We start from the raw sequence: 72,089 nt of genomic DNA, 5'->3' as shown, positions 1-72,089 counted from the left end.
TTTTCAAATCCTTAAAAATGATGGAAAACGGCATGCTATAGTATGCCGTTCGAGACCATGGGCTATAGCCCATCGCCATGGTCATAAATGATGAAAAACGAGGATTTGAAAAAAATACGAAAATGACTCCGAGACGATGGGCTATAGCCCATGGTCTCGGAGTCATTGTCGTCTTTTTTTCAAATCCTCAAAAATGATGGAAAACGGCATGCTATAGTATGCCGTTCGAGACCATGGGCTATAGCCCATCGCCATGGTCATAAATGATGAAAAACGAGGATTTGAAAAAAAGACGAAAATGACTCCGAGACGATGGGCTATAGCCCATGGTCTCGGAGTCATTGTCGTCTTTTTTTCAAATCCTCAAAAATGATGGAAAACGGCATGCTATAGTATGCCGTTCGAGACCATGGGCTATAGCCCATCGCCATGGTCATAAATGATGAAAAACGAGGATTTGAAAAAAAGACGAAAATGACTCCGAGACGATGGGCTATAGCCCATGGTCTCGGAGTGATTTTCGTCTTTTTTTCAAATCCTCAAAAATGATGGAAAGCGGCATGCTATAGTATGCCGTTCGAGACCATGGGCTATAGCCCATCGCCATGGTCATAAATGATGAAAAACGAGGATTTGAAAAAAAGACGAAAATGACTCCAAGACGATGGGCTATAGCCCATGGTCTCGACTCGGGGTGATTTTCGTCTTTTTTTCAAATCCTCAAAAATTATGGAAAACGGCATGCTATAGTATGCCGTTCGAGACCATGGGCTATAGCCCATCGCCATGGTCATAAATGATGAAAAACAAGGATTTGAAAAAAAGACGAAAATGACTCCGAGACGATGGGCTATAGCCCATGGTCTCGGAGTCATTTTCGTCTTTTTTTCAAATCCTTAAAAATGATGGAAAACGGCATGCTATAGTATGCCGTTCGAGACCATGGGCTATAGCCCATCGCCATGGTCATAAATTATGAAAAACGAGGATTTGAAAAAAAGACGAAAATGACTCCAAGACGATGGGCTATAGCCCATGGTCTCGACTCGGGGTCATTTTCGTCTTTTTTTCAAATCCTTAAAAATGATGGAAAACGGCATGCTATAGTATGCCGTTCGAGACGAATGGGCTATAGCCCATCGCCATGGTCATAAATGATGAAAAACGAGGATTTGAAAAAAAGACGAAAATGACTCCGAGACGATGGGCTATAGCCCATGGTCTCGGAGTGATTTTCGTCTTTTTTTCAAATCCTCAAAAATGATGCAAAACGGCATGCTATAGTATGCCGTTCGAGACCATGGGCTATAGCCCATCGCCATGGTCATAAATGATGAAAAACGAGGATTTGAAAAAAAGACGAAAATGACTCCGAGACGATGGGCTATAGCCCATGGTCTCGGAGTCATTGTCGTCTTTTTTTCAAATCCTCAAAAATGATGGAAAACGGCATGCTATAGTATGCCGTTCGAGACCATGGGCTATAGCCCATCGCCATGGTCATAAATGATGAAAAACGAGGATTTGAAAAAAAGACGAAAATGACTCCGAGACGATGGGCTATAGCCCATGGTCTCGGAGTGATTTTCGTCTTTTTTTCAAATCCTCAAAAATTATGGAAAGCGGCATGCTATAGTATGCCGTTCGAGACCATGGGCTATAGCCCAACGCCATGGTCATAAATGATGAAAAACGAGGATTTGAAAAAAACACGAAAATGACTCCAAGACGATGGGCTATAGCCCATGGTCTCGACTCGGGGTGATTTTCGTCTTTTTTTCAAATCCTCAAAAATTATGGAAAACGGCATGCTATAGTATGCCGTTCGAGACCATGGGCTATAGCCCATCGCCATGGTCATAAATGATGAAAAACAAGGATTTGAAAAAAAGACGAAAATGACTCCGAGACGATGGGCTATAGCCCATGGTCTCGGAGTCATTTTCGTCTTTTTTTCAAATCCTTAAAAATGATGGAAAACGGCATGCTATAGTATGCCGTTCGAGACCATGGGCTATAGCCCATCGCCATGGTCATAAATGATGAAAAACGAGGATTTGAAAAAAAGACGAAAATGACTCCGAGACGATGGGCTATAGCCCATGGTCTCGGAGTGATTTTCGTCTTTTTTTCAAATCCTCAAAAATGATGCAAAACGGCATGCTATAGTATGCCGTTCGAGACCATGGGCTATAGCCCATCGCCATGGTCATAAATGATGAAAAACGAGGATTTGAAAAAAAGACGAAAATGACTCCGAGACGATGGGCTATAGCCCATGGTCTCGGAGTCATTGTCGTCTTTTTTTCAAATCCTCAAAAATGATGGAAAACGGCATGCTATAGTATGCCGTTCGAGACCATGGGCTATAGCCCATCGCCATGGTCATAAATGATGAAAAACGAGGATTTGAAAAAAAGACGAAAATGACTCCGAGACGATGGGCTATAGCCCATGGTCTCGGAGTGATTTTCGTCTTTTTTTCAAATCCTCAAAAATGATGGAAAGCGGCATGCTATAGTATGCCGTTCGAGACCATGGGCTATAGCCCAACGCCATGGTCATAAATGATGAAAAACGAGGATTTGAAAAAAAGACGAAAATGACTCCAAGACGATGGGCTATAGCCCATGGTCTCGACTCGGGGTGATTTTCGTCTTTTTTTCAAATCCTCAAAAATTATGGAAAACGGCATGCTATAGTATGCCGTTCGAGACCATGGGCTATAGCCCATCGCCATGGTCATAAATGATGAAAAACGAGGATTTGAAAAAAAGACGAAAATGACTCCGAGACGATGGGCTATAGCCCATGGTCTCGGAGTGATTTTCGTCTTTTTTTCAAATCCTCAAAAATTATGCAAAACGGCATGCTATAGTATGCCGTTCGAGACCATGGGCTATAGCCCATCGCCATGGTCATAAATGATGAAAAACGAGGATTTGAAAAAAAGACGAAAATGACTCCGAGACGATGGGCTATAGCCCATGGTCTCGGAGTGATTTTCGTCTTTTTTTCAAATCCTCAAAAATGATGCAAAACGGCATGCTATAGTATGCCGTTCGAGACCATGGGCTATAGCCCATCGCCATGGTCATAAATGATGAAAAACGAGGATTTGAAAAAAAGACGAAAATGACTCCGAGACGATGGGCTATAGCCCATGGTCTCGGAGTCATTGTCGTCTTTTTTTCAAATCCTCAAAAATGATGGAAAACGGCATGCTATAGTATGCCGTTCGAGACCATGGGCTATAGCCCATCGCCATGGTCATAAATGATGAAAAACGAGGATTTGAAAAAAAGACGAAAATGACTCCAAGACGATGGGCTATAGCCCATGGTCTCGACTCGGGGTGATTTTCGTCTTTTTTTCAAATCCTCAAAAATTATGGAAAACGGCATGCTATAGTATGCCGTTCGAGACCATGGGCTATAGCCCATCGCCATGGTCATAAATGATGAAAAACGAGGATTTGAAAAAAAGACGAAAATGACTCCGAGACGATGGGCTATAGCCCATGGTCTCGGAGTCATTGTCGTCTTTTTTTCAAATCCTCAAAAATGATGGAAAACGGCATGCTATAGTATGCCGTTCGAGACCATGGGCTATAGCCCATCGCCATGGTCATAAATGATGAAAAACGAGGATTTGAAAAAAAGACGAAAATGACTCCAAGACGATGGGCTATAGCCCATGGTCTCGACTCGGGGTGATTTTCGTCTTTTTTTCAAATCCTCAAAAATTATGGAAAACGGCATGCTATAGTATGCCGTTCGAGACCATGGGCTATAGCCCATCGCCATGGTCATAAATGATGAAAAACAAGGATTTGAAAAAAAGACGAAAATGACTCCGAGACGATGGGCTATAGCCCATGGTCTCGGAGTCATTTTCGTCTTTTTTCAAATCCTTAAAAATGATGGAAAACGGCATGCTATAGTATGCCGTTCGAGACCATGGGCTATAGCCCATCGCCATGGTCATAAATTATGAAAAACGAGGATTTGAAAAAAAGACGAAAATGACTCCAAGACGATGGGCTATAGCCCATGGTCTCGACTCGGGGTCATTTTCGTCTTTTTTTCAAATCCTTAAAAATGATGGAAAACGGCATGCTATAGTATGCCGTTCGAGACCATGGGCTATAGCCCATCGCCATGGTCATAAATGATGAAAAACGAGGATTTGAAAAAAAGACGAAAATGACTCCGAGACGATGGACTATAGCCCATGGTCTCGGAGTGATTTTCGTCTTTTTTTCAAATCCTCAAAAATGATGCAAAACGGCATGCTATAGTATGCCGTTCGAGACCATGGGCTATAGCCCATCGCCATGGTCATAAATGATGAAAAACGAGGATTTGAAAAAAAGACGAAAATGACTCCAAGACGATGGGCTATAGCCCATGGTCTCGACTCGGGGTGATTTTCGTCTTTTTTTCAAATCCTCAAAAATTATGGAAAACGGCATGCTATAGTATGCCGTTCGAGACCATGGGCTATAGCCCATCGCCATGGTCATAAATGATGAAAAACAAGGATTTGAAAAAAAGACGAAAATGACTCCGAGACGATGGGCTATAGCCCATGGTCTCGGAGTCATTTTCGTCTTTTTTTCAAATCCTTAAAAATGATGGAAAACGGCATGCTATAGTATGCCGTTCGAGACCATGGGCTATAGCCCATCGCCATGGTCATAAATTATGAAAAACGAGGATTTGAAAAAAAGACGAAAATGACTCCAAGACGATGGGCTATAGCCCATGGTCTCGACTCGGGGTCATTTTCGTCTTTTTTTCAAATCCTTAAAAATGATGGAAAACGGCATGCTATAGTATGCCGTTCGAGACCATGGGCTATAGCCCATCGCCATGGTCATAAATGATGAAAAACGAGGATTTGAAAAAAAGACGAAAATGACTCCGAGACGATGGGCTATAGCCCATGGTCTCGGAGTGATTTTCGTCTTTTTTTCAAATCCTCAAAAATGATGCAAAACGGCATGCTATAGTATGCCGTTCGAGACCATGGGCTATAGCCCATCGCCATGGTCATAAATGATGAAAAACGAGGATTTGAAAAAAAGACGAAAATGACTCCGAGACGATGGGCTATAGCCCATGGTCTCGGAGTCATTGTCGTCTTTTTTTCAAATCCTCAAAAATGATGGAAAACGGCATGCTATAGTATGCCGTTCGAGACCATGGGCTATAGCCCATCGCCATGGTCATAAATGATGAAAAACGAGGATTTGAAAAAAAGACGAAAATGACTCCAAGACGATGGGCTATAGCCCATGGTCTCGACTCGGGGTCATTTTCGTCTTTTTTTCAAATCCTTAAAAATGATGGAAAACGGCATGCTATAGTATGCCGTTCGAGACCATGGGCTATAGCCCATCGCCATGGTCATAAATGATGAAAAACGAGGATTTGAAAAAAAGACGAAAATGACTCCAAGACGATGGGCTATAGCCCATGGTCTCGACTCGGGGTGATTTTCGTCTTTTTTTCAAATCCTCAAAAATTATGGAAAACGGCATGCTATAGTATGCCGTTCGAGACCATGGGCTATAGCCCATCGCCATGGTCATAAATGATGAAAAACAAGGATTTGAAAAAAAGACGAAAATGACTCCGAGACGATGGGCTATAGCCCATGGTCTCGGAGTCATTTTCGTCTTTTTTTCAAATCCTTAAAAATGATGGAAAACGGCATGCTATAGTATGCCGTTCGAGACCATGGGCTATAGCCCATCGCCATGGTCATAAATGATGAAAAACGAGGATTTGAAAAAAAGACGAAAATGACTCCGAGACGATGGGCTATAGCCCATGGTCTCGGAGTCATTTTCGTCTTTTTTCAAATCCTTAAAAATGATGGAAAACGGCATGCTATAGTATGCCGTTCGAGACCATGGGCTATAGCCCATCGCCATGGTCATAAATTATGAAAAACGAGGATTTGAAAAAAAGACGAAAATGACTCCAAGACGATGGGCTATAGCCCATGGTCTCGACTCGGGGTCATTTTCGTCTTTTTTTCAAATCCTTAAAAATGATGGAAAACGGCATGCTATAGTATGCCGTTCGAGACCATGGGCTATAGCCCATCGCCATGGTCATAAATGATGAAAAACGAGGATTTGAAAAAAAGACGAAAATGACTCCGAGACGATGGACTATAGCCCATGGTCTCGGAGTGATTTTCGTCTTTTTTTCAAATCCTCAAAAATGATGCAAAACGGCATGCTATAGTATGCCGTTCGAGACCATGGGCTATAGCCCATCGCCATGGTCATAAATGATGAAAAACGAGGATTTGAAAAAAAGACGAAAATGACTCCAAGACGATGGGCTATAGCCCATGGTCTCGACTCGGGGTGATTTTCGTCTTTTTTTCAAATCCTCAAAAATTATGGAAAACGGCATGCTATAGTATGCCGTTCGAGACCATGGGCTATAGCCCATCGCCATGGTCATAAATGATGAAAAACAAGGATTTGAAAAAAAGACGAAAATGACTCCGAGACGATGGGCTATAGCCCATGGTCTCGGAGTCATTTTCGTCTTTTTTTCAAATCCTTAAAAATGATGGAAAACGGCATGCTATAGTATGCCGTTCGAGACCATGGGCTATAGCCCATCGCCATGGTCATAAATTATGAAAAACGAGGATTTGAAAAAAAGACGAAAATGACTCCAAGACGATGGGCTATAGCCCATGGTCTCGACTCGGGGTCATTTTCGTCTTTTTTTCAAATCCTTAAAAATGATGGAAAACGGCATGCTATAGTATGCCGTTCGAGACCATGGGCTATAGCCCATCGCCATGGTCATAAATGATGAAAAACGAGGATTTGAAAAAAAGACGAAAATGACTCCGAGACGATGGGCTATAGCCCATGGTCTCGGAGTGATTTTCGTCTTTTTTTCAAATCCTCAAAAATGATGCAAAACGGCATGCTATAGTATGCCGTTCGAGACCATGGGCTATAGCCCATCGCCATGGTCATAAATGATGAAAAACGAGGATTTGAAAAAAAGACGAAAATGACTCCGAGACGATGGGCTATAGCCCATGGTCTCGGAGTCATTGTCGTCTTTTTTTCAAATCCTCAAAAATGATGGAAAACGGCATGCTATAGTATGCCGTTCGAGACCATGGGCTATAGCCCATCGCCATGGTCATAAATGATGAAAAACGAGGATTTGAAAAAAAGACGAAAATGACTCCAAGACGATGGGCTATAGCCCATGGTCTCGACTCGGGGTCATTTTCGTCTTTTTTTCAAATCCTTAAAAATGATGGAAAACGGCATGCTATAGTATGCCGTTCGAGACCATGGGCTATAGCCCATCGCCATGGTCATAAATGATGAAAAACGAGGATTTGAAAAAAAGACGAAAATGACTCCAAGACGATGGGTTATAGCCCATGGTCTCGACTCGGGGTGATTTTCGTCTTTTTTTCAAATCCTCAAAAATTATGGAAAACGGCATGCTATAGTATGCCGTTCGAGACCATGGGCTATAGCCCATCGCCATGGTCATAAATGATGAAAAACAAGGATTTGAAAAAAAGACGAAAATGACTCCGAGACGATGGGCTATAGCCCATGGTCTCGGAGTCATTTTCGTCTTTTTTTCAAATCCTTAAAAATGATGGAAAACGGCATGCTATAGTATGCCGTTCGAGACCATGGGCTATAGCCCATCGCCATGGTCATAAATGATGAAAAACGAGGATTTGAAAAAAAGACGAAAATGACTCCGAGACGATGGGCTATAGCCCATGGTCTCGGAGTGATTTTCGTCTTTTTTTCAAATCCTCAAAAATGATGGAAAACGGCATGCTATAGTATGCCGTTCGAGACCATGGGCTATAGCCCATCGCCATGGTCATAAATGATGAAAAACAAGGATTTGAAAAAAAGACGAAAATGACTCCGAGACGATGGGCTATAGCCCATGGTCTCGGAGTGATTTTCGTCTTTTTTTCAAATCCTCAAAAATGATGCAAAACGGCATGCTATAGTATGCCGTTCGAGACCATGGGCTATAGCCCATCGCCATGGTCATAAATGATGAAAAACAAGGATTTGAAAAAAAGACGAAAATGACTCCGAGACGATGGGCTATAGCCCATGGTCTCGGAGTGATTTTCGTCTTTTTTTCAAATCCTCAAAAATGATGGAAAGCGGCATGCTATAGTATGCCGTTCGAGACCATGGGCTATAGCCCATCGCCATGGTCATAAATGATGAAAAACGAGGATTTGAAAAAAAGACGAAAATGACTCCAAGACGATGGGCTATAGCCCATGGTCTCGACTCGGGGTGATTTTCGTCTTTTTTTCAAATCCTCAAAAATTATGGAAAACGGCATGCTATAGTATGCCGTTCGAGACCATGGGCTATAGCCCATCGCCATGGTCATAAATGATGAAAAACAAGGATTTGAAAAAAAGACGAAAATGACTCCGAGACGATGGGCTATAGCCCATGGTCTCGGAGTCATTTTCGTCTTTTTTTCAAATCCTTAAAAATGATGGAAAACGGCATGCTATAGTATGCCGTTCGAGACCATGGGCTATAGCCCATCGCCATGGTCATAAATGATGAAAAACAAGGATTTGAAAAAAAGACGAAAATGACTCCGAGACGATGGGCTATAGCCCATGGTCTCGGAGTGATTTTCGTCTTTTTTTCAAATCCTCAAAAATGATGCAAAACGGCATGCTATAGTATGCCGTTCGAGACCATGGGCTATAGCCCATCGCCATGGTCATAAATGATGAAAAACAAGGATTTGAAAAAAAGACGAAAATGACTCCGAGACGATGGGCTATAGCCCATGGTCTCGACTCGGGGTGATTTTCGTCTTTTTTTCAAATCCTCAAAAATTATGGAAAACGGCATGCTATAGTATGCCGTTCGAGACCATGGGCTATAGCCCATCGCCATGGTCATAAATGATGAAAAACAAGGATTTGAAAAAAAGACGAAAATGACTCCGAGACGATGGGCTATAGCCCATGGTCTCGGAGTCATTTTCGTCTTTTTTTCAAATCCTTAAAAATGATGGAAAACGGCATGCTATAGTATGCCGTTCGAGACCATGGGCTATAGCCCATCGCCATGGTCATAAATTATGAAAAACGAGGATTTGAAAAAAAGACGAAAATGACTCCAAGACGATGGGCTATAGCCCATGGTCTCGACTCGGGGTCATTTTCGTCTTTTTTTCAAATCCTTAAAAATGATGGAAAACGGCATGCTATAGTATGCCGTTCGAGACCATGGGCTATAGCCCATCGCCATGGTCATAAATGATGAAAAACGAGGATTTGAAAAAAAGACGAAAATGACTCCGAGACGATGGGCTATAGCCCATGGTCTCGGAGTGATTTTCGTCTTTTTTTCAAATCCTCAAAAATGATGCAAAACGGCATGCTATAGTATGCCGTTCGAGACCATGGGCTATAGCCCATCGCCATGGTCATAAATGATGAAAAACGAGGATTTGAAAAAAAGACGAAAATGACTCCGAGACGATGGGCTATAGCCCATGGTCTCGGAGTCATTGTCGTCTTTTTTTCAAATCCTCAAAAATGATGGAAAACGGCATGCTATAGTATGCCGTTCGAGACCATGGGCTATAGCCCATCGCCATGGTCATAAATGATGAAAAACGAGGATTTGAAAAAAAGACGAAAATGACTCCAAGACGATGGGCTATAGCCCATGGTCTCGACTCGGGGTCATTTTCGTCTTTTTTTCAAATCCTTAAAAATGATGGAAAACGGCATGCTATAGTATGCCGTTCGAGACCATGGGCTATAGCCCATCGCCATGGTCATAAATGATGAAAAACGAGGATTTGAAAAAAAGACGAAAATGACTCCAAGACGATGGGCTATAGCCCATGGTCTCGACTCGGGGTGATTTTCGTCTTTTTTTCAAATCCTCAAAAATTATGGAAAACGGCATGCTATAGTATGCCGTTCGAGACCATGGGCTATAGCCCATCGCCATGGTCATAAATGATGAAAAACGAGGATTTGAAAAAAAGACGAAAATGACTCCGAGACGATGGGCTATAGCCCATGGTCTCGGAGTGATTTTCGTCTTTTTTTCAAATCCTCAAAAATGATGCAAAACGGCATGCTATAGTATGCCGTTCGAGACCATGGGCTATAGCCCATCGCCATGGTCATAAATGATGAAAAACGAGGATTTGAAAAAAAGACGAAAATGACTCCAAGACGATGGGCTATAGCCCATGGTCTCGACTCGGGGTGATTTTCGTCTTTTTTTCAAATCCTCAAAAATTATGGAAAACGGCATGCTATAGTATGCCGTTCGAGACCATGGGCTATAGCCCATCGCCATGGTCATAAATGATGAAAAACAAGGATTTGAAAAAAAGACGAAAATGACTCCGAGACGATGGGCTATAGCCCATGGTCTCGGAGTCATTTTCGTCTTTTTTTCAAATCCTTAAAAATGATGGAAAACGGCATGCTATAGTATGCCGTTCGAGACCATGGGCTATAGCCCATCGCCATGGTCATAAATTATGAAAAACGAGGATTTGAAAAAAAGACGAAAATGACTCCAAGACGATGGGCTATAGCCCATGGTCTCGACTCGGGGTCATTTTCGTCTTTTTTTCAAATCCTTAAAAATGATGGAAAACGGCATGCTATAGTATGCCGTTCGAGACCATGGGCTATAGCCCATCGCCATGGTCATAAATGATGAAAAACGAGGATTTGAAAAAAAGACGAAAATGACTCCGAGACGATGGGCTATAGCCCATGGTCTCGGAGTGATTTTCGTCTTTTTTTCAAATCCTCAAAAATGATGCAAAACGGCATGCTATAGTATGCCGTTCGAGACCATGGGCTATAGCCCATCGCCATGGTCATAAATGATGAAAAACGAGGATTTGAAAAAAAGACGAAAATGACTCCGAGACGATGGGCTATAGCCCATGGTCTCGGAGTCATTGTCGTCTTTTTTTCAAATCCTCAAAAATGATGGAAAACGGCATGCTATAGTATGCCGTTCGAGACCATGGGCTATAGCCCATCGCCATGGTCATAAATGATGAAAAACGAGGATTTGAAAAAAAGACGAAAATGACTCCAAGACGATGGGCTATAGCCCATGGTCTCGACTCGGGGTCATTTTCGTCTTTTTTTCAAATCCTTAAAAATGATGGAAAACGGCATGCTATAGTATGCCGTTCGAGACCATGGGCTATAGCCCATCGCCATGGTCATAAATGATGAAAAACGAGGATTTGAAAAAAAGACGAAAATGACTCCAAGACGATGGGCTATAGCCCATGGTCTCGACTCGGGGTGATTTTCGTCTTTTTTTCAAATCCTCAAAAATTATGGAAAACGGCATGCTATAGTATGCCGTTCGAGACCATGGGCTATAGCCCATCGCCATGGTCATAAATGATGAAAAACAAGGATTTGAAAAAAAGACGAAAATGACTCCGAGACGATGGGCTATAGCCCATGGTCTCGGAGTCATTTTCGTCTTTTTTTCAAATCCTTAAAAATGATGGAAAACGGCATGCTATAGTATGCCGTTCGAGACCATGGGCTATAGCCCATCGCCATGGTCATAAATGATGAAAAACGAGGATTTGAAAAAAAGACGAAAATGACTCCGAGACGATGGGCTATAGCCCATGGTCTCGGAGTGATTTTCGTCTTTTTTTCAAATCCTCAAAAATGATGGAAAACGGCATGCTATAGTATGCCGTTCGAGACCATGGGCTATAGCCCATCGCCATGGTCATAAATGATGAAAAACAAGGATTTGAAAAAAAGACGAAAATGACTCCGAGACGATGGGCTATAGCCCATGGTCTCGGAGTGATTTTCGTCTTTTTTTCAAATCCTCAAAAATGATGCAAAACGGCATGCTATAGTATGCCGTTCGAGACCATGGGCTATAGCCCATCGCCATGGTCATAAATGATGAAAAACAAGGATTTGAAAAAAAGACGAAAATGACTCCGAGACGATGGGCTATAGCCCATGGTCTCGGAGTGATTTTCGTCTTTTTTTCAAATCCTCAAAAATGATGGAAAGCGGCATGCTATAGTATGCCGTTCGAGACCATGGGCTATAGCCCATCGCCATGGTCATAAATGATGAAAAACGAGGATTTGAAAAAAAGACGAAAATGACTCCAAGACGATGGGCTATAGCCCATGGTCTCGACTCGGGGTGATTTTCGTCTTTTTTTCAAATCCTCAAAAATTATGGAAAACGGCATGCTATAGTATGCCGTTCGAGACCATGGGCTATAGCCCATCGCCATGGTCATAAATGATGAAAAACAAGGATTTGAAAAAAAGACGAAAATGACTCCGAGACGATGGGCTATAGCCCATGGTCTCGGAGTCATTTTCGTCTTTTTTTCAAATCCTTAAAAATGATGGAAAACGGCATGCTATAGTATGCCGTTCGAGACCATGGGCTATAGCCCATCGCCATGGTCATAAATGATGAAAAACAAGGATTTGAAAAAAAGACGAAAATGACTCCGAGACGATGGGCTATAGCCCATGGTCTCGGAGTGATTTTCGTCTTTTTTTCAAATCCTCAAAAATGATGCAAAACGGCATGCTATAGTATGCCGTTCGAGACCATGGGCTATAGCCCATCGCCATGGTCATAAATGATGAAAAACAAGGATTTGAAAAAAAGACGAAAATGACTCCGAGACGATGGGCTATAGCCCATGGTCTCGGAGTGATTTTCGTCTTTTTTTCAAATCCTCAAAAATGATGCAAAACGGCATGCTATAGTATGCCGTTCGAGACCATGGGCTATAGCCCATCGCCATGGTCATAAATGATGAAAAACAAGGATTTGAAAAAAAGACGAAAATGACTCCGAGACGATGGGCTATAGCCCATGGTGTCGGAGTCATTTTCGTCTTTTTTTCAAATCCTTAAAAATGATGGAAAACGGAATGCTATAGTATGCCGTTCGAGACCATGGGCTATAGCCCATCGCCATGGTCATAAATGATGAAAAACGAGGATTTGAAAAAAAGTCGAAAATGACTCCGAGACGATGGGCTATAGCCCATGGTCTCGGAGTAATTTTCGTCTTTTTTTCAAATCCTCAAAAATGATGAAAAACGGCATGCTATAGTATGCCGTTCGAGACCATGGGCTATAGCCCATCGCCATGGTCATAAATGATGAAAAACGAGGATTTGAAAAAAAGACGAAAATGACTCCGAGACGATGGGCTATAGCCCATGGTCTCGGAGTGATTTTCGTCTTTTTTTCAAATCCTCAAAAATGATGCAAAACGGCATGCTATAGTATGCCGTTCGAGACCATGGGCTATAGCCCATCGCCATGGTCATAAATGATGAAAAACGAGGATTTGGAAAAAAGTCGAAAATGACTCCGAGACGATGGGCTATAGCCCATGGTCTCGGAGTAATTTTCGTATTTTTTTCAAATCCTCAAAAATGATGAAAAACGGCATGCTATAGTATGCCGTTCGAGACCATGGGCTATAGCCCATCGCCATGGTCATAAATGATGAAAAACGAGGATTTGAAAAAAAGACGAAAATTACTTCGAGACGATGGGCTATAGCCCATGGTCTCGGAGTGATTTTCGTCTTTTTTTCAAATCCTCAAAAATGATGGAAAACGGCATGCTATAGTATGCCGTTCGAGACCATGGGCTATAGCCCATCGCCATGGTCATAAATGATGAAAAACAAGGATTTGAAAAAAAGACGAAAATGACTCCGAGACGATGGGCTATAGCCCATGGTCTCGGAGTGATTTTCGTCTTTTTTTCAAATCCTCAAAAATGATGCAAAACGGCATGCTATAGTATGCCGTTCGAGACCATGGGCTATAGCCCATCGCCATGGTCATAAATGATGAAAAACAAGGATTTGAAAAAAAAATACGAAAATGACTCCGAGACCATGGGCTATAGCCCATGGTCTCGGAGTCATTGTCGTCTTTTTTTCAAATCCTCAAAAATGATGGAAAACGGCATGCTATAGTATGCCGTTCGAGACCATGGGCTATAGCCCATCGCCATGGTCATAAATGATGAAAAACGAGGATTTGAAAAAAAGACGAAAATGACTCCGAGACGATGGGCTATAGCCCATGGTCTCGGAGTGATTTTCGTCTTTTTTTCAAATCCTCAAAAATGATGCAAAACGGCATGCTATAGTATGCCGTTCGAGACCATGGGCTATAGCCCATCGCCATGGTCATAAATTATGAAAAACGAGGATTTGAAAAAAAGACGAAAATGACTCCAAGACGATGGGCTATAGCCCATGGTCTCGACTCGGGGTCATTTTCGTCTTTTTTTCAAATCCTTAAAAATGATGGAAAACGGCATGCTATAGTATGCCGTTCGAGACCATGGGCTATAGCCCATCGCCATGGTCATAAATGATGAAAAACGAGGATTTGAAAAAAAGACGAAAATGACTCCGAGACGATGGGCTATAGCCCATGGTCTCGGAGTGATTTTCGTCTTTTTTTCAAATCCTCAAAAATGATGCAAAACGGCATGCTATAGTATGCCGTTCGAGACCATGGGCTATAGCCCATCGCCATGGTCATAAATGATGAAAAACGAGGATTAAAAAAAAAGACGAAAATGACTCCGAGACGATGGGCTATAGCCCATGGTCTCGGAGTGATTTTCGTCTTTTTTTCAAATCCTCAAAAATGATGCAAAACGGCATGCTATAGTATGCCGTTCGAGACCATGGGCTATAGCCCATCGCCATGGTCATAAATTATGAAAAACGAGGATTTGAAAAAAAGACGAAAATGACTCCAAGACGATGGGCTATAGCCCATGGTCTCGACTCGGGGTCATTTTCGTCTTTTTTTCAAATCCTTAAAAATGATGGAAAACGGCATGCTATAGTATGCCGTTCGAGACCATGGGCTATAGCCCATCGCCATGGTCATAAATGATGAAAAACGAGGATTTGAAAAAAAGACGAAAATGACTCCGAGACGATGGGCTATAGCCCATGGTCTCGGAGTCATTGTCGTCTTTTTTTCAAATCCTCAAAAATGATGGAAAACGGCATGCTATAGTATGCCGTTCGAGACCATGGGCTATAGCCCATCGCCATGGTCATAAATGATGAAAAACGAGGATTTGAAAAAAAGACGAAAATGACTCCGAGACGATGGGCTATAGCCCATGGTCTCGGAGTGATTTTCGTCTTTTTTTCAAATCCTCAAAAATGATGGAAAGCGGCATGCTATAGTATGCCGTTCGAGACCATGGGCTATAGCCCATCGCCATGGTCATAAATGATGAAAAACAAGGATTTGAAAAAAAGATGAAAATGACTCCGAGACGATGGGCTATAGCCCATGGTCTCGGAGTCATTTTCGTCTTTTTTTCAAATCCTTAAAAATGATGGAAAACGGCATGCTATAGTATGCCGTTCGAGACCATGGGCTATAGCCCATCGCCATGGTCATAAATGATGAAAAACGAGGATTTGAAAAAAAGACGAAAATGACTCCGAGACGATGGGCTATAGCCCATGGCCTCGGAGTGATTTTCGTCTTTTTTTCAAATCCTCAAAAATGATGCAAAACGGCATGCTATAGTATGCCGTTCGAGACCATGGGCTATAGCCCATCGCCATGGTCATAAATGATGAAAAACGAGGATTTGAAAAAAAGACGAAAATGACTCCGAGACGATGGGCTATAGCCCATGGTCTCGGAGTGATTTTCGTCTTTTTTTCAAATCCTCAAAAATGATGCAAAACGGCATGCTATAGTATGGCGTTCGAGACCATGGGCTATAGCCCATCGCCATGGTCATAAATGATGAAAAACCAGGATTTGAAAAAAAGACGAAAATGACTCCGAGACGATGGGCTATAGCCCATGGTCTCGGAGTCATTTTCGTCTTTTTTTCAAATCCTTAAAAATGATGGAAAACGGCATGCTATAGTATGCCGTTCGAGAGACCATGGGCTATAGCCCATCGTCTGGCAGTGATTTTTGTCTTTTTTTCAAATCCTCAAAAATGATGAAAAACGGTATGGGCTATAGCCCATGGTCATAAATGATGAAAAACGAGGATTTGAAAAAAAGACTAAAATGACTCCGAGACCATGGGCTATAGCCCATGGTCTCGGAGTGATTTTCGTCTTTTTTTCAATCCTCAAAAATGATGCAAAACGGCATGCTATAGTATGCTGTCCGATATGGGCTATAGCCCATGGTCATAAATGATGAAAAACGAGGATTTGAAAAAAAGACGAAAATCACTCCGAGACCATGGGCTATAGCCCATCGTCTCGGAGTCATTTTTTAAAAAGTTCCAGCATGTGTCTCCACAGTAAGCTGAATTTGAAACAGTGTGAATGCAGTTTCTAGGTGAAAGTGCTTTTTTGACGTGCCAATATCTGCCATTGAGCCCCATTGTAGATTTATCAAATTTGAAAGCACTATATTTCTAAAACTATGAAACATTTCAAAGATTCCTTTTCAGGCAAACATGTCCACCGTAAGATGAACCTAAGTAGGTTTGAATGGGGTTTCTAGGTGTAAGTATGTAGGACTAGTAGCGTGACGACGAGTATAATAAACTGGAAGAAAAGTAACGAGTGTGTGTTCTGGTCCTGTTGATTGAGCAGAGCAGGACCTATAGCCCATGGTCTCGGAGTGATTTTCGTCTTTTTTCAAATCCTCAAAAATGATGCAAAACGGCATGCTATAGTATGCCGTTCGAGACCATGGGCTATAGCCCATCGTCTGGCAGTGATTTTCGTCTTTTTTTCAAATCCTCAAAAATGATGAAAAACGGCATGCTATAGTATGCTGTCCGATATGGGCTATAGCCCATGGTCCTAAATGATGAAAAACGAGGATTTGAAAAAAAGACGAAAATGACTCCGAGACGATGGGCTACAGCCCATGGTCTCGAACGGCATACTATAGCATGACTCCGAGACCATGGGCTATAGCCCATGGTCTCGGAGTGATTTTCGTCTTTTTTTCAAATCCTCAAAAATGATGCAAAACGGCATGCTATAGTATGCCGCTCGAGACCATGGGCTATAGCCCATCGTCTGGCAGTGATTTTCGTCTTTTTTTCAAATCCTCAAAAATGATGAAAAACGGCATGCTATAGTATGCTGTCCGATATGGGCTATAGCCCATGGTCATAAATTATGAAAAACGAGGATTTGAAAAAAATACCAAAATGACTCCGAGACGACGGGCTATAGCCCATGGTCTCGGAATGATTTCCGCCTTTTTTTTAAATCCTCAAAAATGATGCATAACGGCATGCTATAGTATGCCGTTCGAGACCATGGGCTATAGCCCATCGTCTCGCAGTGATTTTCGTCTTTTTTTCAAATCCTCAAAAATGATGAAAAACGGCATGCTATAGTATGCTGTCCGATATGGGCTATAGCCCATGGTCATAAATGATGAAAAACGAGGATTTGAAAAAAAGACGAAAATCACTCCGAGACCATGGGCTATAGCCCATCGTCTCGGAGTCATTTTTTTAAAAGTTTTTTCAGCATGTGTCTCCACAGTAAGCTGAATTTGAAACAGTGTGAATGCAGTTTCTAGGTGAAAGTGCTTTTTTGACGTGCCAATATCTGCCATTGAGCCCCATTGTAGATTTATCAAATTTGAAAGCACTATATTTCTAAAACTATGAAACATTTCAAAGATTCCTTTTCAGGCAAACATGTCTACCGTAAGATGAACCTAAGTAGGTTTGAATGGGGTTTCTAGGTGTAAGTATGTAGGACTAGTAGCGTGACGACGAGTATAATAAACTGGAAGAAAAGTAACGAGTGTGTGTTCTGGTCCTGTTGATTGAGCAGAGCAGGACCTATAGCCCATGGTCTCGGAGTGATTTTCGTCTTTTTTTCAAATCCTCAAAAATGATGCAAAACGGCATGCTATAGTATGCCGTTCGAGACCATGGGCTATAGCCCATCGTCTGGCAGTGATTTTCGTCTTTTTTTCAAATCCTCAAAAATGATGAAAAACGGCATGCTATAGTATGCTGTCCGATATGGGCTATAGCCCATGGTCATAAATTATGAAAAACGAGGATTTGAAAAAAATACGAAAATGACTCCGAGACGACGGGCTATAGCCCATGGTCTCGGAGTGATTTTCGCCTTTTTTTCAAATCCTCAAAAATGATGCATAACGGCATGCTATAGTATGCCGTTCGAGACCATGGGCTATAGCCCATCGTCTCGCAGTGATTTTCGTCTTTTTTTCAAATCCTCAAAAATTATGAAAAACGGCATGCTATAGTATGCTGTCCGATATGGGCTATAGCCCATGGTCATAAATGATGAAAAACGAGGATTTGAGTTTAGTGTTTCATTAGTGTTTCATTAGTGTTTAGTGTTTCATTAGTGTTTCATTAGTGTGTAGTGTTTCATTAGTGTTTCATTAGTTTTTCATTAGTGTTTAGTGTTTCATTAGTGTTTCATTAATGTTTCATTAGTGTTTAGTGTTTCATTAGTGTTTAGTGTTTCATTAGTGTTTAGTGTTCCTTAGTGTTTAGTGTTTCATTAGTGTTTAGTGTTTCATTAGTGTTTAGTGTTTCATTAGTGTTTAGTGTTTCATTAGTGTTTCATTAGTGTTTCATTAGTGTTTAGTGTTATAGTGTTTAGTGTTTCATCAGTGTTTCATTAGTGTTTAGTGTTTCATTAGTGTTTAGTGTTTCATTAGTGTTTCATTAGTGTTTAGTGTTTCATTAGTGTTTCATTAGTGTTTAGTGTTTCATTAGTGTTTAGTGCTTCATTGGTGTTTAGTGTTTTATTAGTGTTTCATTAGTGTTTAGTGTTTCATTAGTGTTTCATTAGTGTTTAGTGTTTCATTAGTGTTTAGTTTTTCATTAGTGTTTCATTAGTGTTTAGTGTTTCATTAGTGTTTAGTGTTTCATTAGTGTTTAGTGCTTCATTAGTGTTTAGTGTTTCATTAGTGTTTCATTAGTGTTTAGTGTTTCATTAGTGTTTAGTGTTTCATTAGTGTTTAGTGTTTCATTAGTGTTTCATTAGTGTTTAGTGTTTCATTAGTGTTTAGTGTTAAATTCGTGTTTCATTAGTGTTTAGTGCTTCATTAGTGTTCAGTGTTTCATTAGTGTTTAGTGTTTCATTAGTGTTTCATTAGTGTTTAGTGTTTCATTAGTGTTTAGTGTTTCATTAGTGTTTAGTGTTAAATTAGTGTTTCATTAGTGTTTAGTGTTTCATTAGTGTTTAGTGTTTCATTAGTGTTTCATTAGTGTTTAGTGTTTCATTAGTGTTTCATTAGTGTTTAGTGTTTCATTAGTGTTTCATTAGTGTGTAGTGTTTCATTAGTGTTTCATTAGTGTTTAGTGTTTCATTAGTGTTTAGTGTTTCATTAGTGTTTAACAGGCCAACAGGGAAGTTCGCATCCTGCCAGCCAGGTGCAGCAACCAGTGCTGACCACACCCCAGCAACCACGTCCAGGGCACCCCTCCGCGGATCCGCCCACATGTCCTACAGTCCTTTCTCTCCTGCCAGAACCAACAGAAGGCTCTCTCTGCCTTGTGTGTTCTTGGGGTACTGCAGGCACTGAGAGGTCACTAGGACTATGGTTTGCCTCCTGCCTAGGGTCCTCCTACGTCTCACCAGACTGTGCGTCTGTGCGGCGTGCGTCCATCCTTGTCCACACTTGGCATTACTCTGGTGTATTTGAGTCAAGGAAGCCTTCTCTGAGTCTGTGTCACTGTCATTGTTGTTGTCGTTGAATCTGTCCTATCGTCGAGTCTCTGGTGGTGAGATTACCGAAGTGTTTTATGTGTCCGTGCTTGGACACGTATCTGTGCTTGGACGCGTAAACATACATACATAGGAACACACACTGTAGCTATGCAATGGAGTCGCTGCACCACTCAAAAACTACATGTTGATGTAAATACATTACTACAAAAGGTTGTATGTTGGTCTCATAGACCAACATATGTTGTTGCCATGACACCTGAAAAGAGTCAATGCAGGGTTTAACCCCTATCATATTTTCTCTATTCTGCCCTGTAATCTTTCATAAATTGAGTAAATTGTGCAAGCTACAATTGTATGATGTTCAGTCATCTATATTCATAATCTACAGTAGTGTTGGCACGATTCTTGCTCAAATGTGAACCTCGATTTTCCTCCACAAGACTTGAGATCACGATTCTATTTTTTTCCCATGAAAATATTTGCCTTTTAGTCTGTAGTTGCTGAATTGAACATTATTACATTCAAAATGTGGCACCTGGAGACAACTAATGACTTAAACGTCTCTTAAAGTCTCTCTTGTAGCAAAAACATAAGAGTAACTGAAATTAATTGGACAGCCAACTAGTGCTGCACGAATCTTGCTCAAATTTAGAAATGAGATCACATATAGGTGTCTGAATCTAGATCTCAATCTTGTAGCAGTAACCTACAGTCAAATCATGAAAAGTAATTACATCTGTGGACTAATCTACACTCAGTAATCTACAGTCAGATGAAATCTGTAAAGTGTTCCACAAATATGTGTAGAGATCCACTATCAGACAACAGAGAAACATGCAATAGTTTTAAGATCATTTTCAATCCCACACATCAAATGGCCCTTTCATGTTTTTTTTTTGTTAGATATTTTTATTTCATGGAAATACAACATTTCAAATCCTTCACAGGACCATTATTGTTGTACATCTTATAGTCTTTTCTCTCTTTTTTTGTATTTCAAAACATGGTCACTCATACAACAATATAAACAAAACCTCATGTCACAAATGGAGTCATTGATGACAATAAATTACACTTGCCATGCTAAGGTTTGAAGATGATGCATTGGTACCTTCATTCTTATTTTATTATTTTCTTCTTCATTAGATTAACCCTTAAATGAACAATAAGTTGGACCTGTGTGGATAAATATAATAAAAGTACCACTGGAATTACAAAAGAAGCTTCATTCAAAAATGGAACAGATAAAGGTAGACAAAACCAAGTGGGTGTTTGTAAGTTTTCCCTCTAAAGATTTCACACAATTTTGCTTAATAAAAACAAAATAAAATAAAAAATAGGGACTATTTTTTGCATATTTTGATAAGACTGCTAAATCTAAAGCAAAATTCCAACAATAGTAAATACTGAATATATTCGTGGAAACATCCCTTGAGATGATATTAATTTTTTCCTAAAAAGGGATATAATTTCCCTTGGGGGAGATTTAAATGTACAGATTCATTTGCAGGTCTTCTTTCCAGACCAACTTCCATTCACACTCAAAACTGGGTAATCTAATACAGCATTGTCTTCATACAACCTAGAGGTATTTTCTAAAACGTTTGCTTCTTTGTTTTTACCCTTAAACACATTTTGCGCAGATGAGGATGTGTCTTTAAAAATGGTAAACAATATCACTGTATTCATGTACAGAATATTTAAAAAAAAAAGTTTCAACAAACTGACAAAAGAGAAGGAGAAAAAGAAAATAGTTGATGAGGTTTCCGGTCAGTAGACGAGGCAAGTATACATAGAGTAGGATGTAAATTAAATTATCAATAATTAAAAAAACAATAACAATTACAACACTCAAAACACTTCACTTCTTTGTGAAATTTACAGTGGGGGTGGTACCCAATCCAAGGCAAGAAAACCGGAAAGCGGGTAATAAAAAATAAAAAATAAATAAAAGCAAACCAATGAATGATGCCGTTACCTCATTCCATTGAAAGCGGGGGAGGTGTGCTGTGAGGTGAGAAGTACTGAAATGTACGGCATCACTAAGAAACACACTCTAGTTTTAAGTGGTTACGGGTCTGGGGTCATAACACAAAAAACAATGATGTCTGCAGCAGTACTTACAGCAGTTGTAGTAGTACTTATCAGAACACAGCACGGGACGTAAACCATCAATCACTTTAGGCTACAATAATACTCGTACAAAATTAGTCGTTGAGTTAATCGGGTATACGTTTTCAACCCCGTTTAGTTCATCGATATCTCGACTGTTAATTGGATTTCGTCTGCCAGGATCGCTGGACAGCTTCAGAATGACCACAAGGACAAAATTAGGCATAGAGATTATAGTGTACTTAAATCTGTTGGCATTTTGAATAAGGGTCAGACATGCATGAGTGTGAGTGACAGCCACACGGATAGGAAAAGTAAATAAAAAAAAGAGAGAAAGAAAGAAAGAAAACAAAAGAAAGAAAAGGGAAATGGTGTTAATATTACATTTCCACCATTGGTCTCATCCACGTCACAAGTTGCTAAGATTTTGGAGGGTTTAGAGCAGTGGTTCCCAAAGTGGGGTCCGGGGACCCCCAGGGGTCCTTGAGGGAGTTCCAGGGGTTACCCACCTACTGTAAATGATAGTTTGGAACCAAATGGACCTTATGTAACTCTGAGAGTGTACAACTGGAACCAAATGGACCCGTTAGTCAGTCTAGTCTAGTCTAGTCTAGTTTAGTCTAGCCCGTTAGTCTAACGGGTCCATTTGGTTCCATTTGTACACTCTCAGAGTTACATTAACATTGATTTTACAATATAAATCGGGGGTCCCAGAGATAGACATGCCATTAAATGGGGGTCTGTAGACTAATATGCATGTCAAACTGGGGGTCCTTGAAATTAAACGGGCTGAGAATCACTGCTAGAGCCGTCAAAATCTTCTCTTATGGAGGTCCATGGCATATCTTTTTTCAAATGGGGCTCATCAGTGTCAATTTGGGGGTCCTTGACATGAAAAAGTTTGGGAACCACTGGTTTAGAGGGGTTCAAGAGCCACAAACAACAAGAGATGACAACGTCAAGTTGTAGCTTTTCTACCATACAGACAGTTCTTATGGCCGTTGTTGTAGCTTCAAGCATTATTAGAGACAGCCACATTCTGGACCCCATCATGACAAATTTCCAAGGCCATTTGTCTTGGTATATATACTAATACTAATATACCATCAGAGTACATATAGTAGCTCTGAATGACGGACCGATCGACCAGTGAGAGGCAGAGTGTGGATCACAGCTATGGAGAGTGTGTGTGTGTGTGTGTGTGTGTGTGTGTGTGTGTGTGCGTGCGTGCGTGCGTGCGTGCGTGCGTGCGTGCGTGCGTGCGTGCGTGCGTGCGTGCGTGCGTGCGTGCGTGCGTGCGTGCGTGCGTGCGTGCGTGCGTGCGTGCGTGCGTGCGTGCGTGCGTGCGTGCGTGCGTGTATGTGTGTATGTGCGTGTGTGTTTTAACTTGTGCAACGGGTGTGTCTTCAGCAAGTGGTGGCCAGGGACTGGTGTATAGGAGGCTGGAAGCAGCGGACATGCTCCACGGTGGAGCTGTCCGTCTCCACGGCCTTCATGTACTTGTTGAGGATGGCAAAGATCTCGTTGTTCAAGATCTGGTACTTCCTGATGCGATCCGCCATCTTCTTCAAGGGCTGTGGGTTACACGACAAAACAAGGAGAGAGAGGACAGACAGTGGTTTTCAACCAGTGGTCCATCAAGGGGTTCCAACTTCCGGTTCCCCAGCTAAATGATGGAAAGTTGGTAACCAAATGGATGGACCCTTATAGATCTTTAAATGAAACCATTTGGTTTCAGTTTACACTCTCAAGAGTTCAATTATTGTTAAACATCTGCATTGGTTAATTTACAAGAAGTCTACACAATTACAGAATGTACTAGCGCACTGAGCGCACTGTGCAATGCAAACCAATAGGTGAGTGCCATCCGGTGCGGAATTTCCGAACGCGCCCGAATTGTTATTTTGATCAACATTTGCCTGTTATTTCTCCTATGGTACCAACATCAAGACAAAATATTACAAAACGATAACAAAATATTGAGGCTAAATTGAGGCTAAATGGTGGTCCGTGGCTCAAATGCCGAATAAACAATATGGGCTATGAAATGAAAATGGTTGAAAACCACTGGGATGGAGGATGTACTGTATGCAACCACTTTGATTAGAATACAGAATGTAAACGTGATCATTTAGGACCAAAAGCCTGTGTGATTGTGTATGTTATGAGTGTTTAAATCGAGTGTTATCGAGCATATCGTTGCTGTCGAGCAGAAACCTTGGATCCTGTCGTGGGAAAAAGTACTCACGTGTTTTGCTTAAGTAAAAGTATAGTCTACTGGAATTTCCATGAACCCAGAAATGGTGATTCGTATAAACTTTTATGATAGAAATGTTATCTATAGGCCTAATGGATGGAATTCAGCTTGGTTGCTAAAAGTTGCATGTTGAGTAATTAGCATATTATGTGACCATACCAATAACACTTTTAGCGCTGCGCCCTCCAGTGGTCAAATGGTACCTCTGCGCCATGCTTCACATCAACATCAAGCCCCACTTCCATGTGTGTCACATGCTTCACAAAGACGAAACCGAAAGTACATTGTAGTCTAGCAGCTGGCGATGTTGTTTATCTTTCGCCAGGAACTGTAATATGTCGGCCACAATGGGATCAAAAATCACTATTCTCATCTGAACGCTGGACGGATTTGACAAAAAGACAGATGTTTGAGTATTTTTCAGAGAAAACAGGCAGGGAAGAAATCATAATGAGTGGATTCCAATGGGGTGTGCGCGCATTTCGCCTTGTGCCTGGAGGGATATTGCAACCTGCCTAGCAACCTGGGCGCAGTAGAGGTATGTGTTTGGCTTCTGCTGGTGGATTTTGATATAAAGTGATTACCCGCGGTGCCGCGGGTCATGGCGACACGTATAAGGCAAAATAAATCAAAATTTCATGACGTGTCAAACTAGGGGGTTTTCATGATACTGAATCCATTCCAAGCATTAGATTTGCACAACAAAACACCTTGGGCAAAAAGCTAGCCTGGTTAATAAACCAGACCGAATCAGCCGTTGGCAAAAAACAATTGCCTACCAGCGGATTACGGTCTGGCGAGGCTCAGTAGCACGCCTCTTTCCTACAACCGAGAACAGGTCGGACCAATCGGGACACGGTATGCAATATGGGCGGGCTTTGGTACAGTGACGTTCAATGCTTGAGACTTTTGACTGACAGTAGCTCTGACCAATTGCGTCAAAGAGAAAATGTTTGAACCCGCCCCCCGGGAAATGAAATCCAAGTGGAGCCAGCCCAGACTAATATACCGCGACAGTGTTGTGTGATATTAGTCTGGCTTATTAGCCAGGCTAGCAAAAAGCGGCCATAGCCGTCAAATGTGATGAGGTCAGCGCATTTGGGCTAGTGGCTATGGCCGCTTTTAGCGCAAGGAGTGTTTGTTTGCCTTACACAGGTTGTTAATGGTATGGTCCCATATTATGCTAACTCAAATTGCTTAACGTGCAACTTTTAGCAACCAAGCTTAAGCTCATCTGCTAAGCCTACAGATGAAAAGATTGAATCATAAAAGATCATACTAAGCAACATTTCTGGGTCTAACATGGGACTTATGGGGGCTTCCAGTAGACTAATACTGCAGTGTAGAACTACGCCGTAAGTAAAAGTCCAGAATTCAAAAATGTACATGTACTTAAAGGGACATTTCACCACTGGAAGAAACTGCAGTCACAACAACATTAATAGTATTTGTAGTAGATAACAGTAGCACAGTTTGAAATTTGCACCATATGGCTAGAAAGTATGTGTGTTTGACTGGATAGCAGAATGGATGAAATGATTATTAGACAGTATATGCTTTTTTTCTTCGGCACGGCATACTACGTAATACGTATACATAACGGTAGCACACTACTGCTTGTGTATCCATATTTAAACTATATTCAATATAGCTGGGGGTCCCCAGCTATGATTGATAGTTAGGAAACAAATGGACCCATGGATCTGTAACTCTGAGAGTTACAGTCTCAGAGTTAAACTAACAGTGATTTTACAATATTAAAATTGTGGTCTCAGAGATAGAAATGCCATTAAATGGGGGTCCGTATAGATAGACTAATGCATGTCAAACTGGGGTCCTTGAAATTAAACTGGTTGAGAATCACTACTAGGGCTGTAAAAATCTTCTCTTATGGGGGTCCCTGGCATATCTTTTCAAATGGGGGTCGGTGGGCAAATTAGTGTCAATTTGGGGGTCCTTGGCACGAAAAGGTTTGGGAACCACACTGCTCTATAACAGGGGTTCTCAACGTTTTTGGCCGGGGACCCCCGGAAATGCTTTGGCAATGTCTCGGGACCCCCGCCCCGCCCCCTCCTGACCCCCAATATAAATTGACTGCTACAATAACCTTAACCCATTTTGGGCGGAAACCCCTTTTGGTGTTTTAAAGGGGCATTCCACTCATTTTCTAGGAAACACAGAATGGGAGGACTGTTTTTATTATTTCCACACAACAGCTCTAAGGTATATTAATGACATAGTAAAATGTTGAAAATGGGTGGTTTTCCCCTTTAAGCATTATGTTATAATTTAGCTATTGAAAAATAGCAGATCTACAAGCTCGTAGGTCTGCTATTTTAGAAAAATCGTGAAAATAAAATTTAAAAAAAAATCTTTTTTTTGTTTTTTTTTGAAAATAATTTGGGGACCCTCCAAAATAATTTGGCGACCCCCCCCCGAGGGGTCGCGACCCACGGGTTGAGAACCCCTGCTCTATAGCATCAGAAACGCTATTATGCTAACCGGGAGGTCACACTAATTTGTTATTGAGCTCCTAACATCGTCCCTCACCTCATATCACCTCAATCTGAGTAAATTCTGAGAAATCGCAGCTAAGATCGCATGCGCGCGCGTGTGACTCAAAAATAGCACATCCAGCGTCGGGGAGCCGGGCGCCTTATAACTCTAAGGGAGCAGCGACGATAGTGCTGGCGGTGCCCCTGAACACACGCACGTTCATTCACTGGGTGCGCAAATGCAAAAGGTGTCATTCTTGATTGTGGTTTTTTTTTTATATATAATTTTTATCCCACGATTTTGTAACCCATTTTTCACCCCTGTGTCAATTATCTAGTGTGATCCTGGGCTCTACACACCCTCCGCCAACCTAGTCCCCATATATGGGGGACATGGGTAGAGCAACAGACTTGAACTATTGCTTCCTTTCCTTTGGACGTAGCGCGTGGAAGGAACACATTATTCCAACCAGTTCCTTTCCCCTCCATCAGGCGCTCCGGCTGGCCAGGGGGAGGCAGTTTAGAGACCAGGATTACTGCATGTTTTTTTGTGAGGGTACCTACCCTAGGGGACACGGGGAGAACATGCAAACTCCACACAGAAAGGCCCTTTCGCCAACCCCGCCTCGGGTATGGGCACTGATGACGCGGAGGAGGAAACACGCCGCCAGCACCCACCGCATCCCAAGAGGGAATCGAACCCAGGACCTTCTAGCTGTGAGGCGACAGCACTACCAACTGTGCCACCGTGCCCCCCGTTCTTGAGTGTGTTACACGCACGTGAATCACATTTCGTCATTTGGTGAAGCGCCAGGGCCCTCAGAGGGGTTGATTCGGCACTAGGTTTTATAAATATTTAAGAAATGCAAGGTATTAACGCTCACTAGACGAAGAACTCCATCCCATTAAATAATTACACCAAGGACGGAGATAAAAGAGCGCACCACTCTATAGACTGGGAGCGTCTATTGGGCAACATTCAATATAATTTCCAGTTGGGCTGTCACCCAAAGTGGTCCATTTTAATGCATGGGATAAAAAATCTAAAAACGCGAATAAACTCTGAATTTGACGGCCCATTTCGGCTAATGCTATGCTAACTGCACAATCAAGGTGGAGTCCTGTGTCACCTTGAAATGGGCTCTGAAGCTGCAAATCGCTGGGCACACTGATTTAATGGTTCCAACTGACCCTGGGCGATTAGAGTGTTAACGATAGCGTGTCACAAAATAATGTTTTGGTCTACTCTATTCTATAAAAAATACAAATAAATGTAACGTGAAAAAAAGAATAGAAATCCATTAGAAACCCACCACATTCTTGATGATCTCATCTTTGCCGTCCTGTCTTTGCACCTTGAGCAGGTGATAGCAGAAGTCAAAGAGGTCGAAGCGGCGCTGCTGGCCCAGCAGAACGATGATGGAGCAGCCGGCCCAGTTCAGGCCGTCACCGAAGCACTGTCTGGAAAGACAGAAACAACACATACACAGTTCAGGCCGTCACCGAAGCACTGTCTGGAAGGTGAAACAACACATACACAGTTCAGGCCGTCACCGAAGCACTGTCTGGAAGGTGAAACAACACATACACAGTTCAGGCCGTCACCGAAGCACTGTCTGGAAAGACAGAAACAACACATACACAGTTCAGGCCATCACCGAAGCACTGTCTGGAAGGGGAAACAACACATACACAGTTCAGGCCGTCACCGAAGCACTGTCTGGAAGGTGAAACAACACATACACAGTTCAGGCCGTCACCGAAGCACTGTCTGGAAGGTGAAACAACACATACACAGTTCAGGCCGTCACCGAAGCACTGTCTGGAAGGTGAAACAACACATACACAGTTCAGGCCGTCACCGAAGCACTGTCTGGAAGGTGAAACAACACATACACAGTTCAGGCCGTCACCGAAGCACTGTCTGGAAGGTGAAACAACACATACACAGTTCAGGCCGTCACCGAAGCACTCAAGAGTTAAATTAGTATTGATTTTACAATATACAGTAGATTGGGGTCCCAGAGATAGACATAGCCTAATTCATGTCAAACTGGGGGTCCTTGAAATTAAACGGGTTGAGAATCACTGCTAGAGCCGTAAAAATCTTCTCTTATGGGTGTCCCTGGCATATCTTTTCAAATGGGGGTCTGCAGGCTAATTTGGGGGTCCTTGACATGAAATAGTTTGGGAACCACTGATGTAGACGATGCAAGCAGATTGACATGAATACAGACGTGTGTGCAGTGCACGGTGCACACACATTCACCCATAACTCATATAGAATACAGACGTGTGTGCAGTGCACGGTGCACACACATTCACCCATAACTCATATAGAATAGCGCAGGGTTCGCCAATTAATTTTCCTCAATGGCCATAGTTTGACTAGAGTATCAGGCTGGGGGCCGAGTCCATGCACGTGACAAATTGGGGGGTTTATTTTTTGTAGATGTAGAGCTGTGGTTCTCAACCTCCTTGAGGGGGTTCCAGGTGGTCCCCAGCTAAATGATGGAGAGTTGGTAACCAAATGTACCCTTATAGATCTTTAACTAATTCATGAATTCATTTTCATGGCAAGACCCCATTTGAAAATATAATGGGAGGGCTCTAATAATAATAATAATAATGAAACTTTTTTGTATTTGTATAGCACCTTTCATGACATGAAATGCAGCTCAAAGTGCTATACAGAGCAATGGAGAAAGAAAGAAAAGAAAGGCAAGGCATAAAACATTAAAATAATAGCAGTAATGCAATACAGTGAGGACATGAATAACAAAAAAATTAAAAGATCAATTAAAAGCAAGAGTGTAGAAGTGGGTCTTGAGCTGTGCTTTAAAAATGTCTACAGAGGCTGCCTGTCGAAGGTACAGTGGGAGCAGTGATTATATCTGGGACCTCAATTTATTATAACTTTATTTTATATCGTAAAATCAATGTCAACTTAACTCTGAGAGAGTACAAATGGAACCAAATGGACTTGTTATGGTTCATTTGGTTCCATTTGTACACTCTCTGAGTGCCAAAAGCCCTTGAATATGATTAAGGATTACTGTCATTATGGTAATCTCACACTTATCGCACATTCTAGGTCTTTCATTAGACCTTCCAGGGGCCACAAGGGGGGCACCTCGTAGGCCGCAAATGGCCCGCGGGCCACCTATTGGGGAACCCTGTAATAGCGTATATAAGTGGGCACTCACTCTGCCGTGAACTCGTGCGTGCCGACAGGGATGCAGTAGACAAACTGCATGGCGCTCCACAGGCGGTGGAACTCCATGCACTCGTCCACGTGCATGACGCCGTTGGTGGGCGGGGGCCCGCGCCACACGGCGTCCTGCAGGAAGCTGCGGATGCGCGTCAGGATGACCTCGAACATGGAGAGGCCGCAGCACAGGCGCTCTTTGGTCAGCAGGTCCCCCTCGCGGGCGATGGCGATTTGCTGAGGGAGGGCCGGCCGTGGGTTTTGCCAGAAGGAAGAGAAGAGAGGACACAGATCAATTATCAGAAGAATATAATGTTTCCACTTTCCAGTATTGATTATTTTCTTGCCAATTATGCTATCAATTACTTTTTCGATTAATTGAAATAATGTTTTTGTTAAATCAACATTCAACACAAAACATTGTTCAAGGCAGGCTGTGCCTTTGCCTACCTATTGTAGGCAAAGGCATTTGCCTTACTTGTTTAAGCTTTTGCCTCCCCTCATAGTCGAGCAGCTTTTTGTGTATTATTTGCTATGTAGCCTATATATTTTGCCCTATTCAAGACTGACAGACAGTGTATCAAACAGAGACAGGAGAATACACATCTATTCTCTCTGCATGCATCCCCCCAGAACCGGTTTTCACATCACGACCACACACACAATGTTCCGACCTAATTCTCCAAAAAGTTTGTCCAGGGCAAACTTAATTTTCGACGCGAAGACGCCTAAACCTGTAGGCGTACTAGGCTACCACCACACCGCTAAGCTTACACCACAACCACACCACCCGCACTGGGTGCTGCTTTTGCACGCTTCTGTCGCCGGTCTCCACAGAAAATCGGGGATCTATCATAGCTATGATCGAGGAGCCACCAATATTAATTTACATGGCTTGAATACAGCTATACTGGCCACTTTGACGAGGCTGCTGAGCCTGTTCTTGTGAGCCAGGATCAGATTACCGTACCAGGCAACAATACAAAACATAAGAACAGATTCAAAAAAGCTTCTGTAGAAAAAAAGTCATTACAGACGAGACATTAAAAGAACGCATTTTCCTGCTGGACTTTTTTGATGTAGAGGCAATATGAGAATCAAAGCAGAGTTTGTTGTAGCAGTGTAGGAGCAGGACTAGGAGGAGTCCTTCTAAAGCTGATGATCATATATTTTGTTTTAGTAACATTTAACTGTAGGACTGTCACACCAGGATATGAAATCATCGACCACTGGACGGTGCTGTACTTCGTCCTCTCCAAGAAGGCTAACAATCACAGAATCATCAGCTAATTTGATTATAGGCCTACTAGATCTGTTAGGGTGATTGCAACAACAGTCATTGGTATACAGAATATACAGTAGTGAGGCGAGACAACAGCCTTTGGAGAACCAGTGGAAGAGTCCAGCAGAGAAGACAGGACCTCATTTACGCTCACACACTATCAGTTAAAAAGTCAATGATCCAGCCAACAAGGTTAAGATCCAGTTTAAAGGAATTGATTAGCTTTTGGGCTAAAAGATGTGGCTGGATCGTGTTAAAGGCAGAGGAAAAATCAACAAACAGCCTGGCCTGAGTTTTTTTCCCCCTCAAGGTGGCGATACAGGAAATGCAATAGGGTGATAGTGGCATCATCTACACGTACCTCTGCCAGACCTGTATGCAAACTGCAGGGGATCCAGAGATTCCTCCACCTGCTTCAGGATGCTATCTTTGACTAGCTTTTCTAAGGATTTCATTACTAAGGAAGTCAAAGCAACAGGCCTAAAGTAATTTAATGTCTTTGGGGTCCTAATTTTGGCGACTGGGACAATTGTGGACTGTTTCCATAATTTAGGGACCCGCTTTTGCTGAAGAGATAAATACAAAATAAAATGAAAGATGGTGCAGAGCTGTTCAGCACATGTTGAGAGAACCTTGCCACAGATGTTATCCGGCCCTGGACTTTTTGAATTCGTGTGTCTGAGTGACAACAAGTTGACAACAAGTCAACTGACAACAAGTTTGCTTGTTGGTTTCAACCCAATCTGAGAATCCCACCGTCAAATATTCGGGAAAACAGCGGCCCCTGTTGTTCTTTGAGGCAACAGTCTGTCTTGAGAGACTAGTTTCAACCCAACAAACTTATACAAAGTTTATATATCAAATGGTGTGTTTCCTTTTATACAAGACATACAAGAAAGACCCGCACTATGCAAATACTTATTCAAGTCTTCAGGGGGGCTTCAAGGGGTTCTGAAATGGACCCTGTAACTCTGAGAGGGTACAAAAGAAAAGTTTGAAAACCACTTGGTCTTCAGAGATTGTCCTGGGTTGGCATCCATGAGCATGAGTATAATATTATGCTCTGTGTGTCCTTCACTAGCACTGGAAGCACCGTGTGTGTGTGTGTGTGTGTGTGTGTGTGTGTGTGTGTGTGTGTGTGTGTGTGTGTGTGTGTGTGTGTGTGTGTGTGTGTGTGTGTGTGTGTGTGTGTGTGTGTGTGTGTGTGTGTGTGTGTGTGTGTGTGTGTGTGTGCGTGCGTGCGTGTGTGTGCGCGTGCGTGTGTGTGCGTGCGTGCGTGCGTGTGTGTGTGTGTTAGGACAAGTGGACAAGAGATCCAGTATTAAGTCATTTGACACTTGGTTGCATGCTGAAAATAGCAGATCTACAAGCTCACAATGTGTCATGCTGCGATGCGTTGTGAGCTTGTAGATCGGCTATTTTCAGCAAGTGTAAGATCAGTCATTACGACGTCATCAAGGCCTGCCAAAATGCATTTTAGTCGGCCAAATCAACTGTAGATTTAGAACTAGACACAACACTAAAACATTCCAGGTGGCAAAAATGTGACTAAAACCAAATGAAAACTATTCAAGAGACTGACTAAAACTAAAATCAAAATTTGCTGTCAAAATCAACAATTATGTTAGACTCACCTGTGGGGTTCCCAGCCTCTCGATCAGAGGCACGAGGTGTAGAGGAGCATATTTGGCCTCCAGCCTTTTCATCCTCACTTCAAGGCGCTCTCCCTCTGTACACCAGCAATTAAAGATAGTGTAAGTAATTTTCTTTTGGTTACAATGAGTGTTAAAAAGCTATATATTGTGATTATTGGGATATATTTTGAGTACTCATTGCTCAGTGATGTAAATAGGTTTTCAATGTAATGAGTCCTGGGATGGTCTTTTAGATGAGTCCCAGGGACATTGTATGAGTCCCACTTCAACGACGTTAGGAGTCATATTTTGCCATTTTTACAAATTGCAACATGTTAAAGGGTAAGACCACTTTTGTTGAGGTTTGGGTTGTGTAGTTACCTTGCCATGATGTAACTCCAAATGTGGACAAGAAATAAAAAATAATTGCTCCAGTGATTAGAAATTGATAATTCGAAATATGCTCCTCATTGACTTACATTGTACACTAAAACGGCTCTCAAAGTCACTCTTTTAGTACGTAAACAAACACAAACAAAGTTGATTCAGACAATATAGAGCATCACCAAAACTCATGTGGTTTTATTTTTTCATAAAAATGTTAACCTCCTGTTGATTTTACTATTTGAAGAACTGGATCCGGATCCACGGATCCAGTCCGGGTTTTCTTCCTAATAAAATGGACAAATCAACAGGAAGTTAACGTTATTATGAAAAAATAAAACCACATGAGTTTTGGTGATGCTCTATATTGTCTGAATCAACTTTGTTTGTGTTTGTTTACGTACTAAAAGAGTGACTTTGAGAGCCGTTTTAGTGTACAATGTAAGTCAATGAGGAGCATATTTCGAATTATCAATTTCTAATCACTGGAGCAATTATTTTTTATTTCTTGTCCACATTTGGAGTTACATCATGGCAAGGTAACTACACAACCCAAACCTCAACAAAAGTGGTCTTACCCTTTAACTCCCATTTAATTTTATATGGTTATAATGTGGTTGTAGAAAACAGAAGAATAAATGATTATTATAACTAAAGCTAGCAAAATAAACTAGAATAAAAAACAGTACAGTAGTACAGTAGTGCATCCCGTGGATGCAGAGGTCGTTGCATTTTGTGATGCAAGTCCCCATGTCTCTCCAGCCGTTTATTAAACATTTAGACCTGAGCACAATTCTACAAATGTCTGCTAAATCATGACAGTTTTCAGAAAAACCCATGTTTCTATATCAGTCAGTTTTAAACACACGCACGCACGCACGCACGCACGCACGCACGCACGCACGCACGCACGCACGCACGCACGGTTGAATCTGTCTTCAGTCTTGTGTGAGAGAAGCGAATGGGCCTGAGTGTCCTGAACGTACGTACCTTTGATGTAGACTCTGGGAAGAATGTTCTGGAAGGGCGCCGCGTGAAGCAGGTCACACACTTCCTCCTGGGACTGAGGTTCAAGCAAACAAACAAAGAGAGACAGGTTCTCTAAAACAGAGGTTTTCAACCTTGAGAGCGTTCCAGGTGGTCCCCAGCTAAATGATGGAGAGTTGGTAACCAAATGGACCCTTATAGATCTTTAACTCTTGAGAGCGTGAAATGAAACCAAATGGACCCTTTATGGGTCCATTTGGTTTAATTTTACGCTCTCAAGAGTTAGAGGAATTATTATATTGATTGATTGCCTGTTATCTCTCCTAAATGGTATCACATCAATACAGCATGAATATCTGGGCAAAAATCTTATCCAACGATAACAAAATATACAAAGTTTCAGCCGGGTCTGAGAGGCTAAATGTCATCAAATGGTGGTCCGTGGCTCAAATGCAGAATAAATAATGGGCCTTGATACGAAAAGGGTTGAAAACCACTGCTCTAAAACAACAGCCTCTCAGACAGTATACACTAGTAGGAACACTTAAGTGTCTAGTTTTGTCCTCTCTGTAAAGAGCATGCAGTGCAGAAGAGTTTCTCTAGAGCTGACCTCAGAACTGGTCTGCAACTCTGCATATAAGACTGAATCAGAGGGAAAGTTTCAGAGGGATTATTTCAAACGTTTGCCTCAGCTACGATTAAGACCATAGAGGGGCGGCAGTGGATCAGGGGTAGAGTGGCCAGTAGAGCGGCCGGATGACTGTGTGAATGGGAAAATGTAATGCACAATCTATGTAAAGCGCTTTGGGAAAAAGCGCTAAATGCGCCATGAACATATTTCAGAATTAAGCTCATTGTAGCAGTGTTGTAAAGGAAAGCTGCTGTTCATGTAACTGGTCATTCTTCTTAGGTTGGCAGTTGCATTTGTGTTAATGGTTTAGACCAAACTAAACACCACACTTTACCCTGGCTAAAAGAAGAAGAAGAAGAAGAAGAAAGACAAAGATTTAAAAAAAAAGAAGAGGGCATGCAAGGATAAATGACACACTGCACCACACACTCACACATCTATGGATGAAACCGTTACAATTCACTACAAAAACATGCTACCATTCACAGAGCATGGCAGTCAAAGAGAAATGAAGCAAAAGTTAACAGTTGGCTAGTGTTGCATTAGAAAGGCATTACAGGTGCTGGCATGCAGTATGCGGTATGCAGGCAGAGGCACTAGAGTGAACCAGAGATGTACCATCACCTCTGCCATGGAAGCATTCAGCATCAATACCCACTTTTTTGTGTCTAATTTTTCTTCTTCTATATTTAGTATTCGTGTGCGTGCGTGCGTGTGTGCGTGTGTGTGTGTGTGCGTGCGTGTGTACGTGCGTGCGTGCGTGCGTGCGTGCGTGTCTGAGTGATTTATTTTACAAAACATTTACTGAAATCATGTAATGTAACAATTTTAGCAAGTCTTTGTGAATATTAATAAGCTAACAATGTAGGCCAGTTGCCTCCATGGCTGTTTGGAGGTGAAACTCTGTGTGCTACAGAAAGGACATAGTGGTGCGACAGAGAGGGAGACACAGAGAGAGAGAAGCCTAGTCTCTCGTGTCATTATCAGTGACAAATACTAAATCCTTACCACCTGTGGTAGTTGCCAGCGTGTAATGAAAAATACAGTTGCATTTCAGAAAACAGATTAAGAAGATGCAAACACACACAAAGGAAGGCTAGGGATCTGTATCCAATATTCATAAGCTCATAACATCCTGTTGTGTCTGAATCAGAAAGAAACATTCAATCACCCAGTTACCCTCTCACCAACACAATTCATGATCATTGCACTGTACAGCATTTGCAAATAGCTCCCCATTAGCAGTCCAAGTTGAGCACATTGAAAGAACAGCAATAATATAAAGAGAACTTATTTTTAAAGCTACAATCAGGGGCTTATATTATTTTAACCAATCTGTGTGGTAGAGTAGAAAACAAAAGGAGGAGAGAGAGAGAGAGAGAGAGAGAGAGAGAGATAGAGAGAGAGAGAGAGAGAGAGAGAGAGAGAGAGAGAAAGATAGAGAAAGATAGAGAGAGAGAGAGAGAGAGAGAGAGAGAGCTGGCTCAACAGTAAAATGTTCTAAACAGGCCTTCAGTGAAACGTATAAGCTGTTGTTCCACGGGCTATGGGATCTGTAGTTCCAGTTGCAGACTTGCAGTCCTCCCAAGTGTTAAGTGTGCACCCCAGGTATGGACTAGTACAACAGAACTAGTACATATAGGTCTAGTACAACAGTACTAGTACATATAAGTCTAGCTACTGAGAAATATCCATTGAGAAATATAGACCCTGGTGTCAGTTAGGACAGCGACTATTTTGCAATTAAATCTGTCCAGCGGGAGAGGGGGGCAATAGACATAAAACTAAAGGACTAAAGCATGGGATTTTTTTAGAACGCGGTCAAGAGGTTCAAGTGTCTCACCAAAGCTTGTTCGATGAGCAGGCAAAAGAGGATGGCGTTGCCAACCTCCCTCAGGCTCTGGAAGACGTCCGTCTTCAGTTCGGCATACTCGATGATATCCTTGAGCTGGTGGTGGAAGAACTCCAGGATGCCTGGTATGTCGAGAGAGAGATGAGTCACGTGTGTTAGAATCCTGGACACCATTTTAACGTAAGAGGAGAGAGAAACGAAGTCGGAAGAGTTGAGATAAAAGTGTATTCATCCATTCGGGGATGGCTACAGGTAAGTTTCAGCAGCAGGAACAATAATATACGAATCCACCAAATAGACAATTCGACCTAAAACTCCTTCAGAAATCCTTATATTTCTCATACTTCATTCTCGCCGTGGTTTTGTTTTGGTGAGATGTGCACTGAGATGTGTAATGCAGTAGCGGCTCTCAAAGTGGTGTCCGTCGGGGAAAACCCCAGGGGTCCTTGATGGGATTCCAGGGGGTACCCAGCAAAATGATTTAATCAAAATCAGTGTAACGACTTTAACATATTATACATACTATCAACTATTTGAAAATAGCGGATCAAAAACTTTATAATCACGTGTCACAATGTGCTACGTTGTCAGCCTATCTTTTCTCTTGTACGGGAGTCCCAGGCACAATGGGGTCTGCTGCATACATATTAACAGCTTTTGTGCTAAAGACGTGTCTACACATCCTCTCAATAAAAACACTTGGGGTGCTAAGGACGTGTATTTAGGTCATTTTAATGGACAGGATCGCTGTATCCATTTTTTGCAAGACGACGCCTTGTGCAGCGCAAAATAAGTGTTAATGAGGAAGTCTTTGACATGAAAACTTCTGAAAACCATTGGTGTATTGCAACGAGGAATGACCTCACTGTGGTTAGTGCTTGGGAGACATGATGACGATGGATCTGAACGGTGTCAGTGGGTCGGTCCATGCGACTGTCCTGACCCACATAGTCTCTAGGAATCAGCTTCCACAAAGTGAGGGCCTCATTAACAGTTTGACTGCAGAATTCATTAATCGCATAAGGCTATATAATAAGGCGATAAGGCTAATTTGACCATTGGGATACACAAAACATGTCGGCGTGTCCAAAAACGTCGTTACTGCACGTTTGGCGTTGCAGGGCAGTACCAGTCCTGTTCTTGAGATGCACCAGACCAGCCTAAAATAGACTTGAGGCACGGTGGAACCCTGTTGTGCTAAACATTGTAAGGGGTCCGAGAAACACCCATGTAATTCTACACCACGATAGTGTCCTATCCTGCATGTCCATGTACCAGGAGCAGAAATATGTTTTTTTCTTTTTGGAAGAATCATTGCCGAGGAATGATTCTCCTGCTCTTTGACTGTTGGGGACTTTGGGGCCTCACCTGGGGAGCCGTATTCGTGGCGTGGCAGGCGGCAGATTTTGGGCATTACTTCTATCAGCGTCTTCACATACTGCAGGATGGTCCCCTGTAACTGGGACACAGGAAGGAAGACAGACAGAATATAGAGGGCCAAGAAGCAAGTAGTGTTGATTTTGACAGACACATTTTGATTTAGTTTGTCATGTTTAGGGATGGGTATCGTTAGGATTTTTGTGAGTCCGGTACCGATTCTGGTTCTGCTTATCGATTCCGGTGCGGTTCCCAATTTTGGTTCCAAAATGGTATAAAATAACTTAAATAAGAGGTCAAATGTTTACTTAACAAAAAAGTTCAATGTCAATTTAAGACATGTAATGAATAGTGTAACATCCTCTTTTCCTTTTCCTTATTTTAAATATATAATATAACTACCGTAATTTCCGGACTATAAAGCGCACCTGAATATATGTACCAAATGTGTACATATACAAACCGCACTGGACTATAAGCCACATAGAGGCCATAGCCGGCCATAGAGATAGATTTAGAAGGTCCCCTAGTGGCCGTTAGCTGTAAAAATCCATACTGTACATTAGCTGCACCGTTGTATAGGCCGCAGGGTTCAAAGCATGGGAAAAAAGTAGCGGCTTATAGTTCGGAAATTACGGTATTCTGTATTTACCCAGGGCAATAGTGTTGTAGGCTACTTCTACTACTAACTACTGACAATAACAAATAAAAGCATGTCTGAGATCTGAGAGCCGCGCACGCACGCACGCACGCACGCACGCACGCACGCACGCACGCACGCACGCACGCACGCACGCACGCACGCACGCACACCAGGCACGTAGCGTGGATTAAATGATTGACTGGGCAAATTAGCATCGCATCTCCGGCCGATAGGTGAGAACAGGTTTGCCGACGTGCTAATGGGGGGACCAAAGGCGGCTTGCATGCTGTGGTTTGCTACTAACAGAAATTTGCATGCACAGAGGCTGCCAAAGTAGGCTATCTTTTGTTGTTGTTCTTGTTTTTTCGCCCCCTCTCTTCAAAGTTAGACTGGGCAAGCTCTAAACTGATCAATGGACCCTATGCCGGTGACACGCACACACTTCAGTGTCAGTCAGGCACAGCGCGTCTCTCTGTCTCTAGACTCCTCGACCTCGACAACTCACAACTCCATTGCCTCCGCCAATCTGCAAGCCACAACGCGTCGCTGATGCGACGCGGTGTAGGCTTGTAGATCAGCTCTGTTCCCTGCACGTCTATTAAAAGGGGGTGACTGCGTGAGAACCGAAATTGAATTATTGTAATGGGTACCCGATACCCAAGCACGTTCGGTTCAGTAACTGCTTGGTCCCGAGGTTCGGGACCCACCCCTAGTCATGTTGTAGTCTTTTGAATTAAATTTCATTTAGATTTAATCATATTTTAGTCACCTGAAATGCTTTACTGTTAGTCTAGTTTTAGTCGACTAAATCTACAGTTGATTTTGTTGACTAAAATGTGTTTTGGCGGGGCTTGATGGTGTCGTAATGCCTGATTTTACACTTGGTTGCACTCTAAAAATAGGCTATAACGGCTATTTTCAGAGCACAACTTATCTTCTCTTTTAGTTAGTTATCTTGTCCACTAGTCACTCCCTAACATTTTAGTCTAGTTTTTATTTGTTGACGAAATTGTCATCATAGCTTAGTTTTTATTTAGGTTTTCACCAGTGAAAAAAGGTAGTCCTACAAACATTTTTCGTCATAGTTTTAGTCGATTAAATCAACACTAGGCCAAGGAGAAAAGAAAGAGAGAGAGAGAGATCAATGCAGAAACCTGGAGTTCCCTCCAAATAAAGTGCCTAATAAAAGAAAAAAAGAAAAATAAACAGGAAGACAAATACCAGACTCTTGACAATCTTCAGCAACTCCTCCATGACCACGGCGATGCCCTGGTAACCAAGGAGACGACAGATGGTCTTGAAGTGAGGCGGGCCAACAAAGTTCCTGTAGGAACTGTATATGTGGGAGTAGGCAATGTTCAGAGGCTGCGGAACAGAGCAAAACAAAACCACCGTTACTCACCGAAACACTTCTATTTTGCACTGACCTCCAGTGGTTTTGCATGGCATGTTGTTGGACATTAAGAATCGGGGCATCAAGTACTGAATAAAACCATCAAGGACAACATGCTACCGTACCTTGGACCCATACAGGTAGTAAGGCTGCACGTTGGCTGGCTTGTCTCTTTGAGGCTCCTGGGTGAAGGGGATAGCGGTACGTACAAAGCTGACAAGGCAGAAAGAGACATGTTAATAGAGAACGACGCAAATCATTGAAAACAATGTGCAGTTCATGTCGCCATTGTCTTGCGTGGACATGGAAAAAGTGCAAGGTTGGAGTAAAGTAAAAACAACAGCCAACGGCAAGGTACAGTTGAGAAGCTAAGAGAAAATCTAACATTTTACCCAAACTCTCACTTCACTCACGACTGATCTCTTGGATTCCACGTTGCCATCAGTAGTTTACTACTAGTTTACTATGAAATCGTGCATTTCAGTCAGTCAGTCAGTCAGTCAGTCAGTCAGTCAGTCAGTCAGTCAGTCAGTCAGTCAGTCAGTCAGTCAGTCAGTCAGTCACTCACTCACTCACTCACTCACTCACTCACTCACTCACTCACTCACTCACTCACTCACTCACTCACTCACTCACCCACCCCCAGGCATGACCATATGTGACTAAATTTGACTGAAGAATTTTTGTTTTTTCATATCATATCAAAGCAGGGAATCATAGCTTCAAATAGAGATATTGGTTGTTCAGTTTGACCCACCAGTTTTGAAGATACTGCTTATAGAGTAATGTCTTGTAGAAAACAGGCTTGAAAGGTTCACTTCTGTGGTCTCTAACATTACACCTAGCTACATGTTTAAGCATTTATTTCATATTTACATGTAGATTTTAGCTCTGACACTTATTTCAGACATGCTCTAGTATGTGAAGACTCTGCCTGTGCTATTAACTCATTTTGGAAAAAAGGTTTTTCTCCTCTGGTGAAAAGCTGGAATTTGCGCGATGGCAGTCTCTCAGTCAAATCTGGTCACATATATGGTCATGCCGTGACATCACGTGACATCATCAGGGATGGAGATCCCTGATGTCATCAATATTAAGCCCATATATGGAGATCCCTATCAATAATGGCCAGCAACTGTACATCTGACCTCAAACCCTTAGATCTCCATACATGGAGCTGATCTGCTCTGACATTCCATATGTTGATCCTTCCCCGTCCATCCTTCCTCTTCGATGTCTCCCTTTTGACTGATACCTGTCAATTCAAACTCTAGACGGGCCTCCCCCAAAGTTATTAGTGCAGCCGCGCCCGGCAGCCGGTGAAAACTAGAGTTCTCAACAGGCCCGAAAATTAAGGCCCGGCCCTACCTGGGCACTCATCAAACCCTGTACACTCAAGACACTGCCCCCGCTGCCACCCTTAGATCTCCATATATGGAGCTGACCTGTTCTGACATTCCATATGTTGATCTGACCTCATCAAAACCTGTAGACTCGACACGCTCCATATGGCCAGTACAGAATTAATTCCATAATGTTGATCTGACCCCCCATGCCAAAGTGCCAGCGCTCGCCCAGCAGTCTGCTGTCACCCAGGCAGATGCATGCACGCAACCTCGCCCTCGAGGTCGTTTCTCACCCTCAGGCGTCTTACTGGTAATAATGTCTTAAGTTTGGATATAAAGAATTGAGCTGGCTTGTGCAGAAGGCTTCCGGTCCAGACGCGGCAACTGCCGATAACAGCCGCTGCGGCAGTGTACCGTGGCGCCCGACATGCGTTGCAGGTGATACACATGCGTGGCTGGTTGAAATTCACCTGTGGCTTCCCTGTGAGGTTAGGGTTTGGGGTAGGGTGTCAGGGTGGCTGGTTAAAACTCACCCGTGGCTCCTGACATGCGTTGCCGGTTAAAAATCACCCGTGGCTTACCTGTGAGGTTAGGGTTTGGGGTACGGTGTGGGACTAATGCAGAAACACTGCCGCGGCTGTTATCGGCAGTTGCCGGCTGCCGCAGCTGCCGGAAAATGCATTCGCTATCTCTCGGTTTGTGACCAGATACACAAACCCATATACTGTACACACTGCAGTGTTGATGCAGTTGATGCAGTGTTTGGCAGCACATTTTGATTTTAGTTTAGTCGTAGTCTTTGGAATGTACACACACACACACACACACACACACACACACACACACACACACACACACACACACACACACACACACACACACACACACACACACACACACACACACACACACACACACACACACACACACACACACACACACACACACACACACACACAGCGCCTCACCGGTTGGTGGAGCCATTGTAGCAGTAGTTGGGCAGGAAGTCAAAGTTGAGCTCCCAGAACACGTGGAGCGTGATGCGTCCGTAGGGAGCCGAGACGTTGTGGTTGGCCTCGCGGAACATGGCGTCGAAGCTGTCCAACGTCAGGTGCTTGCACAGCAGCCGGTGGGTCAGTCTGTTGATCTCCATCAGCCACTCCAGCTCCTGTCCCCCAACGGAGAGAGTTGGAGAATAATAAACATCATTTGAATAGACCGATTTAATTAAAGGGCTCAGTTGCACCCAAAAAACCCGAACTTTTAACATTCAGTCGATATTCTGTGGTTTTCTGGCTCAAAAAGGTCCTCTGATTTGCCTGTGGACTGTGAGGTAAGAGTCCACAAATCCCATATACTGTATGACATACATGTAGGAATTTGCCAGCAGATGTCACTGTTGAGGGATTTTGCACACAGAAAATCCACTGAATGTTCAAAGTGCAGAAAAGAAAAACGAAAAATAAATGAAAAATGAATGTCATGAAACATTTAACCCATTAAGGTAGTGCATCTCTCGTTTGAGGGAGTGAGAGTGGGAGCTTGAAAACAAGTGGAACGTTTGAAAAGGCTGTTTAAAGGCTTTATTATGTGTTCTTGGCGTGCGCTCTCTCACCACTATGGACGTGAGATCCTCGCTCTCGAAGCGGCTGATCGCCTGGTCCATAGACTTGTACATGGCCGCTGAGATCCTCTGCGTGATCAGGCGATTCAAGTCAATCGAACGCCCTAGCAGCTGGAAGAGATACCACACAAAGTTGAGGAAAAGTCTTCACTTCATGTAGAAATTAGAGAGATCAGATGTAGAAATGAAAGATTTCGAATTACGTTTTTTGGGTTAAAGGGAAGTTTACTTGTTAAGTGGGTAAATGGCCTTCATTTAGAGTGCCATTATCCAATGTGCTATACGTGAAATACAAGGTGTCCTTGTCAAGCCTGGAGTTTTATTTTACGGTAATATTCAAATAGTTGTGCAGTTGTTGGGTATTTATATTGTTTTAATTGCATTGTATTGTTTTGTACTGTCCCCTTCCACCAGTATTCCTCAGGTATCTAACCCTTAACCCCTAGTGTGGAAGGCACAGCCATACTTTGCCCACAAGGACATTTTCTTGCTTGGGTTGACATGCACGTCAAGGACAGCTTTTGCACCATTGGCTGTGTGGACATAAGTGCAAATACACACACACATACACATGGCATCATGCAACACAACATCATTTGCTTGCACATAATGACAGCAATGGAAATAAGCCGTTTTTTTTATTTTTATAATGGTGTGACAATGTATGTATACTGTACTGCATTTTTTCCCCATATGTTTATTATCAATAAATATATCGAAGTAAGTACATTCACCAATTCACACCGAAGGCAGAGGCACCATTCTGCTCATCAGGAGCAGTTAAGGGTTCAGTGTCTTGTTCAGGACAGACGCTCTACATCCTAAGCCATTGCCCCCGAGTTATGTTTGCTACAAACCCATCAAAGCAAAAATACTTTAGGCACAATTACTTTGTTCAAGTACAGTACCTGTACGTGTCTCTGTTTGAGCAGGGTCTCGTAGCGGTTCGATGGAGGGTACGGAATGATCACACCATAGTTTTTACACTCTGCTCTGAATCGCTTGTCTAGAAGGACACTATATGGAACACAGAACACATGTGAGATTGGGTTCTGACAAATTTACTTCAGTAATGTTCAGGATCTTTTGTGCACCATCAAGGACAAATGTGTAAAGCGTAAATACACTACTCTTACCTTCCGGCCATTGCTTTGTAGTAGGCAAATATCTGATCGGCTAACTTGTAGACAAACTGATCAAAGCAAAGATTGACCTGGAAACAAGAGGCAGGTTTTCATGCTGGTGTTTTGCCAATATTTCATTTAAATGGACTGGTGAGTCTACGAGACTATTACTTTTAGAGAGCAACATCATGTTACCTCAGCCTCAATTTCATCATAAAGGAACTGCTTCTTGAACTTGGTGAGAGCGTAGTATCCGCTGTCGTTGTAGAGGTCGAGAGGATACAGGACATATCTGCGGAGAAGGAACATATTTCATACAGCCTCAATAGATTATTACATGCACATGCACTCAATAATTTAACTATTAATCATAAAAGCAGTGTCAGTATCAATACTGATACTATAATTAGACCCTCCAGGGAATATTTCACAAATTTGTGCATATTTCACCTCATAATTTCACCTCCTACCTACATGACTGCCTGCCTAAATATGTCCCAAACCGCCCCCTAAGGTCTTCCGCTGCTGGCCTGCTCGCTTTGCCTAAAAAAATGGCAACTAAAAAATACGGGGAAGCAGCTTTTTGCTTCTACGGGCCGACGGCGTGGAACAAACTCCCACTGTACCTTCGACAGGCAGCCTCTGTAGACATTTTTAAAGCACAGCTCAAGACCCACTTCTACACCCTTGCTTTTAATTGATTTGTTTTTTTTTATTTATTTTGTTATTCATGTCCTCACTGTATTGCATTACTGCTCTTGTTTTTTAATGTTTATGCCTTGCTTTTCTTTTCTTTTTTTTCTCTCTTCATTGCTCTGTAAAGCACTTTGAGCTGCATTTCATGTCATGAAAGGTGCTATACAAATAAAGTTTTATTATTATTATTATTATAAGATCACAAAAACCCTGCATATTTTGCAACTTTTCACATATTTCGCAACTTTCCGCATAAAACCCTACATATCCCATTGACAAATCAATTAATTTAGCCCGCATGATCAAGGATATGAGCCCGCATAATCATGGATCTTTGCCCGTGTTTTTTCTGGAGGGTCTAGCTAACAGATTTCTATATTTCAAATCAGTATTTTTCTTTTTCTTTGTTTGGCTAGTGAAAGGACGTGATCATATTACATTAGAAACATTTGGGCTTACTCCATCATGGAGGGCTCCTTGGTCTCCAGGATGTGGTCTGTGAGGATCCAGGGCATGGACATCTCAATGGGGAACTGGATCCTGCGACCCATGGTCAGTTCCAGGAAGAACTCTCTGAACCAGAGCTGGGACAGATCACAGCAGTGCTGGAGGGCCTCTGGAAAAAATCACATGGTATCACCGTCAGTAACTGTATATGCCTTGGTTAATACTTGTGCACTAGGTTCATATAAATAAAGCAACGCAACTATAGCAGGTCTACAAGCTCATAGCGCAGCACCAAGTGCCACGCTATGAGCTTGTAGATCTGCTATTTTTCAATAGCTAAAGTGTAACATAATGCTTACACCACCAAAAGGGGTTCCCACCCAGAATGTGTTAAGAAAAAGATCAATATTAAAATGGAACTTAAGAAATAGCTAAATATTAACAAAAAAAAGGATAGGCCTATTAGTCACGAGAATTTACAATTTAGGCATTTAGCGGACACTTATCCAGAATGTTAGTAACAAAATGACCAAATGGTAAATGGTCACATAAGTAAAGCTCAAGGAAATGTAGTGCTAGAATAACAGGTGAATCTAGCATCTGTATAGACAACACGCTATCTAACATTCTTAACTAGTTTGGTGCCGGGGAATCTTTCAGAATAAAGGCAGATTTTATTCTGAAAACGCCTGCCTTCCCTTTAACCCAAAAAACGTAATTCGAAATCTTCCATTTCTACATCTGATCTCTCTGATTTCTACATTGCGCGTCTGATCTCTCTTTAGAAGCGTTAACAGTGTAAGCCATAGACATAAAGGCTAGATGGCTCAAGGCGGAGTTTCTGACGTAGTTCACCCGGCGGCCATCTTGCTTCGGGACTACAGTACAGTATGCTCAATGGCAGCTCAAACAAAAACTCTCTCAAATCTTGACGTATTTACAAACGGGTTGGTTTATTACAAACGTTGTCAACGTGGCTATGAATCAGGAGGCGTATCTGCTTAATTTTGTTTTTTATATGAACGTCGTATAAAAGCATATAAGTATGCGGACGTCTCTGACGTTTATAACAAACCAAACCGTTTGAAAATCGGTTGAAAATTGAGAAAGTTATGGTTATTTAAAAGTACATGCCCCATAGACAAAATGTTATGCTGCCCCGAGGTAAGATGGCCGCCACGTAGCAACGTCACTCTCCATTGGCCAGAGCGTGGGTGAGCCATCTAGCTTTCTTATATATATATATGGTGTAAGCGACATGCATGACCAAGTCAGAAATGAGAACAGAACATCCACGTTGTGATCAATCTGCGTAGAGGCAGCATATATTCCGAGAAAATAGGGGGGGTTGTCGGAGCTATAAACAAGGACATGAATGGGTGTGCGCGCACTCGAATGAGCAAGGCGCTGCCTAGCAACGGCCGTTTCCAAAAATGTGATTTTAGTGATCACGTTTTATATGGATAAAAAAAGACCTTAAGACGTCTCCACACTTCCGAGGCACCCCACGGTTGTATTTGATAAGACATCTAAAGCATCCAACGTGTTAAGCAGACAAAAAAATAAGTCTATAATCTCAGATGGTTTAATGACTACACTAATATTGCAGTGATTTCTCAGAATAGTTCAGTGTCAGAACAGCAAAAAGGGCAATAAATGTGGCAATACAAATAACTTTGGATACCAGCGCTAATGTCCATTGTTACAGTAGAGCAGGGGGGAAAACGATAGGGCAGAACGATTTAGAAAAAAATTAAAGTTATTTTTCAGTGGGGGTCCACCCGGGACCATGGTCAATGAAGGTTTAAATGTTTTTTTAAAGGTGTCATACAATAATTTGAATGTGTCTGGGACTAATGGTATACTCATGCTGGTATCCAGTTTTGACAGGGCAGAAGTGTGAGCTTCTCTGTACCGCTGAAGTTGAGCAAGTGTGTGAAGAAGAAGGAATGCTTGTGGAATTCTTCGATGGCTAGAACTATGGGCCCGTCCAGACAACTGCGCAGCGTCTTCTTAGAACCGCTCTTATCTGCGATGAGAGACTCCAGCATGGTACGCACCATGTACAGCTAGAGAGAGGGGGAGAGAGAGAGAGAGAGAGAGAGAGAGAGAGAATAAAGTATAAAGCTAACGTCCAGACGCATCTGACATTTACATCTGCATATCGTTGCTGTCGGGAGCATACCTAACTCCATTTTGAGGTTTTAGATGTTTTTTGCATAAATCAGTGCTATTGAACACCCTTTATGTCTGTGTTGGTTAAAACCAATATTGAACCAATGGAATGTAATAAAAAGTGATCCGGACAAAAACTCCATTGGATCCTCAAACTGTCACCTCTCCACCACCTCTCCCCCTCTCATGCAAGTAATTGACAATATATAAAGTCACAACACCAACTTTGATGAGGCAGTATTGCTTTGTTTTCAAAGTATAAGGTTTTCTTAATTTTATGTTTTTAATTTTCAAAAAAAGGAACATTTTGGAGTTAGGTGGTTCCTTTCCGACAGCAGAGATATGCAAGTACAAATGTTTTTGGTTGTTTTTAGTCTCCTTCCATAGCACCCTTTTCTATCTCCTCACCTGTGTGCTGGAGGGGCCTACAGCCCTGCGGGGCACCTTGATATCAAAGCCTCCCTTGGGGTCCTTCTCTCCCCTCAGACATGGGTCGTTGGGCGGTTCCCTGGCACCCTCCCAGTCACAAATTGTCTTACGAATGGCCTGGAGAACACTGACAATGCAGGAGAGAAACACGAGTGAGAACCTGCCGTATAGCGACAATTTACCACCGCTTAGTAATGTTTGGCAACAGTGCCAAACCACAGCTCCATTATATGTTCTGGGAGTTTAATCCAATTTAGGATCAGGGTTCCCTTCCTCCATTAAGTACCTGATGAGGACATTCTTCTTCTTGCGAACAGCCTGACGAAGAGGCTCTCTAAGCGTCATCTGGGCAAAGTCCTGCAGCGCTGCATAGATGGTGTTTCTGATAGCCTGGTTGAAGACAGACTCCATACGTCCCATCAGAACCTATAGCACAAAGAACCCATCAGAACCATCAATCATCACGTCCATTATGCTAATGATGGCTGATCTGAACGCGCGGGGGCAGACTTTGAAGATATGGGGGTGCCAGCATCAGAGTTTTGTACTCCCAGACTTTTACTTGTAACAGGGTGTTTCTACACTGCAGCGTTGATACTTTTAAGTACAAAATGTGAGTACTTTTTTTCTATGTATCTATTTTTGTCAGGTGAACTTGAACCTGCAGGCCTTTGATCATGGCGATGACCTCCACCAGGGCAAACTTCTCCTCGCTGGTGTAGTTGTAGCGCGTGGCCCGCTCGTACTCCTCCGCCGTGCCCGGGCAGTCCTTGTTGCAGAACTTATCTGTTGGGTGGACCAGCTTCCACGAGTACTAGAGAGAGAGAGAGAGAGAGAGAGAGAGAGAGAGAGAGAGAGAGAGAGAGAGAGAGGTCAATGAGAGAGAGATGGTTCAGCTGTACCAGTGCAGTACCAGTATCAACTATCCTAGAATAAAAAACAACACCAACTGCTAAGAATTCTCAAAAACACTGTGCTATTTAGGGGTGCAAAAAGGGGGGGGGGGGGTATGTTTTTGTACAGTAGCATAAACGGACCATGGATAAAGTTAACCACTTTCAACTTGGTGTCCCTTTTGGTGTATGACAAAGTATAAAATAGGGCTTAATACTTTAACCGCCAGCATTAATGAATCCCTCGATAGCGTAGTGCCAAGGTTTTATCACGCGTAACACTTACTTTGAAGATCCAAATATCCGTAATCACATTGTTTCTGTGAAAAACTGCTGTGTGTGTTGTCATGACCGGTTGTTGTTGTCTCGCTCGGCGGTGGAAATAGCTGACAGCGAGTATCACAGCGCCTGCTACAGGCCGTTGAAAACGCTTGTCTGGGCCAGAAACTGCCCCCTCAATGTCCTTTCTGAGATACAGGGCTTTGAAGACAGGGCTTACAATGCAAGTGGATGCGCGCACATCTTCAAAATGGCCGCGGATAGTGGCTCACTCAATGTTTACGCGATAGCTTCATTAGCTACGATAACATCCGAATTAAAACTTGGATTAAACAATACAAACCCTCAAACCCGAGAATCTCGGGTTTGGCGGGCAAGGGTACTAATTTACACCCTCGTGTTCCTCGTTTGTGGTGGTAATAATGACAGCAATTTAGTCGATTATTTCAAAGAAACATGTACGTCAATGTGTTTTTGTTTCATTCATCAATTCATTAATATATAAAAACTGTGCTTCTTGATCATTCAATTATTCGAAAAACATAATCAATAGAATAATCGGTAAGAAAATAATCGATAGTTTCAGCCCTACACACAAGCAGATACACAAACAACAGGTCTTACATTTGAGACCTTTCCGTGATGCGCTGGCCCGACAATATACACGGACAGCGGACACACGGCATTCACGGAGAAACAACAGCAACACGGAACAACAACACACAACCTGCCCAGCAGGCCAGCACAGAACAAAAACACACGGTCAGTGGCAAAGAGACACACTCGGATCACACTGCGACACAAACTCCGTGGCAAGGAGAAACAACAACAATGCGGCCCGCGTGGCATGAGACGCGACACGCGAGCACGCCACAGTAGGGGTGGGCGAAATTAAAGCAATAAGCCACCAGTGGTCTGAGGTTACCTTGTATTTTAAAATGGCTGAGAGTGTCTCCAACTCTCTCACACATTATAAAATACACGGTACCCTCGGACCTCGCGTGGCTTATTGCTTTTCTAAAACGGTTACAAACAATTGGCAATATTGAACTCATAAAACTATTCCTACTGCGAGAAAGTACAGTAGTTACACTTTACGGCCACCAGATAGAGGCATAGAGCCACTTCCTTGTTTACTCAGCCAGTCCAGTCAGGCTTTGTTACATTGTCAACTTTTGCCAAAGGAACAACATTGACAAACAACATTTATATGGTAGGTCAATCTCATGGTAACTAACATATCCGATAGAAATATCCAGATTTAGCTGATATGTGAACATCACGTCAAAAATGCTAGCATGGCTTAACTACAATACGAGGGTGGTCAGCTGTTCACGGGGTAATAGGAGGCGCTCGCTGTGTTTACAAGGGCCATCCGGAGGCACTCATTCAGTCCTATGAGCACGGGCGCCCACACGGCCAGGGTTTGTAAGGAAATGAAGCGCTTCCGTTCCCTAGTTTAGCTGCAGTCACCATGGAAAGAAATAGGCTAACGCACCTGGGATTGATATAAACTGATTTAAGGTGTAGATTATCGTGACATTTAGTACGCGGTATAATCAGAAATTAAGGCATAGAACTGCAAATCATTGAATGATGCGCATTCACTGTATCGCGATATATATACGATATCTCTGAAAAGGCACATCGTGGAGACATTTTATCACAATACGATATTTATCATTATCGCCCCCACCCCTACGCTGTAGGCACGCAAGATTCTAGTGTACTCACCAGTGTTGATTTAGTCGACTAATATGATGAGCAAAAAAAATGTTTTTTACTGACTAAAACTAAATGGAAACTAAATGAATACCAAGCTATGATGACAATTGACAATATATTGACAATTTTGTCAACAAATAAAAACTAGACTAAAATGTTAGGAAGGGACTAGTGGACAACAATACATCCAGTATAAGTCATTTTACAATCAATCATTACGATGGCATCAAATGGCACCGCTAAAATGCATTTTTGTCACAAACATTTCAGATGACTAAAATATGACTAAAACCGAATGAAGTTTCATTCCAAAGACTATGGCTAAACTAAAATAGAAATGTGCTGCCCAAAAACAACACTGACACACTCACATACACCCACACAGGGGGCACAAACATGAACCTCTCTACTCACCACCTCCATGACGTGCGTGCTCCACTTGGAGAGCAGCTGCAGGCCCCGCAGGGCCAGATCAAACAGCTCACGGTACTCCTCGTCCGACTTCTGGCTGTCCAGGCCTGAGCCCGTCACCACCTCGCTGTTGCTGTAGCGCGCCAGCTCCGAGATGAAGCGGATGTGGTCCTCCCTGATCTGCACCATCTGCTCACACAGGTTGTACTGTGGAGAGATGCTGCTCTGAGTGCAGGTCCACCTGTTCATGCAGACACGCAGACACACAGACAGACACGCAGACAGACAGACAGACAGACAGACAGACAGACATGGAATGGGGGGGGGGGTCAATGTTTTGGCATGTGTTTTGTGGAAGGCAAAGTGGTGTGCACTGACAACGTCCATCCCGATCCGATCATGTGAGCGGAAATCGGGGGCCGATCACGTAATTTTCAAATGATCCGATGAATCAGATCGGGAGCAAAAATAAATAAAAAGAATGTGATGGGGACATCCCGAATATCAATATTATATCCATATCATGATATCATCGACTGGATTTTTGATGGTGTACTAATGTGATGTGAAGGGTTCTATAAAAATATAAATATCGTTTCGGAGAAAATCGGTATCGGCAGATATCCCGATCCTGGGTATATTAGTCGTTTAACTCTAAATCTAGCATAGAATAGCAATTTGGTGGTCAAATGTAAAGTTAATATTAACACATTTTTGTACATAACATCTGAACTATTCATTGCACAATGATAGCATTTGAAAGCTAGTCTCAATCCATTTTACACGCCTGTACTGGGTTTCACTGTAACCATGATGTAACACAACAACAGTGGTGGAACTGTACTTAAGTACAATTTTGAGGTATTTGTATTGGTATTACTTGAGCATGTCAAAATGTCAGTACTTTTAATTCAACTCCACTGCAATTATTTTGAACACTTTAGTTACTTAGTAGATTTTGATTATTATTACCAAACATGCATTAACCACTTCAGCCCCTATATACATTCCGGCCATTTGAATATAGCCGATCTACAAGCTCACAATGTGTCGCTATGCATTGTGAGCTTGTAGATCTGCTATTTTCAAAAGATTTCTGTACATTTGAAAACTTGGAATGGGACATTCTGAGTACTTTTTAATTTTGGTACTTTAAGTACATTTTGATACCAATACTTTTGTAAGTAAATTGTGAATTCCGGACTTTCACTGTGTAATTGATTTGTTTGGCATTTCATGGCTCAACCATGCACACATCCATGTCGCTCTGGTTCTTACTTGGACTTGTTCTCTTCGTAGTGTGCGCTGGTCTCGATGTAGCGGGACAGTTCTATCTGCATGTCCCCAAACAGAGGCACTACTTGGAGCTGAGGAGATACAAAGACATGGTACAAGACTCTTGTATCTTTATTTGCTCTTTTGTGTTCATGACAAATGATTCAAAGTCAAAGGATTATACCAAAATGTACTTTTGTTTCATTGAAGAAGTTATACAGTATGACTTTAGAGCCTTACTTTGAAGAACTTGTCAATCTTGCCCAGGTTGATTCTCTTCTTGGCGTCTAGTTTGTAGATGTTACTGACGTTCCCGTCCATCAGGTATAACCCAAAGCCCATTACCTGACACACGACGAGAGGAGGTTCAGTTTACATTGGGTGCCATTTGGAAGAAAATACTTTTCCGGCAATTCTTTTGAACTTTCACAACAAAATAAATAATAATAAAAAAATGGGTAAGCTTCCCACTGGCTTAGAGGAAGCCTATAGAGATGAGGCAGCCAATCGTGAAAAAGTGTCCACTACGGTCACTATTAGAGGTAGCAGTGAATGTAGTGGAGTGGAGACATCAAAAGCAGAGACATGGACCCCCCCCCCCCCGCCCCAGCAAATCAAACCCTGACTTTCAATGATGACCTCATAAGACACAGAGGCGTAATGACGTATGTTATGTACCTTGAGCAGCATGTGCTTCTCACTGGGTGTGAGGTACATCTTGTTCTCATAATAATCAACACTGATGTTGACGATGTCCGCCAACAGCTCCTCGTAGCCAGGAATCACCTCTAGCTGTTGGTGCAGGCACTGTACATAAAAGGAAACACATAACGGAGCATCGGTTATAGCTTTGAAACTTGCTATTCGGGAGGAGTCAGCGTGCAGTGGGCGAACACATTATCAGGAGACCGAAGGAATGTTGGAGTCTATTCATGACTGAGAATGAACGTGAACACACTCAACACAGCTTATGAACCACTCCATGGTCACTGAACTAAATACTGGACCCAATCATCACAACAAGGCACTCAATATTTCCAAGATGTTCATACTAAAATGGCCTATTTAAGCGAGACGGATCAGGAGAAAATAAACTTGTCGACCTTTCTCTATCCCAGCAACACAATTTTTGTATTTTTCCAGTTTTTCATGTGTCTACGAGGTGACAGTACTTCATTAGACACCCTGGGGTAATTAGTGTGGTTGCCCAAAGGGAAACCAGACTATTGTTATTGTACATTTGGATACTTTGCCGCACTACTCCTCCCACAGTTTTTGCCGCACACACGCGAGCTATAGGTCAAATTGACCGGCTTCATCGGGAATCGTGTGCTTGTATTTTGCTAAGAGATCCGTTGTATAGTTTAATTGATATTAATTAATTCGTTCTCCATAGACTTATTAATGGGGAAATCGAAGACTACATTTAAGTATTTCTTTCCCTTGGAGACCGTAAGCGCCATATTTACAAGACTTGGGGGGGAGGTTCATAAAAATTATGAAAAATCAGTCGGCCTCATGGTGGCGCTATTACAGCCCACTTTGCGTTTTTCCCTATAACTCTTGAACCGTAAGTCGTCAAATCTAAATTTATGTCATGATGCATTTCCACATATAGGCCACGCCCATTTTCGTCAGGGAAAAAAATCCTGCAAATTTGAATTTTCTCCAAAACACACTTTTGGCTCCTCCTCCTGCAGATTTTGTCCAAATCTCACAAAAATCGGCACACGTGATCTCCGGACCTATCTGATTAAAAGACCAACTGCATTTTGGTAGTGCGTATACTTCGGCCGTAATCGTCGTCCGAAGTTAGTAGGAGGGGCCTATTTTACAAAAAATGCCACAAATCACGAACGGAATGTCCAAACCATCCCAAATTTGAATCACATGTCCCGAGTGGTTCAATCAACCAAGTTCCAAAAGCAATTCCATTTTCATCCATAGGGGGCGCCGCAAATGTGAAAAATGTAACCGATTGTTGCAAAAACATGATTTTGGGGGGATAAATCCCCTCCGAATTACTTACGCATGATCACAAGGTTGACGCGACATTGTAATTGGCTAGCAACATTAGTGGGAGGGGCCTATGTAAGCGACTGCGGCAACCACACTTTGCAACCTTTCCAGTTCATTTGAATAGAAAAGAGAGGTCGCACACAATGCATCGCATCGCGACGCATTGTGAGCTTGTAGATCAGCTATTTTCAAATGGTCGAAATGTATATAGGGTTGAAGTGGTTACAGTAATGTATGTTTTTCTAATCAAAATGTAAATCTCCAAAGTAACTAGTAACTAAAGTTTTCAAATAATTGTAGTGGAGTAAAAGTACAAATGTTGGCTCTGAGATGTAGTGGAGTAGATGTAAATATATTGGAAATTGGAATACAGTCAAGTAAAGTACAAATACCTCAAAATTGTACTTAAGTACATTATTTGAGTAAATGTACTTGTAGTTACTTTCCACCACTGGGTTAACGGCAGGAGGATGAGTTAACAAAACGTCAACAAAGAGAGAAGTATATGACCAAGCTGTCCGTCTGATGACAAAAAAGATTACGAAAGAAAGGAGAGAGAAGTATGACTAAGACACAGAAGTGGTCAATGTTATCCTCAACTTCATATTGACATCTGTTGTCCAGATCATATCTCACACCAGGGTTGCAGGGCTGAATCATTCAGGCCGCGGTAGTCAAGTCATACACCCAGCCAGGCCACCTTATCCCTATACCCACATGCGTGTACGTTTGGATTACAACAGAGCCATAGAGTATAGACAGAGTTGCGACATTGAGGGGGCAGGTACTCGCGCGAGCCCTATCGACTACAATAGATTCTGTAAACTTCCGGTGTCCCTATTCGCCAATAGAAGTCTATGTAGAAGAGGACTGGCCCCATGAAGTGAACGGAGTTGTCGTAACTCTGTCTATACTCTATGGGCTCTGGATTACAAGTAGGGCTGCACGATATGGACAAAATGTCATATCTCTGTATTTATGCCAAATATTGCGATATCGATACGATATACGATATTGCCGTTAACATTTCATATTCTACATTTTAAGTGTTGCAACACTTATACATACACGTGTGGGGATTGAAAAACCATAAAACCTGGGTGATCTACTGTATGCTATCAAATTGTATGTTTATTCACGCAGCATAGTACTGTACAGTATATGAATGATACAGTCTCTGGCTGATTTTAGTTTCTACCCTTCTAAGGACCAGCTGAGACCCCAACTTTGAGAACCAATGGTGTAGTGACGGGCGGGAACCCCTTTTGGTGTTTTAAGAATGATGTTATACTTTATACTCTGTAATTGTAACACTTTATTAGTATTATTATTATTATTTTTGGGCAACCAGACTATTGTAATTGTAACACTTTATTTATTATTAGTGTGGTTGCCAGACTATTGTAATTGTAACACTTTATTTTTACTAGAGTAAGACTTTTTTTGAAACGCTACTCCTCCCACAGTACGCACTTGAGCCATATGTCAAATCGACCGACTTCATCGGGAATGGTGTGCTTGCTATAGATAAATGTTGTATAGTTTAATTGATATTAATTAATTAGTGAATTAATTTTCCCCATTCACTTAACATGGGAAGATCTAAAAGTCCAATTCAAGTATTTTTTTCTCTGACACCATAATAGCTATAGTTACAAGACTTGGCAGGGAGGTTCATAATAATTACGAAAATGAATTATCATATAATTACATCGGTCGGCCTCAAAATTATTTTGTCCCCGGATTCCTTGGGTTATGACGCATCTCCCCATATAGGCCACGCCCATTTGCGTCATGATAGATTTTCCGCCATTTTGAATTTTCTCCAAAACACACTTTTTGCTCCTCCTCCTACAAACTTTGTCCAAATCTCACAAAAATCGGCACACATGATCTCTGGACCTTTCCGTTGAAAACACCACAGGCGTTCGGCCGTAATCGGCTTCTGAAGTTAGTGGGAGAGGGGCCTATTTTACAAAAAACGCCACAAATTACAAACCAAATGTCGAACCCACCCCAAATTTGAATTAGATATCGCGGGTGGTTTAATCAACCAAAAGCCAAAAGCAATTCCATTTTCATCCATAGGGGGTGCCGCAAATGCAAATAAATTAACCGTTTGTTGCAGAATTCTTTTTGGGGGGCATAAATCCCCTCTGAATTACTTACAAATGATCACAGGTGTGACTTGAAATTGTAATTGGCTAGCAACGTTAGTGGGAAGGGCCTATGTAAGCGACTGCGGCAACCACACTTTGCAATTTTTTTAAATTGCGACCTTTCTAGTTTGTATGTGCAATGATGTATTCCCTTTGTATTTAGGGTTTCTTCCTGGAGGCTGAACCCTTGACAGTCACGTGCCAATGAAAAAAACAGTAATATAGTGACATCACATTATCAGCACCTCCCCTAACCCCTCCCCCTTAATCATACAACTACAGCTGTGGGTGCGGCTTAAGTTCAGGTGGATCACCACCCCTCACCACCCACCAGGCAAACCAGGCATACTTAATGAATGCCTGGTTTAAAAACAACATTTTAACAAATTTTATACTGTACACTTTTTAAAAAAAAATCTTCCTCCTTATATAACAATAAGACCTGATGATCATGTTTTAGGGTGGAAGAAAATCATGGCAATCCATCTTTAAAAATCTTTGGTTTCACGTTCACTACCAGGCATTTCCTGGTTGGTCAAACTGTTAACGCTGCAATACTTACTTTTACTCATGTACATTTAAATGTTCAATGTACATGAGTACATTTTTACTTTAACAGAGTATTTCTACATTGCAGTATTGATGCTTTTTTTAAGTTTTCTGAGCTCAATTGCACCCAATTGAACTTTTAACTCATTCAATAGATTTTCTGTGGTCTGCAGTTTTCTGGCTCAAACAAGTGCTCTGATTCTCCTGTGGACTGTGATGTAAGTCGTAAGAGTCCACAAATCCCATATATGACATGACAATTTGCCAGCAGATGTCACTGTCATTTTGCCTTTTCATTGCAGCTAAAAAGAGAAAAAACACAGAGCCCAGACCACAGAAAATCCACTGAAAATCCACAAGAAAAACGAAAAATAAAAACAGCACTCGCTTAAAAACCATTACTGTCTCGACGGCCTAGTTCTGAAACTAATTTGTCCGTATAACGATGAAACCACGCAACGCTACGACAGCATGCATGCCCACCTGAGTGATCCTATTGTGGTTGGCTAAAAACATGGACAGGTTCTGAGATTCCTGAATGGACTGCGGATCTGCCATCTTCCTCAGGAACTGGGCTGCCCTGGAGACACAGGACAAGAAGGACAATAGATTTCAGACCATTAAGTTAATTTTAGCTAGGTCATTTTTTTTTGGGGGGGGGGGGGGATTCTGTGCTGGGAGTCCTGGGAGCATAATTGTAAAATTGTACCACTATACTATTTGCAAACTGTTAATAAAGTATTCAATCAATCAATCATTCGATCAATCAATAATAATATTAATAATAATAATACATACAATTTATATAGCGCTTGTCAAGGTACCCAAAGTCACGTTACAGAACAAAATAATAAAACTCAAACATGTTTGTGTCACCCTATACCCGTGGTTCCCAAACTTTTTCACGTCAGGGACCCCCAAATTGACACTAATTTAGCCTGCGGACCCCAATTTGAAAATATATGCCAGGGACCCCCATAAGAGAAGGTTTTTACGGCTCTAGCAGAGATTCTCAACCTGTTTAATTTCAAGGGACCCCCAGTTTGACATGCATTAGGCTACGGACCCCCATTTAATGGCATTTCTATCTCTGGGACCCCCAATTTATATTGTAAAATAAATGTTAATTTAACTCTGAGAGTGTACAAATGGAACTCTCTGAGTTACAGACCCATAAGAGTGTTCCAAACTGTAATTTAGCTGAGGACCCCCTAAGAACTCCCTCAAGGACCCCTGGGGGTCCCCGGACCCCACTTTGGGAACCACTGCCCTATACCTCTTGTAGGCGGAGTGGTCGTTCTTGACGCTGCACTTCATGTTCTTGAGTTCATCCAGCACAGCGAACATGTTGATGAACTTGCCCAGCGTGAGCAGGTAGGCCTCCGACACAAAGTCCTTCCTCCTCTCAGCGTGGCACAGTCGCTTCACCTCCCCGCAGAACCTCTCGATGGCCTTCCGCTGGACACACAGGAGCAACGACAATGTATCACACAATGTACTCTTTCAGTGGTTCCCAAACGTTTTCATGTCAATGACCCCCAAATTGACACTAATTAGCCCGCAGACCCCAATTAGAAAATATATGCCAAGGAACACCCATAAGAAAAGATTTTTAAGGCTCTGGCATGTGATTGTGAACCATTTTCATTTCAAGGACCCCCGGTTTGACCTGAATTAGGCTACGGCCCCCTATCTCTGGGACCCCAATGTATATTGTAAAATCAAAGTTAATTTAACTACACGCAGTATTATGCGTGTCTTAAGTACCAGGTCTTATTACTTAACTTAAGACCTGGAGGCGTGATCAATGCCATTTGGCTATTCTGAGTGGCCAAACAGCATTAATAATACTGCCCTTAAGAGTGTACAAATGGAACCAAATGGACCTATTAAGGGTCCATTTGGTTCCATTTGTAGGCTACACTCTGAGTTACAGACCCATAAGGGTCCATTTGGTTCCAAACTATCATTTAGCTGGGGACCCCCTGGAACTCTTTCAAGGACCCCTAGGGTTCCACGGACCCCACTTTGGGAACCACCGCTCTAACAATTAGCTGCTTATCTTACCTTTTATGTTGCAGCATTTTGATTTATGTTTGTTTCTTTTAGGAAACTGATGAATTTTCATTTAGTTTGATTGTAATAACACTGAATCCTGGTCTCTATAGCGCGTCCACCCTATAGCCTGATGGAGGGGAAAGGAAGTTGGAACTGGTCGGAATAACGTGTTCCTTCCACGCACTACGTCCAACAGGGGAAACTCTCCCCTGTCAGGTCAAAAGAAGCTGCTTGGACTCCTCATGCATAGAAGGGAGCATGAGGTCAGTCCGTTGCTCTCCCCAGGTTTTCAGAGGGAGTGTAGAGCCCAGGATTAAATTAGATAATTGACACTGGTTGAAAAATAAAATGTGTGTTGCAAAATCGTGGGATGAAAATTTGGTAATAAGACTGAAGTTAAAAAAACGAAATGGTATACAAATATCGGTTGCAGGAAACTCTAAGGAACATATCTATCATTATAGCTGCATGCAGGCGAAGTTCAGGAGTGTCCTTATATTCAAGCACTCTTCAACAGCGATGGACATCTGCTTTCACAGTCTGAGCCAACCAACACTGTTCCTGTTGACACTCAAGGCTATCGATAAAAGTAGGTACAGTCAGTCCATGGGCCAGGCAGCCGCCACTGACGCACATGGGAGGCAAAACTGGAACTGGAAGTTCAGTGAAATACATGGGAGTCAATGAGAGCCGGCTGGACCAGCTTTAATCGCAGTATAGCATGCTGGTGCGAATGCGACCTCAGTGTCCAAATAAGACGAATCTGAGGTAGATGACCTTGGTGACACTCATCATTACTGAATCTCTAACCTGGAAGTACATGAACTTCATCAACTTGGTGACCTCTGGCTCCAGAACCTCCACAGTCTTCTCATAGATCTCCACCCTGTTGGGCTGCTCATTGCATTTCACCTGTAGAACAGAAGAGGGTGCTGTTACACAAGCTGGTATGGATGAAGGGAAGGCAGGCGATGAGGTAATCCAGCTCTCGGTGCTGTGCTGTGCTGTGCTGTGCTGTGCATTTCACCAGTAGGAAAGTATGTTTCTAATTTATTTTATTTAATAGCCAATGACACAAATTTGTCATTACCTCTAGTTTGTGGTGTGTGCACTGTAGAAACCTTTTTACTTCTGTCGGCGGTTTTGTTGGTTTCAGTGTCTAAAATGTCTCTGTAAAACTGAAAGGATGAACTGAATGCAAAGTGAAGAGCATTAATCAATAAAGCTGCTTTGGTGCTTTAGTTATTTAGCTCTACTCTACTGAATGTTATGCTGAGTCTGATGGATTGTGTAAGTGAAACACAATGGAACAGAATTGCTAATTCCAAGAGGAAACTACATTGGGGAATTATAAAGAGACATACTGTAATGACCTATTCATACTCCAGTTTTAGGTGATAAGGTGACTACCAAAAACTACAACATGACGTCACGCCGCGGTGGTAAGCGACTCACTGCTCACCCAAACACATCTATAAAGCTGCTATAAAATAATAAAGCTCCAGACAGTGGCCTTGTGGTTAGAGTGTCTGCCCTGAAACTGGGAGGTCGGGGGTTCGATCCCTGGCCGGGTCATACCAAAGACCTCAGCATCAATGGGTTGGATTGGGGTTCAAATCAACTAATGATTCCCGAGCGTGGCGCACACTGTGGCTCACCACTCCAAGAGATGGGTCAAATGCGGAGAACAAATTTCACTGCGGTAACGTGTACGACTTTGACTCTCTATTTTTACTCACCACCTAAAACTGGAGTATGAATAGGCTTTAACAGTGAGCAAAACAGGCAGAGAAACAGAAACACACAGAGAGAGAGAGAGAGAGAGAGAGAGAGAGAGAGAGAGAGAGAGAGAGAGAGAGAGAAAGAGAGAGAGCTACGTCTTTAGACTTACCTTCTCGCATAAATAAAATAACATAACTGCAGGAGTATTATCAAATCAAATTGCAACTTTGTTTGTACATATGAAACATGTGGAAGAAACAGGACATCCAATCATTTCATTTAACGCTCCTCTAAATTAATCAGTAAGATTAACTGATTGAAATTGGTTCATGTAACTGCAGCTGACAAGGCATACTGTATAATGTATCGATAATGTCAATATTTGTAACAGTTCTAGTCCAGTCAAATCTGTATTTATTTATTTTCACAACTGTTCACTATTAACCCTGTTCTTCTTAACCCTGTTCTTTGTGTTTTATCAAATGAACAATAAAATAAAGTATTAGCCTTTATCAAAGGTAAACTCAATGAAGACCTATATTTTCTATACAGGTCCACGGTTGCGTCTGAGGAGTGTACTGTATGTGTTTGGCCCGACGTCAGTCCAACAGTTCTACTAACCTCACACTTAACCTGCCGCACATGTTGGGAAACACGGGCGAGTTTTAACCTGTCGCGCATGACAGGAGCCACGGTTAGTTGTAACCAGCAGCACATTTCGGGAGCGACGGTGTTGTTGAACTAATGCCTGTCGGACTGTCAGTATACTCTAACAAACAGCGTATGCACCCCGCGTCTGAGACGAAACCATTGCAGCGTGCGAGCCACTGCGGTCGAAAATAAGCTCTTGTCAGCAAGAAACACCTTTCGCAACAAAGTATAAGGTTTATTTACGCTTTGTCTTTGCTGCAACGCATGCCTACCGATCTAAATCAGACTTAAATAAAATACAAGAACAAGTGATGAAAAGGATGGAGCGTTACCTGGGGGATGGCTCTGGAACAACTCCTCCAGGTGTAGAGCATCACGGCATACTCATGTCCCTCCTCCAGCATCTCGTTCTAACACACAGACACAGACAACAACAGAGTATTGGTCAAGGACACTTCGACACCAACTCTGGGGGAGCCCGGGATCGAACTGGGAACCTCACAGTTCCCATCTGGCTGTTCTACCGGCCACTCTACTGCTGAGGCACTGCCGCCCCTGAGCCGCATGGGAGAATGTATTACCCTTATTATTACCCTTTTTATTATTATTATAGTAGTGCTTGATGCACAATGCTCACAGCACGTCAGGTATCATCTGAAAGTTCCAGGTGTGCATACTGTGGCTGTGATATGGCAATGCAAGTTAATCACATTTACACAATCATTGTGTACACTGACTTCTGGAGGAACTCAAATGTTCAATTGCTCGTCAGTTTACCTTCTAATACGGCTACAACAGTTAATCTAAGATGAATTTATTTATTTAAATGTATTTATTTATTTATTTAAAACTCTCATACACTATAAACAATATAGGCTTAGGCTATCAGCTGTTCTGTGCGTGCATGCATGCACACATGTAGCCGTGTGCACCCGAGGGCACGTGTGTGCGTGTGCGCGTGACGTCATTAAAATGCCGTGGTACCAACACAAATCACCATTACACCACTTGTCCATGGACCTGTTTGGAAGATGGGGATGTGGAGTCAGGGGCAGTTAATAATTCTGAAACTCAACAAAAGACATCAGTGTCTAAAAGCCATGCTGACGGGAAAGAAACAGAGGAGAAACGGCACTGCCCCAGTTCAGTTCCCCATGCTGATTTATCAGGGCAGGATAATCAAGGCCACTGTTGCTTCAGAGCATATTCATATTTTTTTGCAGAGAATATGGCAAACTGAGGGGTCAAGGAGGGTCACCCTCCATTAAATGCCTCCCCTGGTGAGTGGAGAATATTTTTGAAAGCAACAACAAAACATACAGTATGTATTAACCAGAGTGTAGAGTAGGAGAGTTGTGACACGCTTTGATCTCGCCGCAAAGCGGGTGCCTATGGGCTATAGTTCCAAACATTGCTCCTATGGCTGGAACTATCCTATTGAGATAGAATGAGCACGTCCGCATTCCATTGTTACAATGGGAGTCAACGCTAGTGTCGCCACTCTCTTACTAAATTACTCTGGTAACTATTAACGTATAGATTACATTTCTGCTTCCAAAGCACTTCCACTGAGAAGTGTCAGGGTAGAACACTAAAATAGCGCTTACAGAAGTTGTCGGACAACACATTTATAAGAATGGTTATTGTTAAAATTATGCCAGCGCTAAATAATATGGAAAAACCATCTAGCCAGTATGAATTCAAACACTTGGCTAAATGAAAGACTAAAATATGTTGTTGTCAACAGAATTCAAGGATAATGGCCGGGGTCCTATAAGCATTTAATCAGTTGTTCCATTTCCCATTCAGAGACATTGTTCCAGGCAGCAGTATAGCCGGCGAGACAGAATTCTCAATCACTCTGGCTAAAAGAGGAAAGGCCTCAAATAGAGTGAAGACCTCCATGGGACTTCCTCATTTAAATAGGAGGTTAACTTGAAGCAGTGCTTCCCCTCTTTGCCAGTCAAATCACATTCTGCATTCATCTTCCACCAGGCAGGAGGTGTGTGTGTGTGTGTGTGTGTGTGTGTGTGTGTGTGCGTGCGTGCGTGCGTGAAAGAGCCTCAGCTGAAGCCAAAAACTCAGAAAGGAACCAAAGGAAAAAGTAATCCACTACAACACAAAGCTCTCTTTGAGTATGCAAGGATGTGTCTCTCAAATGAGTTTGTGTTGGCAGACACGGAATTGCCAGTGAGGATAATGCGAATACACAAGACTCAGTGCCACATTCTGATGATCACTGACTAATTTAAGCACATTTGGATCAAAATACATCAATCAAAACAATAAACAACGTGTTACAAGAACAATCCAGACAGACAGTTTAGGAATTCAGTCTTTTTGTCTTACCATGCTGGAGTGGACTGTAGCTTGCTCTATGTAACGGGCAATGCCCGTCACAAATGCATTCCTGTCTTCAAAGTTTGTGTCAAAGTTTGCCTGGAAGAAGAACAGAAGAAACAATATTCAATATTCAAAATTAAATTAATTAATGTAATGTGCTCTAAATCAGCACTGAAAGTTTCTGAAGCACTTGTAATTGTAGCCTCCAATAAGGCTACAAAGACCTTTGTTTTATATTTAAAAAAACGAATTGTCGACAAGTCAAGTTAAACTGACTGTATTTCGACAAGAGTGGGGGACAGCCCGACACATATCTGCATAGTATATAACAAGCACATGCTAAACAAACTAGCGCTTAGCACAAACTAGTGAAAATAGCAGATCTACAAGCATACAATGCGTTGCGCTGCGACGGATTGTGTGCTTGCAGATCGGCTATTTTCAGAGTGCAACACCGGAGTGCAACTAAATGAAATGATTCACATATATGTGTGTGTGAATCGTGCGTGCGTGCGTGCGTGTGTGTGTGTGTGCGTGCGTACTGTGTACCACTGTTGATTTTGACAGCAATTTTAATTTTAGTTTAGTCATAGTCTTTGGAATAAAACTTAATTTAGTCACATTTTAGTCATCTGAAATGTTTTAGTGTTAAGTCTAGTTTTAGATCTACAAACACACAACGCGTCGCGCTGCGACATATTGTGTGCTTGCAGATCGCCTATTCGCCGGAGTACGTGAACGCGCTGGGCCGTTGATATCATTGCGCGCGTTCACGTATGGAACATAGCGTTCACGTATGGAACATAGCGTTCACGTATGGAGCATGGCGCGCGTTCACGTGCCATGTATAGTGCTGGGCCCATACTGCAATACCACTTTCAGCCACCATGTATTTTGCGCTTCAATGTTTCCTCTCGGTGACATCTCCCTTTTATATATATACTCTAGTGTACCTGGTACATGATGGAGGAAGGCGGAGGCTCCTACCTGGTACATGATGGAGGAAGGCGGAGGCTCCTACCTGGTACATGATGGAGGAAGGCGGAGGCTCCTACCTGGTACATGATGGAGGAAGGCGGAGGCTCCTACCTGGTACATGATGGAGGAAGGCGGAGGCTCCTACCTGGTACATGATGGAGGAAGGCGGAGGCTCCTACCTGGTACATGATGGAGGAAGGCGGAGGCTCCAACCTGGTACATGATGGAGGAAGGCGGAGACTCTTACCTGGTACATGATGGAGGAAGGCGGAGGCTCCTACCTGGTACATGATGGAGGAAGGCGGAGGCTCCTACCTGGTACATGATGGAGGAAGGCGGAGGCTCCTACCTGGTACATGATGGAGGAAGGCGGAGGCTCCTACCTGGTACATGATGGAGGAAGGCGGAGACTCTTACCTGGTACATGATGGAGGAAGGCGGAGGCTCCTACCTGGTACATGATGGAGGAAGGCGGAGGCTCGATGCATGGCTGCTGGTCCGGGAGAGGCAGCTCCTCCAGTAGGTCCACGTTGGACAGCGCATCCTCCAGGGTGACGTGGGTTGTCATGGTAACGATGTGGGGTCACTCACACAGCACCCAGCCTGTCACAGACCGAAGGAGAGAGAGGGGTTAGAGAAAACCTAAGATGAGCCACCATGGTGCTAGTGAATAGCCCCATTCCCAAAACAGTGGGTCGACCAGGACCCATGTGTGGTTCACGGGCTAATTGTTATGGATCACGACTCGAGTAAAAAATCCCATTTTAATTTCCTACATTTAAAAATATTTCAAAAGATCTTTCTTTTTTATATATATATTTGTTTTTAAATAATATTTTAAAACAAACAAACAAATAAATCTAAGAGACAAAATGTATCCTTCCTCCAAGTTGTACTGCTTGTCAAGGTGTAAATTGCAGACTTGAAAAGAAAAGAATCCAAGGCACTCCGTCTTTGGTGAAAAATGAAATAGTTTATTTGATGATGAGCAAGGCAAATAAATAACAGGACCTATGCGTTTCGACCAAAAGGTCTTCGTCAGGGTCTATCTGCCCGCTTGGCTGATTAGTGTCACGGTGCGGGGCAGAGAGGTGTAGGCATAGACATATATACATAGACGCCCCTTCCGGCTCTGAGGCGTGTGTCAAAATTGAAGGCACTATTTTCCCGACATTCCTTGCGAAGAATAGCGGAAGCAAAGCGGAAGCTTGTCAAGCTTCCGCATGCGTAACATAAGTCCCGGAAAAGACGCGCTGTGATTGGCCAGTAGTCACTTGAGTGACAGCGAGAGACATGGAGGATTCACATGAGTGACGTCACTCGGGCAGCGACGCAGTCGCCTTCAGCAAATGCCTTCAGCACTTCTAAATAAGAAAGCTGCGGAGAACTGTTGCTTTGTGTTCACTCTTTTAATGTTTTCTGTTAGTAATCTAATCCCCCCTGGCTCTGATGTTGTATTGTTAATAACTTTGTTGTTTGTGTTTGTTTGTCTTGTTTTGTAATGTATATTGTCATGACTGTTATAAAGATTTGTTAAAAAGAAAAAAGCCTTCAGCACTGCACTTCCGCCTTCATTGGGATACACGTCGCTCCAATGAACTGCAGCGGCAAATGAGGCGTCTATGTATATATGTCTATGGGTGTAGGACCCAAGTGCAGACAGTGAAGCAGAGCAGGATGGTTCAAATGCAAGGGAGTTTATTAACTCAAAAACAGGGAAACAGGAACAAAGACAGGAACATGAGTAAACTAGGGCACACTAGGAGTAAGAAAATAACACTGACAACAATTTACGACCGAACAAAGAACTGAAAACACAAGGGCATACTTATAGACATGGGATAACTAGACACAGGTGAACACCACTGACAATCAACACTGGGATAGGCTGGGGAACTAAGGGGACACAGGTGGAAACACTGGCAATCACAGGACTAGTGAGACAAGACAGGAACAGAACTACAGGGGCAGACAGGAAGGCACAAAACAAGACTACAAAATAAAGGTTCACAGTGTAAAGCAAAACTGCAACTAAGAAACAAGGAAAATACAATACTTCAAAATCACAGGAACATAACAGAAAGGTAAAACAATAACAAAAACCAAGAACAGGGTACACATGAAAACATAACACGTCACAGATCGTGACAATTAGTCACCCTTAAATACAACCAGGTGGTGGGTGTGATCCAATCATGTCATTACATCGTTATTATTTCATTGGCATATAAATTATTTCATTGTATAAATATCATGTTGATTACACATCATAAGATGTTCAATAAATCTTTTTTTTTAATAAAAATAACAAAACACCCAAAGTGACCAGCACCAAGTGAAAAGTAAAAGACAATTAATGGGAAAACAAAGGGAAAAATATAAAGTAAATATATTGACACATTTAAACAGTAACCCAAATCACAGAGAAAATATGCAGGACCATCAGAGAAAAGGCAGGAAATCAACTTCATCATTTAGGCCAGGAAACATCGTGGCTTTTAGAGTTATTATCCAAAAAGTTTCTCTTTGGAGAAGTTTGTTGAGTCTATCACCACCTCTGATGTCGCTTGGGATAGCTTCAATTGCTGTAGCTTTCAGAGAGGAGGGGCTCCGTGCCCTTTTTCATGATAATGGACAGCCATCGGATAGTTGGGATTGTTTGTGCGAATAGCCGTTTTGTGTTCTCCCAGTCTGTCCTTAAATCTACGCTTGGTTCTGCCTACATAGAAACAACCACAGGGACATTCGAGGCGATAAACAATGAAGGATGTGTTGCAATTTGCAAAATGGTTTATTTTGTATACTTGGTTGGTGAACACATCAATAAATGTATTTGTTTTGGGAATGTTGGCACAGTGGGTACAATGACCACATGGAAAATTGCAGACAGGTTTCTGGAGCCAACTAGATTTAGGTGGCAAATGACTGCACATTAGGTTATTCTGTAGCGTGGGCGCCCTCTTGTTAATAAAGGTGGGTGGTGCAGAGAAGATCTCTTTCATAGCTGGGTCACTGTGTAGCAGACTCCAGTTGCGCTTAATGATGTTGTGGATCTGAGCCGACTGTTTATTGAACGTGGATGTAAAATAAACATTGTTTTTGTATGGGCGTTTCTGTTTAGCACTCAAGAGGCTCTTTCTGTCCATCGCTTTTACCTTAAGGAGTGATGTTTCCAACTCGGTGTGTTTGTAGCCACGCTCCATGAACCGGTTCTTCATATCAACAGCTTTGGAGGAGAAGTCATCATGGTCACATATGCGTCTGAGACGCTGAAATTGACCGAAGGAGATATGTTTGATGAGGTGAGAAGGATGAAAGCTATCGCCATGTAGTACAGTGTTGCGATCCGTGTCCTTCCGGAAAATGGTTGTGTGTAGCTCCCCCGAAGGTGTTTTTGTGATTTTCAGGTCCAAGAAGTTGATTTCAGTCTGACTGTGTTCTACAGACAGTTCTATGCTGTCACTGGTGTTGTTAAGATAATCATGGAACTGCATGAGATCTTGTAGATCACCGTTATAGAAGAAAATCAAATCATCAATGTATCGTCCGCACCAGATGATATTGTCCCGGTGGGGGTTGGAGGGGCCATGGATGTGTTTATCCTGTGTGTCCAAGGTATAGACAGGCGTAGTTGGGAGCAAAGCTTGCACCCAAATAAATCTAAGACATTCCATTAATAAAACATAATAATGATCCCTGGTCTATAGGACACACATGCCGATACCAGGATAGGCAACGTACCCAAACATCTGCCATTGTTCGGTCTCTATACTGTACTTCAAAATCACAACAAGCCTTTTAGGGAAGTGTGAAGTATTGTATCAATGGAGGGCGCATCTGTCAAACACCAGGCAGTTATTAATGGACAAACATATCCACTGCAGAGTGATTCAACCGCTTCTCACAGAAATGCGGCGAAATAGCATGGAATTGCAATTCCGTACATAAACGCCTAGAAAACCCGAAAATCCATACATAGTACACGACTACTATTTTTAACGCAACGGAGGCGTGGCTTTCACTAGTACATAAGTGCTATTTCACTGTGGCTCGGTGATGAGTTCGGGTTTGACATTATTTACTATTCTGTCCATATCGGGTAACAACTAGGACGGGGCTGAGTTGGCTCTACCGAATTTCGCAACACTCGACACGGCAACTCGCGGCCCTTTGGGCCGCTCAGTGGCGTCTCCCATGGCTCAAGTTCGGTAGAGACAGCGCTCCTCTGTCATCGTCTATGGGGAGGTATTTCAGTGTCATATGTACGGATTTGGGTTTTCTAGGCATGTATGTACGCCGGAATTGCAATTTCATGCTATTTCACTGTGTTTGGGTAAGACTGGGTGAGTGACTAGCACACTAAGGCATGGCCATGTGTGATGGTGCGAGACTATGAAAGAGGAAGGCGAAGAAAAAAATAATAACATGTGAGGCAGGGACAAGAATACACATTCTATAAACAGAAAATGTTTGCAAATGCAAAGAGCCACAGCCAAAGTATAATACTGAGTATCAAAAAGTAGGCAAGCTGAAAAATGCATAATGGCTGTAGGTTACATTATGTCAAGCTATAATTGCTCAACTTTCTACTGAACAAAAACCCATTGGAATCTGTTCCAACACACAGGACGTAGAAAATTATATTCTGATGGTGTACAAGCCTTGATAATTCCTTGGCAGCAAAAACTGTTAGTTTGCCCCCTTCCATTCATCCTTGGACCTCAAGCCCTCCATGAAATGGCTCAGTATGTGCAGCAAAAAGCCTATAGTCAACACTACTGTCCCCATACAAATCGCCAGCATTAGCAGTAGGCCTAACATATTTTCCTTTAGCATAGTTGAATGCTTAAATGATCATTTGAATATTTTCACTTTCTGAGCATTAATTTAAATAGACTTGTTGGAGAACTCGATATAGGCCTTGGCTTACTACAAATAAATGTGTGCGTGCGTGCGTGCGTGCGTGTGTCTGAGCCCATGTGAGTGTAGCTGCCTCTCACATGCCTCTCAGTAGATCAGAGTAATTCACCTTCTGATCTACAGCTGACATGGCTGATAATAAGCTTAATATTCCCAGCCTACATGAACCCAGAGACCAAAGGGGGACAGGGACAGTGGTGGACAAATGGACATCAAGAAAGGACAGAGAGCTGAGCTACTCTCCCACCTCCCAAAAGTTAGTTAGTTAGTTAGTTAGTTAGTTAGTTAGTTAGTTAGTTAGTTAGTTAGTTAGTTTCATTTATTGTCCACGTGTGGAAATTTGTCTTTGGTCTCAACAGTAAAAAACAAACAGTTACAACAACAGCAACACTTAACACAATTATTTTCTCATGGCAAAAGAAAGTGCAGGACAACAGTGGCAAATACATTGGAAAAACAAACAAATCTAGCGAGACATGGTATCATTTAGTGCCTTAATGGCATTTGGTATGAAGGAATTTAAAAAAAAAATTACGGTTAGCTCTTGGTACTTTCTACCGTCTACCAGAGGGAAGTAGTTCGAACTCCCTGCAGAGTGGATGAGAGGGGTCGTTTGCTATCTTGACAGCTTTTTTACGAAGTACCTCCTTGTAGATACAGCCTAATTGTTGCTGTCTCTTCCCAATGATTTTTGATGCTAGGTTTACTATTCGCTGCAGCTTGCTTCTTCCTTTTACATTTAGATTGCCATACCACATTGCCATGTTCAAAGTCAAGATTCCCTCTATCAGGTTTTTATAGACCGTTTCCATAATATGCTTGCTCACTCTAAAGGAGTTGAGCTTGCGTAGTAGGTGGAGGCGTTGGTTACAAGTTTTAAAAATCTGGTCAGTATTTTCACTGAAATTGAGTTTGCTGTCAATATATGTGCCTAAGTATTTAAAAGTGTCTACTACCTCCACTATTTGTCCACCAATTGTAATGGACTGCACAGGTTCCTTTTCATGAATGACAAGTTATTTATTTTTTGTGTGGGACGCAGAGAGCACACATGACATTATATGCAAAACAATGCTGTTCTTCCATGTCAAACAAGAAAGAGGAATGAAATCAATCGTGCACGTTTCATATAGGAGGGTGTGTTGGTTATAGTATCCCATAGCAACCCAAAGCGTCATTGAGTGCCCCTAGCAAAGTAGGTGGTTGTAAACGCAGGACTAAGGTGCTTGTGACCTATCGATTATTTTATATGGATCGCCAGTGACATCTTGGTTACCCATGGTCTATTGTGGGCTAAAAATTTAAAAATAATTAAATGGACAGACCATCATGTTATTGGATCCTAATAGACTTTCACTGAAACACGGCACTATTTTGTATTTTGTAATTTGTGTATTGTTTGTCTTGAAAATGTGTTTATTTAATACTGTAAGAGGGCCACAATGGAATAAGTCCTGGACTTTATCGTTTGTGTTATCCTGTGAAGTTTTAACTGTATGTTGATTATTTTCAAATAAACTATACTAAACTGAACTCTAGGGTTGCTAATAACGATAATGTTCTTATATTAGCGATTATAGGTAGGGTAAGTGATATTTCATGGTTAAAACGTTTTTGTTCATAAAAGATTCAAAGCTCTATATTCTCAGTAATCATTGCTATAGAGCAGCGGTTCTCAAACTATGGGTGGAGACTAGAGATGTCCCGATCGGAAAGGCTGCCCGATATGCCCTTATTTGGTCATATCGGGTCATAACGGTATATGCCAATCTAACCACTGATCCGACACAGGGGTAAGGGGTTGACATGCAGGGAAATAAAATGTTGGGGCATGTGGAGTTTGCTTTTGAGTTGCCCATACTGCAAGTGTACGTTTGAGTGAGGAGTCTGCTATAAACACTACACGAGATATATAGCTAGATAGCTTTTGTTGCATGTTCCGTGTGGTTCCCTACTAGTCCAACACAGAATGCAACACAGCTGACCGGTCAAAGCTTAGTATAGCATGTGTCAAGTGTTGACGAATGTTAGACGAATGAGTCAAGTTAGACGAATGTCCTGGTTGGTGGACTTTTTTCTTTTCTATTAATTATTATAAATTTCCAGACCCACAGGAACGCACCCAGGCTGCCGGGCCGATTCCGGCGAGCCGCCCAGCGTCCGAAACGGTTACCGTGTGGGGGTCTCTCTACTGTACCCTCTAGCCTT

General features: G+C 42.4%; 1 protein-coding gene across 5 annotated transcripts; it reads right to left on the bottom strand.

Moving 5' to 3' along the window:
- Positions 1-23,321: 23,321 nt before the first annotated feature.
- Positions 23,322-65,529, bottom strand: cyfip2 (cytoplasmic FMR1 interacting protein 2; the record flags this gene model as incomplete). Of its 5 annotated transcripts, none has more annotated exons than XM_079500936.1 (29): positions 23,322-23,489; positions 27,981-28,128; positions 29,874-30,112; positions 32,792-32,886; positions 34,166-34,238; positions 36,637-36,767; positions 38,014-38,104; positions 39,887-40,030; positions 40,184-40,271; positions 42,373-42,572; positions 43,020-43,139; positions 43,937-44,045; positions 44,165-44,241; positions 44,348-44,444; positions 45,308-45,464; positions 47,211-47,364; positions 47,879-48,026; positions 48,186-48,325; positions 48,561-48,713; positions 51,211-51,448; positions 52,486-52,574; positions 52,723-52,827; positions 53,161-53,289; positions 57,693-57,789; positions 58,486-58,667; positions 60,078-60,179; positions 61,973-62,050; positions 63,990-64,079; positions 65,413-65,529. In XM_079500936.1, 29 exons carry the CDS (start codon positions 65,527-65,529, stop codon positions 23,322-23,324), a joined length of 3,759 nt encoding a protein of 1,252 aa, XP_079357062.1. The 5 variants fall into 5 exon arrangements, with proteins under 5 accessions (XP_079357062.1, XP_079357061.1, XP_079357065.1 ...); XM_079500935.1 differs by having other exon boundaries at positions 51,160-51,448; positions 52,486-52,568; XM_079500939.1 differs by lacking the exon at positions 60,078-60,179.
- Positions 65,530-72,089: the final 6,560 nt, after the last annotated feature.

This window comes from Electrona antarctica, assembly GCF_951216825.1.
Source record: "Electrona antarctica genome assembly, chromosome: 1".
Classification (NCBI taxonomy): Eukaryota; Metazoa; Chordata; class Actinopteri; order Myctophiformes; family Myctophidae; genus Electrona; species Electrona antarctica.
Note: the sequence above shows the minus strand (reverse complement) of the source record. Positions and strands in the feature narration are given on the sequence as shown.